Source organism: Ictidomys tridecemlineatus, chromosome 12, assembly GCF_052094955.1.
Source record: "Ictidomys tridecemlineatus isolate mIctTri1 chromosome 12, mIctTri1.hap1, whole genome shotgun sequence".
NCBI classification, from domain to species: domain Eukaryota; kingdom Metazoa; phylum Chordata; class Mammalia; order Rodentia; family Sciuridae; genus Ictidomys; species Ictidomys tridecemlineatus.
The window spans coordinates 83,405,092-83,472,123 of record NC_135488.1 but is presented as its reverse complement, the minus strand read 5'-3'; the positions used below and the strand labels follow the sequence as shown (position 1 = coordinate 83,472,123).

Here is a 67,032-nt window from a genome sequence, read left to right as displayed (position 1 = left end):
GCCTGTGAACTCTGAACTGCAGTATCTCAACTTCACATCTGTCTAATCTCTCCTGGTCACCTAATTCCTTGCACCCAGGGAAATTTGCAAAGAAAACAAAAGCCATTTTCTCTTTGCTGTGCTCATTCTGCACAGTTTTCTATTGTGTCATACTACAGACTGAGAGTTCATGTCCCCCACAAATTCCTGTGTGGGAACCTAATCCCCAATGTGATGGTGTTAGGAGATGGGGTTCTGCTCTCATGAATGGGATTGGTGGTCTTATAAAAGAGGACCCAGGGCTGGGGCTGTAGCTCAGTGGTAGAGCGCCTGCCTCGCACATGTGAGGCACTGGGTTTGATCCACAGCATCACATAAAAATAAATAGATAAATATATTTTTTAAAAAAGAGGCCCCAGAGGGCTCCCTTTTCTCCTTATATCCAGTGATGATAACTTATCACATCCTGTCTATGAACCAGGATACAGGGCCTCATCATACATTCACCTTGAGCTTCCCAGCTCCTAGAACTATGAGAAATAATCTTCTATTGTCTTGAAGCCTTCCAGTCTCTAACATTCTGTTATAGGCAACCCGACTGAACTAAGATGTATTAATAATGAGATTCTGGATTTTTATTATCCTTATCATCTCCAGATACTTTTATGAATGCTATCACTAAGGGGATAACAACTGGTAGCACTTTTGTGCATGAGTTTAGGTCCCAGTTTCACAATTTACCAACCAGTTACAACAGCTCCCTTTTCTGTGGTTTCACTTTCCATGATTTTGGATACCTATTGTCAACCAGGGTCTGAGAATATTAAATGGAAAATTCAAGAAAAAAATCATAAATTTTAAACTATATGTTGTTCTGAGGATTACTTGAATATCAACTCTGAAATACCTTGGCAGTCAGTCTGATAATAATGACCAAGATGGCTACCAAATGACTCATGGGTGGGTAGTGTATACAGCAAGGATACAGGGGAAGGGATGATTCACATTGTATCTCTCATGGGGCATGGTGGTGGCAGTCCTATAATCCCCCAAACTCAGGAGACTGAGACAGGAGGATTGCAATTTCAAGGCCAGCCTTGGCAACCTATCAAGACCCTGTCTCAGATTTTTTAAAAAAGAACTGTGGATGTAGCTCAATGGTAAAGCATCCCAGTTTCAATCCCCAGTACCAAAACAAAACAAAAACCAAAAACCCATGTTATTTCCTCTCACATTATCATAAGAAGACCAAGGAGGCTAGAGTACAATAAGATGTTTTGAGAAAGCGGAAGAGACCACATTCACATAATTTCTATTATAGTATATTATTATAATTGTTCCATTTTACCATCCGTTATTACTGTTAATCTCTTTCTTTTCCTTATTTATAAATTAAACTTTATCATGGGTTTGTATAGGAAAAACATACTGTACATAAGGTTTAGGACTACCTGAGGTTTTAGGGGTTCTTGGGTAAGGGGGAACACTTGTACTTCTGCAGGTCATGGTCTCCTCATCTGTGGGATGGAATGACTCTGAGGACTGAATGAGGCCCAGTGGGGTGGCTGGCAGGTCATGATGTAAAGGCAGGCCCCCCCCCCCAAAGTGCCTGCTGGCTGGTTGGAAAGACACTTGAAAAGAATAAAGTCTGCTTTTTTGGGCTGCCTGGGCTTTTGTTAATAAATTTCCAGTGGGACGTTTCCGCCACTCGCCTTTTTTTAGAGACATGAAGAGAGGAGAATTGAAAACATTTCCTATGTTGAAATGAAAGGCACTATTTAATCTTGTCACCATCTGCCTTCGCTCCAGGCTGGGAGCCCACAGGCCCAGCTCCCTGTTTCCTAGCGACGGGGCAGGCACACCTTCCCCATTAGAGACACGCCAACTGCAAAGAATGCTCTTGTCCCAGGGAACTGGGAAGGAGACACCAGACCAGAAATGTGGCCCAGCCTTACCTGATGTTTTTCTTCAACCTAACGGGCCACCCAACTCACCCTTTCCAGGGTCACACAGCAGCAGAGCCAGTCGTGAGTTAATTTGTGAAATCCTCAAATTAACTCTGCACCCCAAGTCCCCTCGTCTTCCTCGCCAAAAGTCCTAGGGCTGACATAACAAAATACCACACTCTGGGTGGCTTTATACCAACAGAAATTAATTTTCCCTTGGTTCTGGAGACCAAAGGTCCATAACTGAGGTGTCAGCAATGTTGGTTCCTTCCAGAGGTTCTGGGGAGGATCAGCTCCATGCCTGTCCCCTAGCTTCAGGTGGCTGTGATGGTCCTTGTAGCTCCTTGGCCTATCGCCGCCTCACTCCAGTCTCTATCTCCATTCCCGTGTGGCTTTCACTTCCTGTGAGGCTGTCTCTCCTCTTTTTCTGTCTCTTATAGGGACACTTGTCATTGGATTTAGAATCCAACTTAATCCAGGATGATCTCCTCATCAGAGCTTTGCTTCATGACCTCTGCAGAGACCCTTATTCTAAATCAGATCACATCCCAAGGTTCTGGGTGATGTATTTTTTGGAAGGACCCTAAATTTAACCCATTGCAGAGGCTTATCATGTCACCTGGGGTCCTCCTGCCTGAGAGAAAAGGTTTGACAAACTGCAGTTAGAACAGCATGTGGTAGACTCTTGATCGACAGCGTAATAAGTGTGTATTTTTTTTTCTTTTTTCTTTTTTTTTTTAAGAGAGAGTGAGAGAGGAGAGAGAGAGAGAGAGAGAAGAGAGAGAATTTTTGATATTTATTTTTTAGTTCTCGGCGGACACAACATCTTTGTTGGTATGTGGTGCTGAGGATCGAACCTGGGTCGCACGCATGCCAGGCGAGCGCGCTACCGCTTGAGCCACATCCCCAGTCCAATAAGTGTGTATTTTAAAAGTGGAACTTGGGTCAGAGCAACACCCTACCTGTAGAAGAGGTAGCCCTCACCCTCATGGTGGAATACCAGGTGTGGGGATCCCCTGGGACACGTTTGCTGACACGCTTTTAGGTGATCCTGCTATGCGAGGGGCAGCAGCCCTGTCCTGCACATTGGCGCGTCCAGGAGAGGCCCTGACATTGTCGTCTTAGCAGGAGGGGTTCTTGCATCTTCTCTGCCCCCTGCAGGACTCTGTTGGGGCCCTTCTGCCTCAGTTGAGCTCCCCACTGGTGGCTCTGGCCCACCTGGAAGTGGGGTGTGTCAGGGGCTCCCCAGGCTCTGGGAAGGACCTTCCTTGTTTATCTTCCTGCTCACATACAAAATAGCTGCCTGCAAACCCAGGAGGATCTCCAGTTGCCCCAGATATCCCCCTCCCGGATGGCGAAACCTGACCATCTGAAATTCATTCCTTTTAGTTATTTTTTTTTTTATTCTTTTTAAAACGTCATATGCAAAGGCTGGGGATGCAGCTCAGTGGTCGGGTATGGGCTTTGCATGCATGAGGGCCTGGGTTTGATCCCCAGCACAGGAAAAAAAAAAAATTGAAAACCACATGCAAAAACAAAACAAAACAAAAAACCCATGAAACCATCACATGAATTTTTTGAATAGGTAATATATTCTCATTGTTCCTGATTTGAATGAAATAAAAGGATATTCTGTAAAAATTCTCCCTCCTACTCCCATCTCCCAAAGTACCTGGTTTACCTCATCTGAAGTTACGGATAAGATGTCTCAGTCTTCAGTCTTTTGTATTCTCCAGAGATATGGGTACTGTCATGTATTTTCCCTCTCTGCTCTTCTGTATAATTGGTAGCCACCATACCTACTTTTGTAACTTGCTGATTTCATGTCACAATATATTGGGGGATCTTTCCACATCAGTCATGGAGAGGTGGAGATTGCTTTTTTTTTTTTCTTCTGCAGAAGCAACCATTGGTATTCCAATTGCTAATCCTGAGCCTTACTCAGTTCCCTGCTGGTGGACACATAGGCTATTTCCTGTTGCCACAAACAAAGCTGTAATGAATCACTTAGCATACATATACATCATACCCCGCATGTTTAGAAATAAATCTACAGAATACATTGCTAGAACTGGCATTGCTGGCTTACCCCCTCTGCCACAAACCTCCCAGACCTTCGAACCTGGGACTGAATAGTACCTTGCAAGGGCCTGGATGGTTTATTTTAAGATGGTGGGTGCTCCGCAGGTGGAAATGTGAAACTCACTTTGACGCGGTAGTTTATTGATGCAGCATATTAACTCGGGTGTGATTCAAAACACTGTATTATTGTTATGCTGCTATTAAACCTGCTGCAAGCGAAAGCTTTGCCTCCACCCTCCATCTGCATTGAGGCCTCTCAGGGTAGCCCAGAGCCAAAGACCACAGGCCTAGTCCTGGCTCTGCTTCTGCTCCCTAAGACCTTGGCAAACCACTCACCCTCCCTGGGACAGTGGTAAGTTAATCCCCATCACTCCTTCTCTTCCAGACTTCAGGATGGATAGGAAAATGTGTTCATGTGCCCCCAGGAGCAGCTACATCTATTTTTAAAAATCATGGTGGCCACGGAATGAAGCGGACCCCGGTTCATCCTTCCTACTGCTGTATTTATCTCCAGCTTTATGTTTTTGGCTTTCTGAGAGAAAAACTTATTTGAGAGAACATCTTCCATTTTGTGATAGATTGCCTGGCCTGGCTCCCCGGGCAGGGCAGACCCAGAGGGGTGGAGGGGCATTGCTGTGAGGCTTCTCTGCCATGAGCTTGGCCTCAAATACCAACAACTAACATTTTCCTGGCACTTTCCACATCACAAAATGCTTTCTCATGTGTTTCTCAGTTAATGTGTGCTTCATTCAGTTATAGAAGATTTAAGCAGAAAAAGAATCTACTGGATATTTTAGGGGGTGGCTCTCAGAATTGCCTCAAACGTGAAGCTTGTAGTTCAGATATGAGGAGGGAATGAAGGGATGGCAGGGGAGTTGGAAGTGCAGCTCATGCCCCAATCACAAGGCAGTGCAGATCCTACAGCGTCTGACACCATATATAACTGCATAGCCCGGTGATGCCAGAGGTGAAGGTGACATGTTACCACAAATGTCATCCCTGTTACACCCCCAGCCACCTAGCAAGCCCAGTGGGCCTCCTCTATCCCTGTTCTTTAAGTCACTTACCCCAGTATTAGTGTCCCCTTCTGTTCACATCCCCAATGTGTAGAGTCTGCACCTCTACCACCAGAGGTGAGAAAAAGAGGGAGGCCAGCCTGCTCCCTTCATGACTTGTGGCGGGAACTCCTCAGTCCTAGGCAGGAGAGGTCAGAAGCAGGGCAAGAAAGGGCAGCTGTGCACAGCCACCTTGGGGTCTGGGTCAATGTAGCATTTCTGATCTGTTGAGGAATGCAGGGAGTGAGGTGTTTGCATGACTCAGGGCCACGGGGATCTTTATGCTGGGATTCTGCAGATCCATCATGAGTAGTTCTCACCCTACCTTTGGTATTTGGTGCTAGGGTTTATACTCAGGACCTCACATATACTAGGCAAGCGCTCTGCCACTGAGCTGTGCCCCCAGCCCTGCAGATCCATCCTGCCATGACAGCTTATTGCTTACAATCAACTCAGCATTAGGGGACAATTGGCCAGTGTTAAGGAGAAATGGAAGATGTAGCAAAGGGAGAGCTGCTGGGTTGGGAGGCCAGGGATTACTGCATGGTCAGCCTCTGGGCCACTAGGAATCAGCTGGGGGGACATCACAGAATGAGGCATGCTTGTACTCCCACTGGACAGCTGCAGAGACCCATAGGCAGAGCATAGAGAGGTTCCATGCAGGAGTTAGCTGCACAAGATAGGTCTTCCCTAGTGACGGTGGCAGTGGTGGCAGTGGAAAGCTAGAAGGACCCCAGGGCTCACTTTGTCCAAACTTTACATATTACAAATAAAGAAACCAGAGAGGGCAGGGAGGTGCCCAGGGTGAGTTGGTAAGGTAGAGTGAGGACTAAGGTGTGGCCCAGCACTCTTCTCACCCTAGCAGGACGCTGACACCGTGTTGGTGACATGCCCCCTAGAACTTTATAGCAATTTGAATCCCCAGGGGATCTTATTAAAGTGCCCTCTCTGATTCCACAGCTCTGGGGCATTTATAAGCCATTTTGGGACTGCATTTCAAGAAGCCAGTCTTTGGTTCCCTGGCAGCCCATTATAGTCACTTGGGGACTGATGACAAAAGACAGGTTTGAGCCCAGCAATTTTAATTTAATTGGAACTAGTTAGGAGGGTCTGAGGTAGTATTTAAAGGTCCTTAGGGGTCTTAAGTGCAGCAAGTTGAGGAGGATGGAGTGAGAGGTTTGAAACCCAGTGGTTGTCTGCAGGGGACCTGAGGAGCACCTGCTAGAGCCACCCCCTCCCATGGGCCCCCAGGCCTGCAGAGGCCGAGCCTCCCTCCAGGGTGCCAGCCAAGTTCACATGTGCAAATACCTCCAGGAGAGGTTGATGCTCCCTGAGGCTTGGCCCCAAACAGCAGGGTCTTCCCAGAGGTACGGGGTGTTCCTGAAGAATGGCAGGCAGAGCCACAGTGGAGGGAAGGTGGACCACAGGGGGGCTGGAGCAAGAGGGTCAAACCCACAACTGCACAGCTCCGCGGCTGGCTACGACGCCCCAGTTTAGATGAGAAGCCCTTCGTGAGCACTCTGGGACTGACCCAGTTTAGTTCTGATGCTGATAGACTGGGGGAGGGTTGCAATGAAGGGGGCTCCCCAGGAGTCCTGCCTCTGGCCCCATGAGTTCCGCCATTCCCTCAAGGCTCTATCTAAGATGGCTGCTGTCACCCCCTGCTGGGGTCCTGGTTTCCCTTTAAGGCTCTAGCCTCCCAGAGAGTCCCCCATGCCAGGACACCTGAGGCAAGCTGTAATTTTAATGGGTATGTCCCTCAGTTTATGTGCAAGACCAAAGGAATGAGCCTTGGCAAGGAGATGGCCCGGCTCTGTGAATTGTGCAGATAGATTGTTTCCTGGGAAACACCAGTTCTGCCTCTGGCTTCTGCTCTGTGCCCTCTTAGAAACTGGGGAGGGTGTGAGCAGAAGGTGCTGGAAGGAAGTTCCCTTCAGACATTTGTTCATTCTAGGATTTCCAAGTTCAGTGGACGATGGAACCCTTTTGCTGCAGCGTAACTATTAATTTCTGTAGAGGCCACTTGGGGATTGTGGATCCCCTTTTTCTGGAGATTCTGATATGTCAGATCTGGAAGTATGGGGCCAACGGGTGTGGCCCTCATGAACTCTACAGCCCTGCTGGGCAGAGCCCTCTGTGCCCTTCCTGGGGGGCTCACAAAAGCCCAGGCACAGGTATGAAGCATCTATTCTGGCACACTCACATCTACATGAGATATTAAGAGTATGAGCTGTATCTTCAGGGACCAGGGTTCAAGTCCTTCCTCTGCTGCTCACCAACTGTGTGGCCTTGGACAAACTCCTTAACTCCTCTGAGCCTCAATTGCTCCATTGGTAAAGAGAATCATTCCTACCTCAGGGATGCCATGAGAACTCAGTGAGACAAGTTACATAAAGTGCTTAGCACAGTGCTGACAAAAAAAAAAAAAAATCACAAAATGTTCAAAATATTCTCCCCATCCAACCCCACCCTGTGCTTCAACACCCTCCTTGAAAGGCCATTCTCAACTCCCTGGCCCTCATGGAGTGGACCCTTCTCCATGCACATGGCCTACACCTTGCCCTGCTCGCTTCCCTGTGGGTCAGGGGCCATGCTGGGGGAAGATCTAGCTGAAAAATGTTGAAACAGCAGGGCCCCTGGAAGGTGGGGTGTGGAGCCTGGGAACCAGGGGAGGAGCCTGCTCCTTGGACTGTCACCTGGCATTTGCTTCCGAGGCGGCCTTGTTTGCCTGCTCTGGTTGTTGGACTCTCACTGTCTACACAGCCCTGCACACACCACGGTCCAGCTCTGGCTGGAAAAGGTCAGGTATTCTTTCACTGTCAGCGATTCTTTAAGCTCAATTTGATAACGAGGTGTTTTCCAGGTCTCCTTTGTTGCAGCCCCAATCCTGTATTGATGGTTTCCATAGTAACGAGCCCTTGGGAGAGACACTGAAGGCAAAGGGTGAAGCCCAGACTGTGACCACAGTGTCCTCCTGACGCCTCCTGCCTGTGCAGCTGGGTTGATGTGGGGAGCAGGGTCACACTCTGAAACCCTGGAGGGACAGAACACTGGCCTGAGCGCTTGGCTCACCAGGAGCTCTGCTCTTTCTGAACAATTTCTTCAAAGCTCTCTGCCCCTTCTCTGGGGGAAGACCCTTACCCCCAGCCCCACCCACACTACCCCATTCCAGGTAGACGGGGCAGGAGCTGATTTCTTTCTGCAATGAACAGTGTCAGCTGGTCCCTGCTGCAGTGAATTCTGGAGTTGAGCCAGCTGGGGTCCTGGTGAGGGCCAAGGAGCTACCAGGTAGATCAGATTATCTCGTCTCCCTGTTGTACCCCAGCCCTGTGTGGAGCAAGGCAGCTCTGCTCACACCAGGTCCTCAGGCAAACGCCCAAGCAGAGCCAGCAACTCAGCCACACACAGAGACCTCAGAGGCTCGGGACTCCTGGATTCCAAGGGGCTGCCAGGGCACCGGGGCAGAAGGCCAATCCTGACCTCTGACCTCGCCAAGCCCTGTTTTCCAGAGTCATATGGAACGTCAGTCCTTAGGCAGGGTGGCTATATTTGAATGTGTCCCCCAAAGTTCATGTGTTGGAAACTTAATCTCCAAATTCTTACGTTGACGTTTGGAGGTGGGAGCTTTGGAAAGGCAATTGGAGTTAGATGAGGTCATGAGGGAGGGACCCCATGATGGAATTGGTGGCTTTATTGTCAGAGACCTGAAGCCAAGTGTGCTGGTGCACACCTGGAATCCCAGCAACTCGGGAGGCTGAGGCAGGACTATCACAAGTTCAAAGCCAGCCTCAGCAATTTAGCAAGATCCTGTCTCAAAATAAAAAACAAAAAGGACTAGGGATGTATGTACAGCTCAGTGGTTAAGTGCCTAAGTGTCCCTGGCTTCAATCCCCAAACCAAATAAAGAATAGAGACCTGAGTCTGCACCCTTGATCTCTGGCCATGTGATGCCATCCAACAGGTCATTACCCAGCAGGGAGGCCCTCACCAGATGCCAGCACCTTGTTATCAGACTTCCCAGTCTCCAGAACTGTACATGAGAAATCCATGTTCTTTACAAATTGATCTGTATCATTTTCTTAGAGCAATAGAAAATAGACTAAGACAGGATCCTTTCTGATGGATGGTGAATCTGTCTTAGGTGACTCCTGAGCGACTCAGAATCATGGTTCAGGGAACTGCAAGGCTCCCAGAGTTAGTGACTTCCAGGGAAGTTAAATGATTTTTTTCCCAAAAGCCTTGGCTAGTTAAGGGACACAGTGGGGCTAGAAGTCAGGCCTCCCTCTCCCTCTTACTTACCTAGACTTTGGTGAATGACAACCAGGAGGGAAGACAGGGTCTCCACACTGCTGCCTCCGGGCAGCCGCACACACAGGCCCTGGTATAGGCATGGACTCCCACCCCCCAGAGTTGGAGCTCATAAGTTGGACGTGATGCTCCCACACATGGGTTAATATCTTTTATCCACAGCAGTTTGAAAAGCAGAAACCAAGAAACTGTTGGGCTCTTGCTTTTCCCTCCATCTACTTATCCTTGTCTGCAAAATCTTTATGGCTGCTGATGACATGGGGATCCCCGAAAGCTGAGGGACTGGTCCCACTGAAGTCACTGTCTGGTGGGTCTCACCAGGTATAACCTGGACCATGGGCACAGATGTGGCATCATCTATCAGAGAGACACAGGAATGTCTGTTGGCCTGACTCTCCAGACTAGGTGAGGAGCCCAAAATGTCCTGTATTGGAGGGCTGGGGAAGCAAGGAGCTCCTCTGAGGGAGAGGAGGGCAAGAACTGTGTGTTGGAGAAGGTTTCTGAGGGTTGTGTGTTCGTCAGTTTTCTATTGCTATAACAAAGTACCTGAGGCTAAGGAAAAAAAAATGTTCATTTTTGCTTATAGCTTGAAGGACTGAAGGTCCAAGGTCACAGGGCAGATTTCTGCTCAGTTCCTATTGAGCTCCAGGAAGGTCTTGTGGCAGGAGGCATCATGGTAGAAGTGATCACATGGCAAGACAGGAAGCCAGAGAGGGATACAGGGGACAGGCTCAGTCTTTTATAATAATGCACTGGAGTCCCACAAGAACTGCACTAATCGCTTTGAAGGGTAGCACTCCTGATGGCCCAATTAACTTGCAGTAAACTCTACCACTTCCCAACCCTGCCACTGAGGATCAAGCCTCCAAGACTCACTCAAACCGTACCCATCCATGCCATCCATGGCAGGAGGCAAGGCCACAGGGTGGAGTCAGGGGATGCTGGTACAGAGACACACCATGGGAGGCCACTGTGTCCACTGGGTTCTCTCAGAAAGCCTCCACACTGTCTCCAGGTGCCCTCTGATTCAAAATTTGCTGAACATCTGCTTGGTGTCTTGTCCCAGATTGGGTGCTATGGAGAGATAAAGGAAGATGATCCAATCTCTGGTCTCTTGGAAGCTACATTTCAGACAACTTGAAGAGAATTTAACCTTTATCAGTTACTTCTATATGTCAAGTGGATGGCATTGTGTTTAGATGAGAAACTAGGGCCCAGAGAGATTAAGAAACTAACCCAATATCATGCAGCGCTAGCATGGCAGAGCCAGAAATTAAGATCTATTCTATTTACATCTCTCCCTATAAATTGATTATATCTGTGAACTGAGAGGGAAGGAGAAAGGAAAGGGGAAAGCAAAGAGGTAGGTTGGGGGTGGAATTCAGGTTCTGCTGTTAATTTTATTTTAATAAATACTTATGATGCCACCTAGATGTGCCCAGCAGGAAGACCCAATCCCTACCCTCAGGCACTCACTCCATAGCTCAGAAGATGTGATGCTTGGTGGTGGGTACCAAAGGAGCCAGGAGCACTCAGGGCCACCCAGCTTGTGGAAAGGATAGTGGACAGCCAGATGTGCAGATCCCTCAGTAGTGGGGGGCAGACTGGAAGGAAGAGGGTGCTGTAAGGAGGGAAAGCTTCCCTCTTCCCTCTGAGAGTCCAGACCTGAGCCTGGGAAAAAGTGGCATATTTATCACATGGCACAGGGGTTCATGGGAAAGAAAAGAGAAACCCCAAGCCCCAGTGAGACCTAGAAGCTATGCACCCTTTTCACAGGGAAGAAGGAAGGTGGATGTAGACAGTTTAGGGGACAGAAAATGACTTGGGGGAAAGATGACTGGACCCTGGGAAGAATAAATGACAACCTTTGACAAAGTCTGCCTGGGCCTGGTGTCCACCTCAAGAGGCCTCTGAAATTTGCTCATTTCTCAAGGTGTCTCCCCAGGTACACGAGTGTGATGGTATTAGGCTCCTGTGCGTGTGTCTCTTGGGTTCTTGTCTGGGTTCTGGTTTCTGCAGTGCTGGGGATGGGAGCCAGGGCCTGGCACATGCTAAGCTGGCCCCAGCCCCGGCCCAAACCTGTGTATTTTTATGCCAGGTTTGATGAAGAGCAGACAGTTTTGGAGAAGCACGAGAGGACCTAGAGGGCAAGACCTCAGGGTAATAAGCTCAGGAAGGCCTGCTCCCTCAGGTTCCTCTGGGAGTCCTCCTGCTTCAGAGAAAAGCTTGCTCCTTTCCTCCAGATACCAGGAGGGTCTCACACGGGTCTTTTGAGTTGCTTTAGGGAAGGTGGGGAAAGTCAGAAACTCCTTCCTTTTGTAGGGCCTGAGGTGGATGAGCAGTGTGGAGGGAGACCAGACTCACCTTCCTACTTCTTGCCATTTCCCCAGATTCCTTCAGCTTTGGAGGGCGCATGTCCTGAATCCCATCAGATATTAAGAGTTTTCACAAAGCCACAAAGCAGGCGTCAGTAGACCTGAGACTCCGGCTTGGATTTCCTGATCCTGTGACTCCTAAGACGGGTCTCTGTCTCTAGCTCTGAAACCCAGGATGGGCCAGCAGCTCTGCTCATGGAACCAGGGTCAGGGGTCGCGCCCCGTCTGGCATCAGACTTGGGCTGGACCACGTGAGGTGGACCCAGAGTTTGGGAGAAGGTCACAAGACGTGACATACTGCATGCTGCATTTTCAAAAGTGGCAACAGCTTCATGAGGTCAGTGACTTTGAGGAGGGCACATAGTAAAATAGGTCCTCTGCAGAGTAGGAAGATGCTTCAAGGAGAGGAGTGACCCACTTCTTGCAAGTTACCTGTCAGTCCCTGGATCAGCAGCCAGGGTGCTGCCTTCTTTAGCCATGCCTCCCCTGCCAGTCCTCAGGGTTTAGAGATATAATGCTCCCTGTCCCCCACCCCAACCCCATTTTCTTCCTGTGCCTTGACTACTCTGTGACCCAGGCAGCTACAGATATTCCCAGCAGACTTGAGCTCACTCCAGGACCTGGGACATTCCTAGCTACTAATGAATATGTTTACATTGTTGCCCAAAACACTGAAAGATATTGACCCCAGCCCTGAGCCCAAATTCCAAAAATCCTCAAGGACACTCCATACCCTGACCCCTCTCCACTGAAAACCTAGGTTGAATACTTTTTTCCTCTGGTGTCCATTGTGACCACAGCTTGCAGTACTCTGTAGACAAGTTCCCCTAATACATGCTTTGGGTTCATCATGCTGGCATTTGATGCTTCTTTCTTTGGAATCCCAACTGGCCCCATCTCAGGGTGTCTTGGGGTCCTCCTCCCTTGTGGGAACTCCCCTACCTCTATTTTTTGGACAGCTCCATTCTCATTTCAATTGAACAGAGCAGGAGGGAAGACTTGAGTTCAGTCCAAATAACCTGCCGGGTCACCTTCTAGACTCAGAACTACAACATGAGAGCTACAATACATGCTGACCCCAAAACTCATTGGGACGTCCATGAGATGGGTTTGAGCTGTCTCTAGAAAGAGAATTTATAGATGGCTGATTAATGGCCCCCAAAGGTATCCACATCCTAATCCATGGAAACTGGAAGTGTTCTACTCTATATGGCAAAAGCATCTTTGCAGATGTGATTAAAAGATCTTGAAATGGGATGATTATTCTGGACTAGCTGGGTACCCTAAATATAATTACAAGTATTCTTGTAGGTGGGAGCCTCCAAGGGAAGCGAGGACACACCGATTCCTCCCTGTAAGAAGCAGGGAAACTGATTCTCCCCTAGAACCTCCAGAGGATCCAGCCCAGCTGATGTCTCATTGTGAAAGCATTGTGAGTCGTAGTGGACTTCTGGCTTCCAGAACAGCTGGAGAATACATTTGGATTGTTTTAAGCCAATGACTTGGCAGAAACTAATTATAGCAGCATGAGGAAACTATATAGGACCTTCCCAGGGATGCTCCCAGGGATTTACCCTGGTTAAATGCAGCCTAGAGTAGCAGGGAGGAAGGGTGCCTCTGGCTGCCTCTATCAAGTCAGCCTTGGAGGCTCCATGGAGACCCAGACTGTACCAAAGGCCTCATGCCAGGCATGTGCCCTATCACTGAGCTACACCCCCAGAACTATAGGGGGATTCATTGTGTGCATGTGTGTGTGTGTGTGTGTGTGTGTGTGTGTATTGTGTGTGTGTTTGTGTGTGTTTACATGTGTTACTAGGAATTGAACCAGGGGTTCTCTACAACTGAGCAGCCCTTTTTATTTTTCATTTTGAGATACAGTCTCACTAAATTACTGAGGCTGTCCTCAAACTTGTGATCCTTCTACTTCAGCCTCCAGAGTTGCTGGGATTACAGGTATGCACCACCACTCTTGGCAGAGTCCCTATTCTTAACCACCAGCCCCCTACTGCAGTGATATTGTAAGCCCTGAGCAGGGTAACCGTGGAATGGGTTCAACATCGTTTGATTTAACTCCTAAGGGACAGGGTGATCCCAGTTCATACCTGGGCTACACGTTAACATTCCATTGCCCTGTGCCTCTCCTCAACTAGAAGCAAGGACTCCTGGAACATGAAGTGGGTGCCGTTGTTAAATAGTACTAAATCCTCAACAACTTGGGTGCCTGAGGCAGGAGGATCACATGTTCTATGTCAGTTTTAGCAAGTTAGCAAGGCCTTGTCTCAAAATAAAAAATAAAAATGGCAGGGATTATAGCTCAGTGGTAGAGCACTCCTGGATTCAATCCCAAGTACCAAGGAAAAAAAAACAGGAGCTGGGGATGTAGCTCACTGGCAGAGTGCTGGCCTAATGTGTATGAGGCCTGGTTTGATCCCCAGCTCCACACATGCATGCACGCAACATGTGTGTTCACGCGCATGCATGCGCGCACGCGCGCGCGCGCATACACACACACACACACAAAAAAAAAAAAAAAAAAAAAAAACAGAATTCTAAGAGAGAAAAATACCATACCCCACATTTGTAGAGGGCTTAATACTTTCTCTCTGTACTTCCCCTACCCCATGTTCAATATTTTTTTCTTGCAGGGAGGGCATACTCAGGATTGAACCCAGAGACACTTTACCACTGAGCTACATCCCCAGCCCTTTTTAATTTTTTACTCTGAGACAGAATCTCACTAAATTGCTTAGGGCCTCACTAAGTTGCTGAGGCTGGCCTTGAACTTGCAATCCTCCTGCGTCAATGAGATTATGAGTGTGCACCACTGTGCCAGGCATGTAAGATCTAATTTAATTGTCCCAGGAGATAGAAACTGAAGTTTGTAGAAGCCATGTGGTTTGCATGGGTCATACAACCGATAAGGGACATAACTATGAACTGGAACATGAGATGTTTTTTCTACCTCACTGTGCTTCCTCAGCAGGTTGGCTACTTTTAAAAACAGTTCCACCACCCCCTCAAAAAAGAGCCCACTCTCTTCTTTTCTTCCCACTTTTAAAGTGCACGCCCCATGTACAGATGGTTTTGAGCTGGAAATACCACAGTGTCAAGATGATTTCCTGGAGCTTTGGAGCAGGGATTTTGGAAGTTCAGCACTAACCACTAATCTTGGGTTTGTCCTAACTAAAAAGGACTTCAGTTGCAGGATAATTGTGGCACATTCATACCCAAGGCCACTTTTATACAGATGCAGAGCTGAAGGCCATACTCTGTTCTGATGAACTGTTCTGATGAACGGTTGCTCCTTGCAAAGAAAGAAAAATGACCTTCAATTAGCTTCTGTGCCAGCTCAGAGTTCAGGCCAATCAAAAAACTACTTGAACTAAGGGAGAAATGGACAGTGCAGAGCAGCCATCCCCCTGATCCTAATTGACTTTCCCTTTTCAATTTCTCCTTTAAAAACCACTTTCTCAAGCCGGCGCAGTGGCACACAGCCTGTAATTCCAATGGCTTGGGAGGCTGAGGTATAAGGATCCAGAGTTCAAAGCCAGCCTCAGGAACTTAGTGAGGCTCTAAGCAATCCAGCGAGACCTTGTCTCTAAAAGGGCTGGGGATGTGACTCAGTTGTTAAGCACCCCTGAGTTCAATCCTGGTACAAAAAAAAAAAAAAAAAAACCACTCAGAAATGACTGACTTAGGGCTGGGGTTGTGGCTCAGTGGTAAAACACTTGCCCAGGGGGCCTGGAGTTGTGGCTCAGTGGTAAGAGCACTTGCCTAGCATGTGCGAGGCCCTGGGTTCGATTCTCGGCACCACGTATAAAAAAATGAATAAATAAAGGTCCATCAACATCTGAAAAAATATTTAAAAAAAAAAAAACACTTGCCCAGCATGTGTAAGGCAGTGAGTTTGATCCTCAGCATCACATAAAAATAAATAAATACAGTTATTATGTCCATCGACAACTAAATATTTTTAATATTTATTTTTTAGTTGTAATTGGACACAATATCTTTATTTTATTTATTTATTTTTATGTGGTGCTGAGGATCGAACCCAGGGCCTCGCACGTGGCTGAGCCACAACCCCAGCCCTACAACCAAACCAAAACAAAGCAAAAACGACTGACATGTCACTCTTCCGGTAAATTTATCCAAGGTTCTAAGCAAAGGGGCAGTTGCCTACCCAGATGGTGTAGGCTTTCACAATGATGGGGTGCAGGAAACACTACCCTAAAATATAGCACTGTGGGAATTGGAAAAACCACAGGGGCAGCCTTCCTTCCTAAGGCAGGTCATAAAACCTAGGAAAGTCACTCTCTGGCCTTGTCCCCCTACCTTCCATGAAGACCCTCCTGGGACAGGTGTCCTGCTCTCTACCTGGAGAGAAGGGATGTCACAGAAGGATGCCAAGAAGAATCTGAACAAACGGACCTTGCTAAGTTTGCCCCTGTTTATTGCTGGTAGATGAGACCCTTTGTCCTCTAATCAGAGCTCTTCACAACTGTCTGCCCTTCATCAGACCTGAGCATAAAAAATGGACAGTCGCGCAAGGCAGAGTGTAATTCCAGCACCTCAGGAGGTGAAGGCAGAAGGATCGCAAGTTCAAGACAATTACTCCCATGTCATCATGTCCGTGATGCTTTTCCTTGTTATCTTGCATTTTGCTACAGGGCTCTCAGCCATGAACCTGTGCGTAGGTGAGGAAAAGAGTCCTTTTTCTCTCCGACACCAAGGCTTTTGCCTGCTGCTCTGAGCACTTTCTGGACACCCAGAATACTTCAAGTGGTGCCAGATGTCAAGAGCGGCTGTTCTGTGTGTGTGTGTGACTAAACTGCAGGAAAAGATGCAAGAAAAACAAACAAACCCAGAGCTCAGGGAAAGGAGCTGATAAAGGCCGGGGTACAGGGGAAGCTTCCAGAAGGAGCAATATACTTCATGGGCTTGGAAGAACTCTTCCTTCTTTCCTGAATACACATACTCCCCAGGTCCTGGGGAGATAGCAAGGCCTGGGAGTAATTAAAAATCCTGCCCAGACACATTGGATCTCTGCCAAAGTTCTTGCCCCCCAATATTCATCCTTCCCTTCTGCTGGGTTGACTGAGACCTGATTTTGGCTGAGCATGTGGCCATCCAGAAGGGAGTCGGTACTTGCTAGCCCTGCTTGTAGCTCAGGTTGGCCAGGACTAAGTTCTGCCAATGACGTATGAAAGAAGAGCTGAGGGAAGCTCCTGTTCGTTTCTTTGTTTGTTTGTTATTTTATTCTTCTGGTGCTGAGGATTGAGCCCAGGGACACTCTACTCCTGAGCTACATTCTGACACTTTTTTCAAGTTATGATTTTGAGACAGGAACTTGCTAAGATGCCCAGGCTTGCCTTGAACTTGCGATCCTCCTGCCTTAGCCTCCCAAGTTCTGGGATTACAGGCGTGAGCCACCACAGCTGGCTCTTGGAGCCTTCTTCCCAGGAAAGCTGTCACTTTCCCCCCCCCCCTTGTTAATGTCCTCCCCCTTGGGCCTATTGCCTGGAACGTGAAACCTCTATTATGGTTTGGATCTGGAATTCTCACTTGTGTTAGAGTCTTGGTCCCCAGTGCAGCAAGGTTCAGAGGTGCAGCTTTGGGGAAGAGATTGGATCATGAGCGCTTTAACCTCATCAGTGGATGAATCCATTGATGGAGTCATAATTTGATGGAACCGTCGGGAGGTGGTGGAAATTGTAGGAGGCAGGGCCTAGTTGGAGGCAGTGGATCATTAGGGGCGTACCCTGGAAGGGAATTGCCCCTGGCCCCTTCCTTGCTCTCTTTCTGTTCCCAAGTGCCATGAGGTGAGCAGCTTTCCTTTACCACCCCAAACTCAAGAGCCATTTAATTAGAGGAAGGATACATCAACTTAGCCTCCAGATGACTAAGATTTAGACTCAGAGGCCAGGAGGGTGAACATTCTAGACTGAGGCTGGAAGGATCAGTGAGCGTGGCTTGGTGGAGGGCCTGAGATTGCAGACAGCGAGTGGGCCAGATTGGAGAAGACGTTGATCACTCCATTGAGACTCGGGCTGGATGAATCTGTGTGGTTTAGAATAGCCTCATCCTGTGTTGAACTTAAATGTACCATGTTGTAGCTTAAATTTCCCTGCTCTTATTCACAGAACACTGAGCCTGACTTTACCAATAGAAAGTACAGCCTCTTATGGACCCGTAGGCGTTATTAAATGGAACCCTATCACCACAGAGACAAACAGAGTGGATTTCTTTAAATGGCTAAACCATCACTCCTAACTGCCATATCTGGTTCTCCAAATGTGTTACTGTCATCCTTAAAGTCTAACTCCCAGGCCAGGCTTACTGAGCTGGCGAGGGCAGGAAGTCATCTCCTCCCTTGGCTTCCAGCCTGGGCCTCTCCTTTGTTGAACAACTCTATTCTCCCTTTGTTCTGCATGGGAACAAAGACCCTCGGTAGCTAAGTCAGGCTGGGTACGTGGCAGAAGGGGACTTCACGCCTATCCTCCTCATTGCTTCCCAGAAACCTCCCTGAGGTCAGGTATCTGAGATGCAGTACCATAAACCACTGGAACGGCCCATTCTGGAGTCACTGTCACACCCCTGACCCAGCTGCCAAGGGTTTTCTGGACCTGGAAGACAAAACAAAGGAGGGTTATTATTTTCATGTGAATGACGTCAGTGTGCTCCAGGACTCTGTAGGGGTGTCACTGGGAAAGAAAGACAGGGCCCGCTGACTGTGCTTACTCTGGCCTAGGATGCCTGGGTGCCGGTTCTGTTAAGTTGGGGGAGACAGTGGAAGGCAGGCAGGGATCTGGGGTTACAGCCACATGTCCTACCATCTTTCCTCCACCAAGGACACCCTGGAAGTTTGTCTAGAGGGCCAACTGGGCCTTTTTCTAGTCATCAGTTTGCTGCCAAGTTTTGTATATCCAGAAGCCAGAGTAATCATCAATCCAGGCCGCCCTGAGCATTCTGTGGACAAGACCGACCTACCAGTGACATCATTCTGCACAAGTGATGCCATTCCGGCTCTCCGTAAAGCAGCCTGGGCTTTAGTGAGCTGCACGAGGCTCATCTTGGTGAGTTTTTAAGCTTTCTTTTAGGCTTTTTAAAACACTGTCAACAACTTGGCAACTCTGCCCACTCCCCACCCTTGCTCCTGCCCAGGTGAAAGCCAGTACGTCAGCTCCGAGAGTGACTCTCGTAGCTGGGACCAGTGGCTCACACCTGTCATCCCAGTGATTTGAGAGGCTGAGGCAGGAGGATTGCAGGTCCAAGGCCGGCCTCAACAACTTAAAAGACCCCATCTCAAAATAAAAAATAAGGAGAGCTGGGGGTGGAAATCGGTGGTGAAGCACCTCTGAGTTCAGTTCCCAGTAACACTATTAAAGTGTCCCGGGATCCCCCCCACCATGTGCAGTGCCTCTGGGTGAAGCCTGACCTGGGCCCTCATGTTCCTGGAAATTCTGACAAGTTTTTCATATGCTCGCAGATTTGGATAGTAGGAAAAACTGAGTGTGTGTGCAAGAGTGTGAGGGGGAGATGGCCTCCAGTTTCTTGCAGGAGCTAATTTTGCAACTAAATCTAAAAAGATGTGGAAAATCCTAGCACCAACTTGCAACACTCCTCACACCCTCAGGCTAACCAAAGGGTTGATTTTATACAGTGGGGAGGAAAGGCACCCTGAGATTTCACCTGTGAAACCCCCTGCCTTTATTACCCACCCACTCCTCATCTCTTCCCAGGAGGTGGGCTTGAAACTCCTGGTGGGTCTAGCCAGGAGCAGTGCCTTTCATTAGAGCAGGGATTCCTGGAGGTCAGAGATACATGCCCTTCCCCCACCATGGCCAGTGCCTGCCTGGCTCACCCGCTCACCCACCAACGGATGTCTTGTCCAGCATCAAAGAAGGTATGATCATCCTCCTTGAACCTTTAAGTCTGTGGGCAGTTTGAAGGCGACATGCAAATCCTACTGAGGGACGTCGCCCAGGGAAAGGGTAGAGGAAGGCAAGAATTTCGTGAGAGTATCATATCCCTGTCCAGTGCTTCATTTCCTTTTCTCATAAATTCATTGCTTGGGCACCCAGACATGATCTATCTCACAGTATCAGAGTCCTCAAAGACTGGTGGGTAAGACCAACACATGGAAACAAAATGGTCACCAGAAGTGTTTGGTGAGTGCTGGACTGTGGCTGCTGGAGAGCGTGTGGTGGAATCAGCAGGTAGCCCAGTGAACGGGTTCCAGGAGAAGCCTCCCCCCACCCCACCATCACCAGGATTTCCTAGACTGCAGTGAATTGGGGACTGGGGGTCCTATTACAAATGGGAATTACTGAGAACTAATTCAGACATTTTCTGGTGTCTCTGGTGTTGGGCCTAAGTATCTTCAAGTTTAACCAAATCCTCAGGTGATTTTCCCCCCAGTGGACCCAGGGATCCAACCCAAGGTCTAGTTCAGGCTAGGCAAGTGCTTTCCCACTGAGCGGCATCTCCTGGACCTCAGCTCCAGGGTATCACCTGCAGGAAACATGCTGCTGGCCTTTATGTCCAAGGCCATTTCTGCACAATGACTTTCTGATCAGTGAATTCCTTCTTTAGAATATTAATTCTTTCAGTTAGGACCTTTGGGGCAGCAAGGGAGCTATTTGATCCCGATAAAACTATCCCTATATCTCAGCTCCTCTACAATAAATATTTATCAACATCTTAGACTCAGGAGTCAGTTTGACTTGGCTCTAAGTGGTGAGAACTTTGGTGGGGGTGAAGGGTGCTGGGTTGGAACCTAGAGCCTTGTGCATGGAAGGCAGGTGCTCCACCTCTGAGCCACACCTGCTGCCTTGCAGAGGACACCTGAAACATTTTCATGCTTTTCGTTGGAAGGCCTCCCTTGGAGCCAGGCTGGCATGGCCTGCCCTTCTCACTCCATGTGGTGCCAAGAGGCGGGAACAACCTGCAGACCACCGTGGCTCATGAGCTCTTGCAGATATAAGGTGAGAACTGCCTGTGCTCCACTTGAAAGGCTAACCCAGTGTGGTTTGTCTTTTGTCTTCTTTGTTTTGTCTGGCCCCGTGTTTCCTCTACCTCTATGTTTGGGATCTTGTCTGCAGGTCAGGAAGGAGTGATGTAGTTGCAGAGACATTTGGATAGGGTGACCGCACTTCTTGGTTTGGGTGACTGTCCATTTGTGCCTGCCCTTCGACTATAGTAACAGTGCCTCCTTTTGAGGAGCATGTGGCTCCTTGGGAGACAAAGGATCAAAATCTGATTGCTTTCCTTTGGAGGGTCAATGCCCTTTCCTTTTTAGGATTAGTAGCTCTGTGGACTGCGGTACCCTGCCTAAGATTCAAAGGTGACACAGGGTACCCTGGGGAACTCCCCAGAAGGAAGTGGGAATATGGGGCCTGGGACCCAAAGCCCAATGCCAGAGTGGAGGGCACCTGTTCTGGTCACAATGACATTGCAAACATCGAGGGGCTCTGGCTCCGTGTGCCTGTGTGTGTGCAGGCACTGCCGTTCCGCTCATTCAGTCAGGGACATTTATTCTATCAGTCAGTCATATGCAAGGCTTTGATCTGGTTATGGGATACAGTGGCAAAAAATACACAGATATTTCTGCAGTGGCAAAAAATATCTAACCTACATTATTGAATCTTGTTTTCTAGTGGAGGGAGACAATTTTTTTTAAAGGTAAGATACTAAGTCATATCAAATACGACTGAGGAAATCATTCTTCTGTAAAGAGAATGGAAAAGGGCAGTAGTTTATGTAGGGTGGTTAGGGAAGCCCTGACTCATATAAGGAAGCAAAAAATAGCTTTCTGTATCCATCCTAGGTTCATGGCTTCTATGACAAAGGCAGATTAACAGGAGAAAAGCATTGCAGTGTATTTAATACCCGTGTTCTGTGACACAGAAACCTTCTGAGAACTCTGTATTTTTATGGACAGTCGTCAGATAGAGGACAAAAGCGTGTGATCTAATGATGGAGTGGGGCAGGTTTAGCAAGGCTATTGGATCAGATTCTTCTCTGTCCCTGTGTCTTCAGAGACGAGGATGCTAATGAGTTGTGTCAAGTACTTCAGAGGAGGAGGGCAGGAGGATGGGTTTTATGTTGGGCTTCAAGAAGGAGGATGAGGGAGAGGCGAGAGTGGTCTTCTGGTGTTTTCTAAAATGCCAAGGAGCCACATTTTAAAGTAAAGCTTTGAACCCGTCATTGGGAAGGTGCTTAGGACAAAGACCTGAGGAAAGTGAAAGGACGAGTCCTGTCCATGTTAACGGGAGAGAGTTCCAGGTGGAAGGAGCGGCGGGTACAGAGGCAGGACAGGTTCTTCTAGAAACAGTGCAGCTGGAGACAAGGCAGGTGGGGAGGAGAGGAAAGTTACTTTTTGTACTTGGGGCAAGTTTTGAGCAGAGAAGTAACAAAACTTATAAGCACTTAAGTTTTGTGTGTTTGTGTATGTGTATGTGTGTATGTGTGTATGTGTGTGTGTGAGGCTGGGATTGAACCCAGGAACTCACACATGCTAGGCGAGTGCTCTACCACTAAGCTATATCTTCAGCCCTTTTTCTTTTTCATTGAAAATGGGTCTAAGTTTCCTTGAACTTGCAATCTTCCTGTCTCAGCCTCCCAAGTAGATGGGATTACAGGTGTGCACCCTCATACCCAGCTAAAAGTAGGAATAAAAGAAGGAGGAGGAGGAGGAGGAGGAGGAAGAGGAGGAGAATGCAACAAATGCCCTATGCCCTTTATGGAGCTCTGCCAATTATTTACATTATTATAAATTGATTTTATCTTATTAAAATTTAAAAAACATTCCTTTGATGCTATTGCTCAAGAATTTAAACTGATTGAGAGCAGGAATCCTAATATCTCATACATAAATTCCCAGCCCTGGAACACTACCTGGGGCAGAATAAATATATTTATTTCCTAAATATGTTTTGAACAAATGAATTGCATTTATATTTGTGTAGTTTCTGTCCTTGCAAGGGTCATTGTGTCCCACCTTATGACATTGTTAAGGGCATAAAGTTTGCTTTTAAGAAAAACCTATATTCAAGTGAAGAAATGGAATAGATTAAATATGCTTACTTGTGTGTGTGTGTGTGTGTGTGTGTGTGTGTGTGTGTGTGTATGTGTGTGTGTGGTGCTAGGGATTAAACCCAGGCCTTGTGTATATAAGGCAAGAACTCTATCAACTGAGCTATTTCCCAGCCCTAAATATATTTACTTAATAGTAATACAAAAGATGAAACACAGGTAAGATAAAAGTCACCAAATGCAAAAGTGACGTTTGAGAACCCTGTGATGGACAGAATGGGTGCTGACTTGCAAGGGTGGTAGTGGAGTGCCATTTATGTAACACTCTTGAAATGACACATTATACAGATAGAGATTCACGATTGCCAAGAGAACAGGGTACAGATGGATGTAGGAGTGGTTATTGACGCAGGTCAGGATGCACTAATGTAAAGTATGGCATATTGAATAAGGTGAAGGAATTTGAGAAAATGACAGAAGCCCAGATATTCTGAACACCATAGGTTTGTAAGTTTGGAGGAGTTGGAGAAGGCCAGGTACAGTGGTGCCTGGTTGTGATCTCAGCAACTCAGGAATCTGAGGCAGGAGGATTGCCAAATTTAAAGCCAGCTTCAGCAACTCAGTAAGGCCCTAAGCAATTTAGCCAGACCCCATCTCAAAATAAAATATAAAAAGGGCTGGGGATATGGCTCAGAGGTTAAGTTCCCCTGGTTCAATTCCGAGTACCCAAAAATTAAGAGTTAGGGGAGGTGTCAGAGACATCACGTGAGGTGTTTTACATGCACAAGGTGATCCAAATATGTTGGGTTTAAGGAGATAGAAACTCACCTGGAATGATGTGCGTGTGGCAGCCCCTTGTAAGGAGAAAGCTGTCAATCTCATATGCAATCTGAAAGTCCTTTCCTGGACCAGGAAAGTTAAAAACTTTTTTCTGCCATCTCCAGGGAGTCAGATAGACTTTGAGAATCTGCTCCATCCTCCCTCTAGGAGCTTCCCCATATTTTCTTTACTCTTCAATGATTCACCTTTGGGCTGGGAGTGGTGGTGCACACTTAAAATTCCAGCAAATCAGTAGGATAAGGCAGGAGGAGCACAAGTTCCAGGCTAGCCTCAGCAACTTGATGAGGCCCTGAGCAATTTAGCAAGACCCCATCTCAAAAAGCAAAAAGGACTGGGTATATAGCTCAATGGTAAAGCACCCTTGGGTTCAATCCCAGTAACACAAAAATAAAAGATAGTGAAGCATCTATAAGAAATTCTTTGATGTCACAAAAGCCCTTTTATCCTTCAAATGCAGTTGCTGCAGATTCTCAACAAGATAACTCTATGATGATCTATAACCAAATTCAGGACATCAGGCCAGGCATGGTGGTGCACACCTGTTATACCAGCAGCTCAAGAGGTTGAGGCAGGAGGATCACAGGTTTGAAGCCAGCCTCAGCAAGACTGAAAGCAACCTAGTGAGAACCTGTCTCAAAATAAAAAATAAAAAGGGTTGGAGATGTGGTTCAGTGGTTAAACACCCTTGAGTTCAATCCCTGGTACCAAAAAAAAAAAAAAAAAAAAAATCAAGGTGACAGCACAATTTCCACAATGAGGAGTCAAGTGACTGATATAAAACAGATTATGGTGCAAAATATTGATGTAGTTTTAGAAAGAGAAGAAAGATTGAATACTTCCTCCATAGAACAGATGATCCCCAAACAACTGCCAAGGGATTCCAAAACATGCAATTCCTAGGAGGATATGGTGGAGATACTTCAAAAAGATTGTAATTATCACCCAGGCAATTCTCTTTTCAACTACTGACTCTTTTAAGTACAAATGTGATACCAACTTGGCCACTTTCTCCCCAGTCCCAACACATACCAATAAATTGTTATATGTAAAACACAAACCAAATTAAAAAAAAAAACAAAACAAAACTTGAGTGAGTGAAGCCTTAGTGACTAAAAGGAAGAGAGCTTGCCAAGGTCACTAACTTGGATATAAAATTGGTTAACACCCTACAGTAGCTGTTAACATTTGGCATTACTTCTCTGAAGGACAGACATCATGAGTATCTCTATAGGACAAAATTAATATGAACTGATTGATAAAATGATTAATACTCATTTTCTACAACTTAGTCTCCTGGTAAAATTGTTCTACTATTCAATAGCAAAAAAGCCAACGAACACAATCCTAGTCCATCAAATGATCCAGGGTAGGCCTGCCAGACAGAGCCCAGGAGGACTCCGTAAAAAAAGGTGGTGATCTTTTCCTTATTTTCAAGTTTTGGAAACATGTTTTTTTTGGGGGGGGGGTCACCTAAAATCTTGTTTTCTTCCTTCTTTCCTTTTTTTTTTTTAAATTTTAATTTTTATTTTTAAGTTTTACTGATTCAACTCCAAACTTTAAAACTATTGACTCTGGATTTTTTTTTTACATAAATGCTCATTCAAGTGAAATAAAAATGTTTGCAAGAGGCATTTTCTACACATTCAGTATGAAAATGCAGATGGTCTCTAACACAATGGTTTGACTTAAAATTTTTTGACATTTTCGTGGTGTAAAAAAAGTGATATAGTATGCATTCAGTGGAAACCATACTTCAAATTTTGGTCTTTTCCCAAGCTAGCAATATGTGATACAATCCTTTCTTGCCATGCTGGGCAGCTGAGGTGAGCCTCAGCTCCCAGTCGGCAACATAATCTCAAGGGGAAATGACCTGTACTATATGGTGTGCTGTGTGGCTGAGCTGTGATGACCAACGACTCAGGTGTAGTAATTACAATTTGACTTGTTATATTTTACCTTACGTTGAAATTGTTGGGATGTAACCCCACAATAAGTCAAGGAGCGTTTGTATGTAGTTTTATTGTTTACCTTTCAATAGTATATGTTCTTTCGATTTTGATAACCTGCCTTTTGAGATCGAGAAATGTTCATGGGAAATTGGCTTCAATTAAACAACTGAGCCTTTTTCTTTTTTTGGTGCCATGGATTGAATTGGGGGGCACTCAACCACTGAGCCACATTCCCAGCCCTATTTTGTATTTTATTTAGAGACAGTTGCTTAGTGCCTCACTAAGTTGCTTAGTATCTCACTTTTGCAGATGCTGGCTTTGAAGGAAGGTGGGGTTTGGGGGATTGTAATTCTTCAAGCTAAAAGACAAAGGGCTTTTGAGGAGGAACCTGACACAGGCAACATCATTTTGAAACATATCCTCCATCTTAGAATAAGTGTCAGTTCCTGGTCACCCTGACTCAGCCTGACTTAAACCCCAGATAATACTTCATCATCATGCAAAGAAAGGAAATTGCTCTCTGGGACTTGGAATCCTGAAAACACCTGGTCCGGCAAGGAACAGTGACCACCTTATAGAGTAGAGGTGACACCCTGACAACCTCCTAGCAATGACCAAACTGGAAAAATCCACACCCACCCCATCCCCTTATATCCACCCCAGCTGTAAGTGGAAGACAGCTGTGGAGCCTGAGGGATGCAGCCTCCTCCGAGGTCCCTGCCCCAGATGCTTGTGTTCTTGCTTGCTTGAGAGGACAGGACACTCTTCTTACCCTCCAGCTTAACTGGGGTTCCCAGGGACGGTTCCAGAGAGTTCTGCCCAGGTCTACCTCTTCACTTTTGACTGATAACAGTATTGCATCAGACTTCTAAGTCCCCACTGTGCATGATGAAAGTCTAAGGCAACTCTGGGTCACTTTGGCCCATGCTGACTGTTTCTAATTGGAACTTGTTCTTACAGATTTTATGGTTTGAGGAATTATCTTTATCTTCCAGAGTTATGGTATCTGATCTGTGTGAGGGTCACAAAAGTCCCCCCCCACACACACACACACCCTTTCAGGGTCAAATGTCAGTGTGAAGCCTTTTAGGCCCGCATTCCTCCTTCAGATAACAGGTTGTTTGCTGAGGAATGTAACATATCCTATTGATTGAAGCTAGGCAGGGCTGCAGGCAAATTGTTTTTTAAAAGAAGGCATGTGAGATCAGCACAGTGGGCCATTTATAGAATTATTCCCTTAACCTCATGTTTCCACTGCTCATGTCTATTACCTATCAGTAGGAGAAAACTTAATTTTGAAAGCATGGAGCATTCAAAGAAACCAAATGTGCTTAGAGCATTTTCAAGAATTTCATTTAAGGCCCCTCTGCTGCCTGGAGAGCTGAGGGTGGGGAGTAAGCTGTCACAGTAGCCCATTCTCTGTCTCCAAGCCCAAGTGGCTGCCAGGCTCAATAGCACGGCCTGCTGAATTAATCTTTCCCCCTTCTAGATGGCTATGTACCTTCCAGAAATTACGCTTTTATCCAGAAGGGTAGCTAATGGTAGGGATTTCAGCCCCTACAGGAGGGCAGCGGCACTGATATTGTGGGGTGGCATAGTGGGTGTACTATCACTATCTATTCCTATTGTAAGAGACCCAAAATATACTTCCCCAAAATATGACTTTACGAGATCAGAATGTGCCACCCCAAAATATGCCTCTTTCACATACGGATTATTTTGAGCTGATTATTTTGAGAAACAGCAGACATAGGAGAAGCTCTGAAAACAGAGGAGAAGCTACCCTTTTGTGGGGGAAATTTACATCTACAAAGGAAATCTCTTCTCTGTACCAGGAAGAAGAAGATGACTATATCCCAGGAAACTCTCTTATCAATGGAGAAGGCAGTGAGTTAAATCTGCTTAATAAACCTTATTACCTTGTTTGCCAAGCTTTTCCTGGTCATCTCCCCACAACTAGGCATCAAAGACAATGAGCTGAAATTCTAAGCCACTTTTTAGAGATTTTTTCCTTTCTCTGAGTGTCTATCATATGTACATGAGGCATTTGTGTTAATAAACTGTGTGTTTTTCTCTTGTTAATCTGTCTTTTTTTTTTTCAGGGCTGATCTAATTAAGAACTCAGAAAGAGTAAGGGAAAGTTTTTTCCTGCATTATGTCGTCCAGTGTGGATTCAGCGCACGTGGCTGTTGAGTACTTAAAATGTGATTAGTCCAAGTTGAGATGTGCTCCAAGTATAAATCACACATAAGATTTCAAAGACTTACTAGAGGAGGAAAAAAAGTAAAATTATCTCATGGACCATTTTTATATCAATCAAATATGATATTTTAAGTATATTGAATTAGTATATTATTAAAAATAATTTCCCTGGGCTATGGGTGAAGCTCAATGGAAGAGTATTTGCTTAGCACGTTTACGGCCCTGGGTTCCATTTTGTTGTGGTGTGAACTAATCAATAAAATCAATAAGAGTGTAAGTTATAGATTAGTAAAAAATATAGATTATAGATATAAGATTTTGATAAGCGAGATAGCACAATTATAAAGCAAGAACTCTCATAGGCAGGCCTAAGACTCCATTTTGCTGCCTTCTATAAAAAACTGTTACAAGAGCTGTTTCTGAGAAACTGAAATAAAAACTGTTTTCTGCTAAATTAAAAAAAATATATATATTTTTTTGTACTTTGTAGTCCACAAAATATACTCACCCCAGGATATGGTGGTCTTGGTGACCCACACAACTTTGAAGTAAATTCTCACCCCCTCTAACCACCTGCTTAATGGTTGTCTAGCACCTGCTCGAAGCCAGGATGCAGTTAATGAGTGCTTCTGCTAACAGCTTTTTCTTGCTGCTGTAACTCGCTTGCTTGATAAATGAAAAATTCCACAGGATGTGGTTTTCCTCCTTAAGAGCAAATTTCCCTCAGAGGGGGGCTGCTGTTTGAGAGCCACTTGGACTAAATTAGACACAGCCCCTGGCCGGGAATCATTGGCAAAATAGGTGAATAAAATTCCTTTTTTTTAAATATTCATTTATTTTTAGGTGTAAATGGACACAACACAATGCCTTTATTTTTATGTGGTGCTGAGAATCGAACCCGGGTCCTGCTCATGCTAGGCAAATACTCTACCGCTGAGCCACAATCCCAGCCCTATGAAATTCTTTTTTTTTTTTTAAAGAGAGAGAAACGAGAGAGAGAGAGAGAGAGAGAGAATTTTGATATTTATTTTTTAGTTTTCGGCAGACACAACATCTTTGTTGGTATGTGGTGCTGAGGATCGAACCCGGGCCGCACGCGTGCCAGGCGAGCGCGCTACCGCTTGAGCCACATCCCCAGCCCAAAATTCTTTTTCAAATTCGGCCTTAGTGTGTTTTCTGAGTGGTCTCCCCACAACATCCCCAGGGAAGGAAGGAAGGAAGGAAGGAAGGAAGGAAGGAAGGAAGGAAGGGAGGGAGGGAGGGAGGGAGGGAGGGAGGGAGGGAGGGAGGGAGGGAGGGAGGGAGGGAGGGAGGGAGGGAGGGAGGGAGGGAGGGAGGTCTTACTCCAGATCTCTCTAGAACTGCCTGGCCCACAGGTTCTTGGACCATGGGTAATACTGACAACACCTTAATTTCCGCCTGGTCCAGTGGTGTTCAGCAGTCTGGTGGCCGAGATCACCACATGATTGAGCAAGAGGGATTTCACCTCGTGACCATGAAGTCCCTTTGGGCCTCGGAGGAACACTTGAGGTAGCACTACACTGACCCAAAAGACCATCCATTCTTTCCATGGGTGGGTGGAGTGCATGGTCACAGGGCTAGCTGTGGCCCTGGTGTGGGAGAGACTGAATGTGGCAAGGACAGGATGAGGGATGTTTGGGGAGACAGAGCCAGTGGCCTCTAAGGCATCATTTGTGGGGACTTCTGCATTCCAGCTATCAGGAATGTCACTCAAGGCAGTGACTCTGCAAAAAGTGCTGAACAAGGAACCCGCCTATGCTTTAAACCAGAGGAACTGGTTAGCCACATCCTGTGCCTATAACTGGGTCAATGAATAAGAGGTGGACAAAGCGGCGGTCCCCTTCAGTGTGCTTGATGTGTCCTTAGACACAGCTCTTCATTCCACTGACGTGGAAGCAATAGGATCAATCATTGTTTTCTAAGACATATTTATCAATAAAGCCTTTGCAAACTTCCTGTGTTTCCTTCCACTGTTTAAAATGTGTCTACTAGAAAACTTAAAGTGACATAGGTGGCAGGCGTGCGGTTCTATTGCATGGTGCTGGTCTCCTGAATCATCTGCTGCCATCCCCGCAGCTCCCAGCATGTGGCAATGCCCTCAGCTGTCATCCCTCTCACTTATCTTGATGGCAGTTTGGTTTTGAACTGTTTCCCCCTCTCCTGGTGCTCATTCATGGGTTGTATACCTCTTGCCCCTAAATAGCTCCTCCGTTCATGTCCACTCTGCCATCGGCGACACAGGGCCACAGGGTCGAGCTGGAGAATCACAAGATTGGAGTGCAGTCCCAGCATTGCCCCTTGCTTGCGATGGGAGCAGGAAAAGTTTAGGTTTTACCTTCCCCTCTTCTTGAACGACGCAGCCTAAGTGAGATCAACTCGCAGGTCCCTTCCAGCTCTAGAAGTTGGTTTTGTGAACTGAAATCTCAGTCCGTATATCCCTGCTTGATGAAATAAGGAAGGAAAGGAGCCTTTAAAGTTAATATATTTTGTCTCCTCCTTTAGAAGCACAAACACAGCCGTGGTGCCTGGTGTGACTCTTTGATCCTCAGGCAGAATTACAGCATTGGACTTCATTGTATTTCCTCCAGGCAAAGCAGGTCTTGCTGCCGTGTTTTTACCTACATCATTCCCTCTCTGTTACCATTCATCCAGCCAACTTATATTAAGTGCCTAGTATATGCCAGACCCTGGGATGCAAAGATTGTGTTAGTCAGCTTCTGTCACCATAATGAATACCTGAGATTAACAATTTATAAAGAGGAAAGGTTTATTATGCCTCGCAGTTTTGGAGGTTTCAGCCTGTGATTGATTGGCTCTATTATTTTGAGCCTGTGGTGAGGCAGTACCTCATGGGGGGAGTGGACAGCAGAGCAAAACTCATAACACAAACCGGACAGCAAAAGAAAGGAAGAAGAAGAGACCATAATCCCTTCCAGGACACACCTAATGGCCCAAGGCTCTCTCACAAGGCTCCACCTCTAAAAGGTTTCCCTACCTCCCAATAGCATTATCCTGGGGAGCAAGCCTTTCACACAGGCCTCTGGCAGACATTTACTATCCAAACGATAACAAAGATAAAACGTCAAGGTCTGCTGGGACACTCAGCCTCCCTCAAAGCCTCCCACAGAAAAATGCAGGGCAAGGTGGACCATTCAGAGGGCTGAGCTTGGTCATGGGTCTGGGGCTTAGGGAAGGCTCCCTGGAGGGCCGCCTAGGCTGTGTTCTGGGGTGCACAGAAGTCATCCAGCTGAAAGGAAGTGGGAGGGAAGGCGCCTCAGGCAGAGGGAGCACTGCAGATCAAGCGGGAGGCAGACTCCAGCCAGCTCCTAGATCTCCTTGGGGCACCCAGGCCGGTGCCTGCATGGGTTTCTTTTTCTGTCCTTTCCTGGTTCAGTAAAGGTGCCAAGCTCTTGTTTGCAGCCTCTGTTGGACTCCAGCTCCTGTTCTCTTGCCAGATCCCACCTCCACCCCTTCAACTCCTCAGCTGTGACTCACCTGTACTCTCCTGAATGCTGGAAGGATCCACAGTGAGCGAGGAATGAGTGCTGACTGCCTCCAAGTCGACACATCTGTAGTCCTAGTCACTCACCTCTGAGTGACTGTAGCCCATTGACCTTACCCGAGCCTCAATTTCCTCATCTCTGAAATAGGGTTTATAAGAGTGATTTCCTCTTCATAGAGCTATAATGAGGATCAGCTAAAAAAATTACCTATAAATTCTAAGAAAGAGACTTATCTCCTTGTTATTTGAGTGGCAGGATGGTGCAGAAGTGAAGAATGGTGATAGAGAGGGAATGATGTGGACTCTGCAGCCAGAGAGCCTCAGCTTGAGTCTCAGCTCCGTGTGACCTTGGGCCCAGCACTCAACTCTCGAGGCCTCAGTTTCCCCATCTGTAAAATAAGGAACATACTTCATAGGCTTGTTGAATTATAAAATCAATGAATATATGTAAATTGCCTCAATTTACATATATTGTTTATAAATTTTATAAAGCTGTTATCCTTCTCATTAATCTGGACTCAGGGGAGGGGGAGCTCGCAGCAGTGACAGGACTCGCTAAACTTTCTGGATGAGGTCAGTTGAGTGGACCAGTCCTCTGCCACAATTCAGGATTCCTAAGTGAGCTCTCCCACCTGCTACCCAGTTCCTCCTCTCCCCAGGGCCCTTCCTCTCCCCAGGTCTCACTTCCCCTTCTCTAAAAATATGGAGGCCACTTGAGAGGATCTCAGAGGTAAGGCCCTCCAAGGCAACAACTAGGAGAAAAGCAGAGACAGGGACTCAGATGACAAAGCAGAATTTTAAGGTGCATTTTGAAGCACCCTGAAGGCCAGCTAGCGGGAACACTGGGATAGTCACCCTGTTACACTGCTTGGGGAAGGTTGGCTGCTCAGATGAGGGACCTGATTTCCGCATAGGACCAGAAGAGATGAGAAAACCCACCCTCGGTCACCCCCAAGTTCCTGGCCAGTGTGCAGCAGTGTGGCACTGTAATAACTCCCCGGCTGGTGTCAACAATCCCATTTACTGCAGAAGCATAAAATATTCATGCTGAGAAAGGCCTGGGGAGCTTCAGTAAATGCTTCCCAGGGGGGCAGCTGTGCCAGGGCCTTGACTTCAGGGGGAAAGGAGCTGCCTCCTCTGCCTGGAATCTGTGTGTCAAGAGGACATGACGGCCCAGGGTGCTCTGAGCATAGTTCCCTAGTGGGAGGGGCTGACCAGGACCTGGGGGGCTGTGATCCCCAGGAGAGGGCTCTTCTGAGATCAGATTTGAATCTGAGATTCAAGTGGAGGGTGAGCTGCCTCCGGAGCTAACCTGCCAGTCAAGTCAGAGGGAGGCAAAGGTCAAGGATCAAGGACATTCTTCTTTGCTAGTAACCTCTCTGCAGGGGTTGTTGGCTAGGCCCTTGTAGGACTGGAACTCAGTTCACTATTTTTACAGAGTGCCAAGGACAAGGCCTAGTGCCAGAGGTACAATCAAGAATAAAATACAGCCTCTATCCGCCTCGTTAGGTTGAAAGCACAGATCTGGACACACAATTAAAATGTAACAGCCCAGTGGTAGCCCGGGGTGGTGGCACATGCCTGTAATCCCAGCAGTTTGGGAGGCTGAGGCAGGAGAACCTCAAGTTTGAAGTCAATCTCAGCAAAATTGAGGCCCTAAGCAACTCAATGAGAACCTGTCTCTAAATAAAATACGAAATAGGGCTGGGGATGTGGCTCAGTGGTCAAGTGCCATGAGTTTAATCCCTGGTACCAAAAAAAAAAAAAAAAAGAATGAGGCACTGCTTCATAAGCCATCGGAAAAGATGTACAGGAACATGAAGTAGAAAAAGCAATGTCCACAATTCCTAGAGCAAAGTCCCATCACGAAATAACAACAACAACAAAATACACATGTGTTTCTGCTCAGAAGCATGATCACAAGCTTGCCCACATGTGAAATCCTTCTTGGGAAAATACACAAGAAAATTAAAATGATTTCCTTTGGGATGGCACCGGGCTGGTGAGAAAAGAGAACTGTTCTTACTTGTATTCTCTGCATTTTAATAATTTAAAAATAGTTTAAAAGAAATTAGGATAATATAATAAGTGCAATCTTGCAAATGTAAACAGCATATTTTTGAGGTAGAGATGTGGGAGGCTGTGGAATTTCTCTTTGAAACAGAGGTTGGGTGAAACCTCTATTATTGTGAGGAAGTTTAGCACTACCACCCCATTTATTTATTTATTTATTTATTTATTCATTCATTCATTCATTCATTCATTCAAGGGATTGAACCTAGGGGTATTTAACCATGGGCCATATCCCCTACCCTTTTTATTTTTTATTTGAGACAGGGTCTCAGTAGGTTGCTTACAGTCTCACTAAGTTACTGAGGCTGGCTTCAAACCTGTGATCCTCCTGCCTCAGCCTACTGAGCCACTGAGATTACAGGCATGCACCACCGTACCTGGCTCCCCAGGCCCACTCCTTATTATTTTAAACAGGTTGGGCAGGCATAGAAGATTGGAGAAGTCAGTGGAAGAAAGCTGAGATATAGGTAGTCAGCCAACTCCAGTCCCCAAGGATGCACTCAACTTGGGTACCAGAGATTTTTAGGAACATCAGGTGGTTAGATGCTAGGACTTTTCATTGTGATCCTTATAACTACCCCTAGCAATAGGTAGGCTCATTGTTTTCCAGAGATGAGGAAATTGAGGCACAGAGAAGTTAAGTATCTTGCCAGTAAGTGGTCAAATTTGGAACCCAATTCAAACCTGACTAAATTCAAAGCTCACGCTTTTCTCACAAAGCTCCATGGAATTGCCTTGGAACTTCTCTTTTGGCCACAGAGATGCAAAAATCCCCAATAAACAGTGACCCTGCCTCTGGTTTGCCACCAGCCCGGCATCTTTAGGCTGACACTTGCGGTGCTACCATTACCCTTTGTTGGCCTTAGTTCTACCCTGGGCAGCAATGACGCTTTGGTATGCAAATGCCTGTTGCCACCCACCTGGATCTTCTTAACAAATATCTCTACTTTCTTCAACTTTTTATATGATATGATCTTTAAATACTTTACTGTTCCTTTCATATGACTCACCTTAGTGATTTTTAAAAATTGCTCTCAGGTTTACTGATACCATGATGGAATAATTGGTATCACACCTGCCCTCTTAGGCTGGGTATATAGCTCAGATGGTAGAGTGCTTGCCTAGCATGCACAAGGCCCTGGGTTCAATCTCCAGCACCACCAAAAAACAAAACAACAACAAAAAGCTTGTCCTCTTTCCCTGAACGACTATAAAACTGGACAAAATGCACATCGTAATTTTTTTCAGGCACTGGGCAACAGGAAGCACTGGACTATGATCCTAGAGAGTAGGGAAACACATGAGATGAGCACCATCTAGGGGCATGCTCAGAAGCACAACCAGGGAGTGAACCTCAAGTGAAGAGGTGCCAAGGTCTCGGCTTGGCACAGAATCACGAGCCACCGCACACCTTGTAGATTCAAACAGCAATTCTTTATTCCCGAACTCACACCGGCCTCTACACAAACAGGTTCTGGGGAAATCCCAAATCTGCCCGCACAATTGACGTCCTAAATACTTTCTCTCCACGAGAACTCAGCGGGAACTCAGGCAGCAGGCACGCCCTACTCCCAGCTGCAATAATCTTCAACCTCCAACTTCCCTAAAACTCCTATTGTCTTAAACCGGGCATGCCCTAAACTCAAGGACCGGGATACTTCCTCAAACCTGCAGGATACACCCTAATCCTGGATCCACCCTGGTCATTGAGCAGGGTCACCTTTCTCAAACACACATGCAAGGTCACAGCAAATTTCCAAGGCAAGTCCATTAAACATGGGGTATGCTGGCAAGGATTTCGATGCGTCATTCCTACTTGGCAATGGCCCTCAGCAAAGAGGTATAGTTTTGCAAAGCTGAGGACGTAGAAAACAGAGGTCAGGAGTCTAAGAAGCCTGAAACTTGTGAGGCAGGGGTTAGATGGTGGTGCTGGGATTTTGGAGAAAACTGGGTAGAGGAGAGGTACTCAGGAGTCCACAGGGGGCCCCTTCAGTCTTTGGCTGAAGTCTGGCTGTGAATGAGTACATCTCTCGGTGAGATCCCAAGAATCCCAACAGAGAGTTGCTTCTGCAGAACTGAGAGATACAAGGGGCTCCTAGAAGGTGCATAGTGCTCAAATATGTTGGATATGCCCAGGCTGACTGAAGAGACCTCAGGAATCACTTAGGAACCTTGAAAGGCCATGCAGTAGAATTAAGGATCATGCCCTTGAGTAAGAGTCATGACCAACATTAAAGACAAAATCAATTAGGCACAGTGACACAACACCTGTAATCCCAGCTACTGGGGAGGCTGAGATAGGAAGGTCACGTCTTTAAGGACTGCCTGGGCTACTTAGTCAGATGCTATCTCAAAAAAATTTTAGGGCTGGGCACGATGGTGTACATCTGTAATCCCAGTGGCTTGGGAGGCTCAGGCAGGAGGATCCTGAGTTCAAAGTCAGCCTCAGCAACTTAATAAGGCCCTAAGCAACTCAGTGAGATCCTGTCTTTAAATAAAATATAAAAAAGAGCCGAGGGGCTGAGGATATAGCTCAGTTTGTAGAGTGCTTGCCTTGCATGCACAAGGTGCTGGGTTCAATCCCCAGCACCATCAAAAAAAAAAAAAAAAAAAAGAGCTGGGGATGTGGCTCAAGGGCTAAGCACTCCTGGTTCAATTCCCTGTACAAAAAAAACAACAAAAAAGGTAATCCTTGCAACAACATGGAAAAATCTCAGAAACATTAGGTTGTCTGAAAGAAGGTAAACATAAAAGAGAACATATTTATGATTCCATTTCTATAAAATTATAAAACGCAGGCTGAGGTTGTGGCTCAGCAGTACAGCACTTGCCTAGGCACTGGGTTCGATCCTCAGCACCACATAAAAATAAATAAATAAATAAAGGTATTGTGTCCAACTACAACTAATATATATATATATATATATATATATATATATATATATATATATACTAAAGAAAATGAAATCAGATCAGTGGCTGCCTGGGAAAGGAGGTAGATCGACATTAAAAGGACAGAGAGCATCTTCCTAGGGTAATGGGAAAGTTCTATGTCTTGAATGAAGCTGTGGTTACATGGGAATATATATTTGTCAAAACTTACTAGGCACACGAATGGTGTGAAAATACTTTGTATACAATCAGTGACTTGAAAAATTGTGCTCTATTTGTGTTATATGAAATGAATTGCATTCTTCCATAGTGTATAACAAATTAGAATTTTTTTTTAAAGATGCAAAAAAAACCCAAACTTACTAGGTGTTAGGCATGGTGGCATATGCCAATGATCCCAGCTACTTAGGAGGTTGAGATAGGATGACTGCAAGTTCTAGGCCAGCCTTGGCAACTTAGTCTCAAAAATAAAAATAGGGGGAGGGGGCTGGGGATGTGGCTCAAGAGGTAATGCGCTCGCCTGGCATGCGGGGGGCGGGGGGGGGGCCCCGCTGGGTTTGATCCTCAACACCATATAAAATAAAATAAAGATGTTGTGTCCACCGAAAACTGAAAAATAAATATTTAAAAAATTATCTCTGTCTCTCTTTAAAAACAAAACAAAACACTATTTAAAAAAATAGGGGGAGGGGGCTGGAGATGTGGCTCAAGTGGTAGCGCAATCGCCTGGCATGCGTGTGGCCCAGGTTCGATCCTCAGCACCACATACAAACAAAGATGTTGTGTCTGCTGAAAAACTAAAAAATAAATATTAAAATTCTCTCTTAAAAAAATAGGGGGAGGAAAACCGTGTGGGGACTGTGAACTGAAGTCAATTTCCATGCATGTGTGAGTTTGTCAGGATGAACCCAATGATTATGTGTAACTATAAAGCTCTGATTAAAAAAAAGAGAGAAAGAAAAAAAAGAAAAAGAACTGAGGGTATACCTCAGAGTTTTAGTCAGCTCTGTATCACTGTGACCAATATATCTCACAAAAATCTGATAGAAGAGGAAAAGTTTAATTGACTTACAGGTTTAGAGGTTCAGTCCACGGTGGGCCAACTCCATAGCTCTAGGCCTAAGGTGAAGCAGAACATCATGGTGGATATGGCTGAGGAAAGTACATGGCCACCAGAAAACAGAAAGAGAGATAGAGGGAGAGAGAGAGAGAAATACAAAGAGAGAGAACCCAGCTCACCAGGAACAAAATATAAATCCCAAAGATAAGTCCCCAGTGACCTTCCTCCAGCCATACCAGACCTACCTACAGTTACTACCCAGTTAATCTATCAGTGGATTGATCCATTGATTTGGATCATAATCTGATCATTTCATTTCTTTCATTTTCTCCCACATGAGCATTTGGGAACACCTTCTACCTAAACCATAACAAGTGCCTCTGGGTTCAATCTCCAGTACTAAAATAAATAAATAAATAATTCGCTCTTGAGCTTTATATTCAAATGTGCATTTTATTTGTAAATTATTTCAGAAGAAGTTTGATTTCATAAAAAAAAAGATATATTGAACATCTACTAGATGCCAGGTTTATAAACTGAGAAGAAAGAATGAACAAAGAGGAAGTCGTTGAAAAGGGAGAGCAGACAGGGGCCTTGAGGAAATGAGGAGGAAGACCCCCGTCCACACAGAGGGGTTTGCTCCAGCCAACAAAATGGATACTGGGGCCAGAGGGAAGGAGGGCAGAGGGAAAGGGAGCTGTCTAGAAACAGGTGGAAGGACCGTTGCGCCCTACCGTGGGGCCAGCTGAACCTGGCCACCTGATCTCCCAAGGTTGGGATTTCTCCAACATCATTCAGTAACCCAGAGGAAGGAGGAGGTCCACCACAGAGGATTTAGAATAAAAGGAAGAGAAGTAAAGACGGCGAGAACTGAAGGTTTTGACAAGCAGTTGTGATGATACACAGGCCTCCACCGGGACAGAAGGGCGTGGAGGCAGGAGGGCCATGGTAGGGAAAGCTGGTAGGTAGGAGGGCAAGGGAGCATGCTGGGGACCAGGAGAGGGGGAGGCTGAGGCTGGTCTGCCTTGGCAGCTGGAGGCTCCTGATGTGCTGCTCTTCAGCTCACAAAGCACTTCAGATTTCCTTGGCACCCTGCATTTCAGTGAATTCCACACATTGGTTGAAAGCCTATTGTATAGGAATCCAAACTGTCTTGTAAAGGAAGTTTGTGTAGGTTGTTTCCACCTAATAGAAGTTAAATTCTCCTGGGTCTGTATTCACACAGTTCTTCACCCGCCTACCTCAGCATTTAACTTCACACTGCATTTTAAAACGGAGAAGCTAAATATCTACCCCAAATTAAAGTTCTCAAACTCTTTAACCAGCAATTTCGCTTCTAAGAATTCATTCTTATGGGTGTGTGTGCTTCGGTATGTAACAATTTCTCTTACAAGATCGTTCATTTTATTACTATTTGTAATAGCCACCCTAGGAGGAATAGCATCACTGGTTAACAAGAGCAGGGAAATTCTTTAGGTACGGAAATGAACTAATTTTGAGTTATATGTTTGTTTTTTGAACCCAGGCCACATCTCCAGCCCTTTTTAATATTTTTGTTTAGAGACAGGGTATCTCTCTGAATTGCTTAGATGCCTCGATAAGATGCTAAGGCTAACCTTGAACTCACAATCCTCCTGCCTCAGCCTCCCGAGCTGCTGGGATTACAGGCATGCGCCACCATGCCTGGCTTGAGGAAATAATGTTTAAAGTGAAAATGAATATAAGGCACAAAACAGGGGGCAAGATGTCTTATCGTTTCTATAAAAGTAAACACACAGCTGGGTGTGGTGGCGCATGCCTATAATCCCAGCAGCTCAGAAGGCTGAGGCAGGATAATGAGTTCAAAGCCAGCCTCAACAATTTAGAGAGGCCTTAAGTAACTCAGCGAGACCCTGTCTCTAAATAAAATGCAAAAAATAGCACTGGAGATGTGGCTCATTGTCCAGTGCCCTGAGTTTAATCCCCGGTACCAAAAAAAGAGTAAACATGCAGATAGCAGTCCCTGTCCTTGTCCATGAGAGATACATTCCAAGACTCCCAGTAGATGCCTGAAAGAAAGAATAGTGATGAACCTTTTATACACTTTGTTTTGGATTGGAGGTATAGCTCAGTGGCAAAGTGTGAGCTTAGCATGCATGAGACCTTGCGTTCAACCCCCAGTGTCAAATAAATAAATAAATAATATGCATGTGTATTTATATACATACATACTGTTCTCTTCTATACATACATGTCTATGATAGCTTCATTTGTAAATTAAACATAGTAAGAGATTAGCAACAATTTATAGTGTAGATCTCAACACGAAATTTTCTTTCCTTATTGAGTTGAAAACTCACAACTTTTCTCATAAAAAGAAGCACTTTACAGTCTCCCTCTAGCATAGCCAGACTGCCAGCATAACTATTCTTGTATGTGGGGGCCATTATTAAGTAAAATAAGGATTACTTGAACACAAGCTTTGTAATATTGAAGTTGTCAGTCAGACAACTGAGAGGGCTACTAACAAATGACTAATGGGTGGGTCACATGTACAGTCGAGACACAGTGGTCAAAGAACTGATTCACATCGTGGACAGGACAGAGCAGGACAACATGAGTCCATATCATACTACTCAGACTGGTGTGCAATTTAAAGTGTGAATTGAACTAGCTCAATGTCATGTACCCATAATCCCAGCAATTTGGGAGGCTGAGGCAGGAGAGTCTAGAGGTTTGAGGCCAGTGTTGGCAAAATAACTCTTATGAATTGTTTATTTCTGGAAATTTCCATTTCTTATTTTCAGATCATGGTTATAACCAAAATGATGGAAAGTAAAATCACTGATAAAAGGGAACTGCTGAGGCCACTTAGGAACTGGAAACCAGTTATTCCTGGGGATGGGAAGGGAAAGACTGCAGCTCGGAGATGGGAGGAAGGTTTACTGTATATTGTACACTCTTGTTTACCTTTTCGCATTTACGATTTTGTGTGATTTTACCCTTAAAATTTGGGAGAATGAGAGGATGTGAGATAAAGACATTGCATTTGTTAGTGTGGCTAGACAGGATAACTACAACTACAACTCTAAACCAGGTGCCGGGCACACAACCATAATCCCAGTCCTGTAATCCCAGCAATTCAGGAGGCTGAGGCTGGAGGATCACAAGTTCAAAGTCAGCCTCAGCAACTTAATGAGACCCTAAGCAACTTAGCAAGATCCTGTCTCAAAATAAAAGATAAAAAGGGCTAGAGATGTGGCTCAGTGTCTGAGCACGCCTAGGTTCAACTCCCAGTACAAACAAATAATAATAATAATAAATTACCATGGGAGAGAGTTCATCTCAGGCAGAGGCCTTCCTTCAACTTCACAAAGTGGCAAGATGACAGGGTTGGGAATGCAGCTCAGTGGTAGAGCACTTGCCCAGTATGGGCAAAGCCCTGGGTTAGTCTCCATGTTGGGTTAAACACTAATCAGGACCTGGACTCTAAAGAATGTGGTCATGAAGGAAATAGAGAGGGAGAGCTGACCACTTCCCTTATCTCCAATCTTCAGGTGAGAATCAAAGCAGAGAGACCCTGGTTGAAAAGTAAAAAAAAAAAAAAAAAAAAAAAAAAAATTCATTCATAAAACATCTGAGGAAATCCACTTGCAGACTGGACGTGCAACCTATCCTGTATATTACCCATTTGTAGGCATGGTGTGGATTTCCATTGTATCCCTGTCTTTTGCTGAGGAGTGAGTAATAAAATGTCCCCTCTCTCCGTCAAGTCCTCTAAATTCATTTGTTCTTTATTTTAGGTACTGGGGGTTGAACTCAGGAGTGCTTAACCACTGAGCCACATCCCTAACCCTTTTTATTTATTTATTTTGAAACAGGGTCTCTCTGAGCTGCTTAGGGTCTCACTTAGTTGCTGAAGCTGGCCTCAAACTTGAGATGCTCCTGCCTCCACTTCAAAAATTGCTGGGATTACAGGCGTTCACCATCATGCCTGGCCCCAAATTCTTTCTTTGGGATTGGTGAATAGTAAGCAAGTAATAGATAAAGCTGAACTGTTGAAAGAGCCACAGAAACATCTCTTTTAACAGTAATAATAAGAGCCTCTAGGAAGTCCAGGTCATGTGCCATTCCACATATCTTCTTGGATGTCATGATGAAGGAGGCCTCTTTAACTATTTTTTCCTCCTGAGTTCCTCTCTTCTACAGCTACCTTGGATTCCAGAAACTACAGGTCTAGTTGATAAGCATCTTCTTCTTCTTCTTCTTCTTCTTTTTCTTTTCTTTTTTCTTATTCTTTTTCTTTTTTCTTTTTTTTTTTTTTTGTGCTGGGATTGAACCCAGGGCCTTGTGCATGCAGAGCAAGCCCTCTACCTACTGAGCCATATCCCCAGCCCCCTAGTTGATTTATTTTAACATCCATTACAACTCTACTGTGGCTGGACGTGGTGGCTCACTCCTGTAATCCCAGTGGCTTGGAAGTCTGAGGCAGGAAGATCCTGAGTTCAAAGCCAGCCTCAGCATAGTGAGGCGCTAAGCAACTGAATGAGACCCTGTCTCTAAATGAAATACAAAATAGGGCTGGGGATGTGGCTCAGTGGTCAAGTGCCCCTGAGTTCAATCCCCAGTATCCCACCCCGCCAAAAAAAAACCTCTTCTGTATGTCCTGCACAAGGCTAATTAAGCCCATAGTGAAGGGAAAAATGAATAAAACAGAACCTTGACCTCAAGGGGCCCCTAATCTGCCAGGAACAAAGTTAACTAACAAACGGGAAAGTGCTTTAGAAATGGAATCCTCCTTTACAAAAGAAAAGCATCAATACTTTCTCTGGAAGCAGAATTTACAGTGACATCCTTATCAGAGTCGGCCACAGATCCTGCCCGGGAGGAAGAGGTTAGGCCACAAAGCTCACTGCTCCAGAAACATTCAGACCAACTGGTAGGAAAAGAGGTTTCATCCAAAGCCGGCTCTGAAGGAAGATGAAATCCCATCTCTGAAAAACCTGGAAACTAGCAGAACCTTTTAAGGAGAAGAGGCCCGGAGGTGATAATGGCAGGTGATATACATATGCAGATTTAGTTAGCCTGCGTTAGACGTGGGGGGCAACCTCCGCCCCATCTTCTTGGGCACCTGTCAGGGTGGGGATTGCAGTGGCCAGCCTCCACTCACCAAGAGGAAGCCAATCCTAATTTCAGATTGGGGTGGGGAAGTGGGACAGATTCCGACTTTCAAGAGAAGCAGCAGAGTTTAAGACCAGTTCTGTTAACACAAAACAACCGACCGAGCTGGGTGCAGACCTCACAGATCAGCACAGCCTTTATTCAGTGGCCGAGTCATGCTTCTGGTGGACCCACTTTCCTGATAGAAAATGAGCCAATGGCCAGAGAGGGATTCTGTGCTTATATATGTTCCACTGAGAGTTGATTTCATTATTGACAGAATGTGTCAGTTTGGGCCCTCAGGAAGCAGGTTTGTGAGAATTTGAGATTTGTTTTTACTGGGCAATATTTTTACTTGGAGAAGAATGGAGGGTCTGGGGTCAGCGTTCAGTACTTATCTCTTTCCCTCCAAGGTCCCATTGTACTGTCACTGGAAAAGGATTTATTTGGGGAAGGATCAATTCTTTGGCTTCCTCCCAGAGACTGCCATTCTAGGCTTGATAGATATCTCCTCCCTGGGGATTGTCTTGCACACTGGGTAGTGTTTGCTTCCTTTCTAAGGATTGTCCTGTCACTGCAAAAGGATGTATTGGGAAAGGATCCATGTTATCAATGTGTTGCCTTCTTCCTCACTCCCTGTTCCCAGTCCACATGATTTTGGGGGGTTTGTCATTTCCCATATCTCCACAGGTTCAGCAAACCAAGTCCCATACACCAAATCGAAAGCACAACCTGTTCTAACAAATAAACCGGGCATGGTGGTGCATGCCTGTAATCCCTGGGGCTGAGGAGGCTGAGGCAGGAGGATTGTGAGTTTAAAGCCACTCTCAGCAACTTAGTGAGGCCCTGAGTAATTCAGCAAGAACCTGTCTCTAAATAAAATACAAAAAAAGGGCGCACTCATGTAACTTCTGACCAGCTATTGACCCCAGTGCCACATTAACATGGGATTGACTGGTAGATGATGCCTCCCTAATAGGATGGCCACCATGACAGGCCACCAACCAGGGTCAAAAACTCCACCACCCAACATGAAGGAGGAGTTGAACACCTGATTGGCAAAGAGTACAGAAGGTGGTCCCCAGCTCTCCTAGTAATCAGCAAACAGTAATAAACTTGGAGACAGCATCGTCTCCTGGGCCATTCCCGGCTCAGAGATGGCCCACTCTCTCTTTTGAGAATGTTCCCTGCTTGAGTCTCGCTTTGCTTATACTTCACTTTGACCTCACTTTCACTTACAATAAAGTTCCCTTGCATGACTTTTGGTACTTGACTTTAAATTTTTCTTTCATTGGAACACAAGAACTGAGGTTTGGAGTTTCAGCTCCCTGCTTTCAATTGTGACACTTTGGTCTGTGGAACCAGAGGATTCAAAGGGATTGATTAGGGGAGCATATTTGGCTTTTTTTTTTTTAAATTATTGATTCTAAGTACAAAACAGGGACAAAAATTAAGGAAGCTGTCAGTTATTAATCAAATCTTGGTTGCTTTGGGCCAGTTGTTACAGTAGTTACTATGGTTCCTGGACTGGATATAGAAGTAGCACCCTAAGTTCTGACTTGCAGATAGTAATCTTGCTGCCTGGGCTGATTACTGTCCCAGAAGAAATAACTCCAGAGAAGGGTCCTAGGTCAGAAACAGAAGGCTTCTTGGCATACATGACAAAAAAGAAAATCAATACAAGCCTGGCAAAGACATAGACCAAGGTTTACTTAGGAAGTAGACACACATTTAAGGGAGAATGCGGGCCACCTAGAGAGTAAGAAGCAGCCCTGACTTGGGCTGGGGTTCCAATATTTATAGAAGGGCTGTATCAGGGGCCAGACTGGAGGTGGATCCTAGCACAATGTCAAGCCATTTTAAGAGGGCATGGGCCAAGGGCCTGCTGCTCAAGATTTACAACTGTGCTTTCTACATCTCTTTTTGTTTGTTTGTTTGTTTTTAAATAGACTGTAACTTTAATCTGGAAGCATTTTGCTAAAGTTTCTCAGACATTTTTTTCCTCCCCAGGCTGGTTTTTTCCCTTAGGCTTGTCACTCCCAGTTTTGAGAGATCTATAAATCTTTTTTTTTTTTTTTTTTTTTTGAGAGAGAGAGAGAGAATGAATTTAATATTTATTTTTTTAGTTTTCAGCGGACACAACATCTTTGTTTGTATGTGGTGCTGAGGATCAAACCCAGCGCCGTGTGCACGCCAAGCAAGCACGCTACCACTTGAGCCACATCCCCAGCCGCATGCTTTCTACATCTCAATGGCTTGTGTTTCCTTTAACATTCAGTATTTCTCTCTTTATTCTAAATTCCCATCTCACTACCTTACAGAAATTTTAGAAAGATTAAATCCACAGAAAATGCACCCAACTGTTGAACCATGATGCAAAGAAAAGACCACCGGCTCCAGTTTTAAATCAAATTAAAGCAAGCTTATATTGTTTACACAAAGAAAGCTGATCAGCAGCCATTTCTCCCAACCCCCGGCTAGAGACCAGCCCCCCAGCTCTTCAGGAAGAAGGTTTTATAGCACAGAAAGTCGCAAACAGGGGTGTCTTAAGAACCTACAACTAACAGGATTTTGATAAGCATAATTCAAAGGCAGATAGTAGGCTAATGATCTACATGGCTTAACATTTCAAGGTAGGGAATAAATTCAGATTCCAACATCAGAATTTATGAGGCACCACTGAGGTTTCAGAGAGGGTTGATATCTGGTCAGGGGGAGCCAGGATTTATGAGGTGCCACTAAGGTTTTAGAGAGGGTTGTTATCTGGTCAGGGAAAGTCAGGCATGAGTGAGTTCAAAGCATTGGCAGGAATTCCAAACAAATTTAGGAATCGTAGTGATTTTTAGTAAAACAGAAATTCACTTTTCGTGAATTTGTGACAAGATGGCTCCCAATCTTAAGATGAAATTAGACTGGGTTCATCACCAACCAAGTTCCTTGATATATTGTGGGTTGCAATGAATGCTATTCACTATATTATAGTCATCTGCAAACTCAGAGTTCCTTTAATGCCTGCTCTATGACTTTATCCTAATTGTCCTGGCTTCTATCATAGGGTCTGGCACACAGTAGGTGTTCAGTAAATAATTTAATGAGTGGAAACTGGCATTGTGGCACACACCTGTAATCCCAGTAACTCTGGAGGCTGAGGCAAGAGGATACCAAGTTCAAGGTCTGCCTCAGCAATTTATCTAGATCCTAAGCAATTTAGCAAAACTGTCTCAAAATAAACACTAAAAAGGCCTGGGATGTAGCTCAATCCCTATAAAGTCCTTGCTTAGCATCTGGATGGCCATCTTAAGAGACAGCCCCATTTTAAGGAAAAAGTTTCACTTTCCTGCCCCAGGGCCTTTCTAAGAAAGGCTCACCACTCCCTCATACCAATCCAACCCCTAACCACCACATTAGGACTTGCCCAGCTCTGATTCCTGAGCCTGCCCCATAAAAGTCCCAGAACTCAAGCCTGTGTTGCCTCTCTCTCCTATAGAGAGATGGCCTTTATTTGTCAGCTCTGACAAATAAACTCTGGTGTGTATCTCTGCCTGGTCTCCATCTTTCAATTCTCACTTACCTGTCTCTTGTTCCTCACTTTCCCTTCAGCCCTGAAAACATGCAGTGAGCTTCCAATCCCTTTGTGCACAAAGCCAGAACTAACCCTGCCCTTCTCCATTACTGAACCGTGAAGTCTCCTTTTCTCTTAATTAGTTTGAGGTTGCTTCTCTTTACCAACAGTCTTGCTTATTACACAGCCAAATGCTCTTCTGTGGTCATGCAGGGCTTCAAGTTCCATTCAGACATATTCAACCAGCAGAAACAGACACCTGTTTTGGGTCCAGCGTGGCAGCATATGCCAGTAAACCCAGTGGCTCAGGAGGCTGAGGAAGGAGGATCACAAGTTCAAAGCCAGCCTCAGCAAAAGCATGGCACTAAGCAACTCAGTGGGACCCTGTCTCTAAATAAAATACAAAATAGGACTGGGGGTGTGGCTCAGTGGTCGAGTGCCTCTGAGATCAATTCCCAGTACCAAAAAAAAAAAAAAGACATCTGTTTTGTGCTAGGCATTGGGGACTTGGAGATGTTGAAGACAATGAATAAAATAAAGGCCCTACCCTGTAAGAATTCATGGAGGAAATGAACATGTCAGAAAATGCTACCTGGTCAGATAGAGGTTAGTTAACACAAGAAGCTATTAGAATACAAAAACTCAGCATTTACCCGACTCTGGGGGACCTGGAATTATTCAGGTAAAAAAAGACAGGAGCAGAGACCCTGCCCAGTAAAACACAATGTGTACAAAGATCACAAACCCTTGGGTTTTCTTACAGGAATGTTGTGCAATAAATTCCTCTTGACCATGGGAATGTTCTATTTCCATGTGATCCATTGCGTATCCTCTGGCTATGTGGACAGTACAACCGAGAAACCAAACTTTTTTTAGATTTTAATTTAACTAAAATTTAAATTTAGCCAAGATATAGAAGCAAACGGAATGTCCGTTGATGGATGAATGGGTAAAGAAAATGTTATATACTTACAAAAAAATATTATTTGGTCTTAAAAAAAGAAATCTTGCCACATGGGACATCATGGAAAAACCTGGAGGACATGCTAAGGGAAACAAGGCAGTCACAAAAAGGCAAGGACTGTGCTATTCCACTTATATAAGGTACTTAGAGTAGTCAAAATCAGTGACAGAAAATAGAGTCGGGAATGCCGGTGGCTAGGTGGAAAATGAAGAGATCTATTGTTTAATGAATAGAGAACTTCCATTTCACGGTCTTGTTATCCAAAGCTTGGTCTTTGACCCGGATGTCAATTCAATAATGAGGACACAGTTTTGAGAAAAGGGAAAAATGTTTATTGCTTTGCTAACAAAGGGGAAGCACAGGGGCATTCTGTCCCAGGGGCTGTGATTCTCCCATCAAGGGGAACAGGGGGCTACATTCCATGTGTTCTCTGTATTTCACTTGTTAATTTAGGAGATAGTCATTTCTGAGATCTTCTGGTACCATTCCCAAGTCTGAATTGCTTTGTTCCTGTGGTGGATGGGTGCTTAAGGACAGATAACTCAGCCCAGGATGGGGAAGAAAGGTAACCCTGTTTCCTCTGAGATTAGGGAGGGGGAGAGGTTAGGGAGGAGCAGGAGAGAGGAAGAGAAATGCATCCTTTTAAAAATGAGTAGCGAGGTGCTGGGGTTGTGGCTCAGTGGTAGAGCATGGGCCTAGCACTTGTGAGGCACTAGATTCAATTCTCAGCACCACGTACAAATAAGTAAAATTGAAGGGATAAAAGAAATTGAAATTGAAATGTAAAGGACCAGGTTTTGCAAAGTTTCTAAGCTGCACTCAGAACCTGGAATTCCTGTGGCAGTTAAGACAATTCCCAGAACTGCCCATTAGATGTGTGTCGAAATCTTCCCTGACCACCTAGTTACTTAACAACCCCCTCCCAGAAACCGTGCAGCTCAGCACGTATACATCTCAGAGCTTCAACCAATCAGTTTAAACGTATACCCCTTCTTAGGACTGATCAATCACCCCCGCCCGACCTGTTCCCGCCAGTGAATGTGCTAATCATGTTTTAGAGTTGTTATTTGATTTTCCCGCGGTATGTGATGATTTGCTAAGGGATGCTATGATGTATGTAAAGTCCCTGCCCTCTCCAAAGAATGTATATAAACTCTGCTTAAGTTGTTCTCGGCTCTTCTGAAGTGAGCTCTGAGCCCCAGCATGCTGGACCCCCAATAAACCCTTTGCTGTTGCATGGGACGGTTTCTTGGTGGTCTTTTCCTCTGACGTTCGCCCGACCTTTTCAAAATAAAGGTCCATCGATGTCTAAAAACAATTTTAAAAAAAAAATGAGTCACTGTGGCAGAGCAGCAGTGGTTGTATTCAAAGCATAAAGTGGACCCCTGTCACAACTGGATCAGAAAAAGAACTGGTGTTAGAAGGGCATTCCTGTTGCTAAGGGAAGTAGTTATGGGGTGTGAACTATGGTAAGGGCAGAAGGGTTGGTGAGAGGAGGACTGATTTCAGAAGCTTTACAAGAATACAATCAGAAGGACTGAGTTCTCCTGGTTTTGGAGAATGGCATTGATTTTGGAGTTGGGGGGTGCTAGGAATTGAACTCAGGGACACTTAACCACTGAGCCACATTCCCAGCCCTTTTTTAAATATTTTATTTAGAGAGAGGGTCTTGCTGAGTTGATTAGGGCCTCTCTAAGTTGCTGAGACTGGCTTTGAATTCACGATCCTCCTGCCTCAGCCTCCAGAGCAGCTGGGATTATAGGTGTGCCCCACTGTGCCCAGCTTGGTGTGGCATCTTTTCAGGAGGGTTTATAGAAAGATGGATTCTTTGGTGGTGGGACTTGGGCAGAGTCTTGCTTCCAGGCAGAGAGACTGAAGTTTGAAAATCCTGGAGCAGCTCCCAGATCCCAGGGATCCTCTTATCAATAAGTCAGACTTTGTCAAGGTCAAGGAGCTGGTCAAAGAGACATCTTGCTCTGCTTTTTTTTTTTTTAAACTTGAAGGATACTGCAGCTTCAAAAACTACTGAGTCATATTGTAAATATTGACACCAATTTCCACAGTACTGATTGCAGGATTGGGAAGGTTCCCAAAAGACAGCCAAGCAGTTTTAAGTCTTTGGCAATTAAGAAAACACCTGAATAATTTAGTAGAGTTGAAGTGTCACTGAGAGTCAAAGACTGCTCCTCCTTGGGTGGGGTGGCTAGGGAGCAATCTTTTCAGCCTTTCCCATTTAAAAGTGGAAATGGGAGATTCAAGTCTACTTTTTGTTGTTTTTGTAGCAGTGGTCCACTTTATGCTTTGTATATAACCCTTGCTGCTCTGCCACAGCTACTGATCTTTAAAATGGACATGTTTCTCTTCCTCTCTGCCTGATCCTTCCTAATCTCTTCCTCTCCTTAATCTCAGGGGAAACAGAATTACTTTTCTTCCCCATCCTAAACAGAGTTATCTGTCCCTGAGTACACATCCGCATTAGGAAGGATGTAATCCAGACTTTGAAGATCTCAGAAGTGACCATCTCCCAAATTAACAAATGAATTACAACTCCAACAGAGGAAACCTTTGAATGGAATCTTTGAATCTCCCTTTAAAAGCCCTATTTCTGCTGATGAAGCAGAATCACAGCTTTTGGGACAGGAGTGCCCTGTGTTTCTCCTTTGCTAGCAAAGCAATCAAACTTATTTTTCCTTTTCCTCAAAACTGGGTCCTTGTTATTGGATTGACATCGGGGACAAGGACTGAGCTTTTGGCAACGTTTTGGCAAATTATCAAAGGGATCATCTTCTGAGGTGGACTGCCAAGGTTCCAGGTTCCCTCCAGCCCTTATTTCTCATGAAATCCCCTGATTTCATTCACTCGTCAAATTGGTTTTTGTTATTATTATTTGTTTTGGCACTGGGGATTGAAGGGACAGCGAGGAACGAGAGATGGGTGAGCGAGAAATGAAAAATGGAGACCAGAGCTCACAAATAAAAGCTCACAAATAAAGGCCATCTCTCTATAGGAGAGAGAGGCAACACAGGCTTGAGTTCTGCGACTTTTATGGGGCAGGCTCAGGAATCAGAGCCAGGCAGGTCCTAATGCAGGTGGTCAGGAGTTGGGTTGGTAGGAGGGAGTGGTGAGCCTTTCTCAGAAAGGCCCTTGGGTGTGAAAGCGAAACTTTTTCCTTAAAATGGTGGCTGTCACTTAAGATGGCTGTCCAAATGCTAAGCAAGGACTGTATAAGGGGGTTGGCTTCCTCCCAGCTCTCGGCCCTATGGATGACCCTCTCCAGCATTCCTCTCAGGCAGGATGACCACCAATAGCCTTGGTCCTAAATATCCCCAATTTAGCAACTTCGGTGAAAAGAGAAATTCTCTCCCCCCATGATCTATCTAGGTCTTTGGGAAGATCCTGGTTGGCCTTGTTGAGTTCATGTGACTTCTCCACAGGAGTCACAGTGGACTGTAGGAAGGGGTCGTTGGTTTGGCTGCATCACCCTAGATCACATCTGTTCCTGGGTGGGGTGAGGTACAAAGTCACCATGACTGACAGACAGCTCCTGGACCTGGGTCGACGGGCCTAGCTTCTCTCGCTGACCTGCACTCCTGCTTGCTTTCTGTTGCCCTGTGTACTTTTCCCACATAGACCAGAGCCTTGGGAGATTCCAGCAACCTTCAGATTCCAAGCTAACAGTCAGCAGGCAGCAGAGGATCTTGAGATGAGCAGGTTTCTCTGGCCTGAAAGTGTCTAGTTAAAGGAGTTTCTTTTATTTTTCTTTCTTTATTATTATTATTATTATTTTTGGTTTAATAATTATTGTCAATGGACCTTTATTTTATTTATTCATATGCAATGCTGAGAATCAAATCCAGTGCCTCACGCATGCTAAGCAAGCACTCTATCACTGAGCCACAACCCCAGCCCTTAGTTAAAAGAGTTTCTGAAGTACACTAGACATGCTCTGAAAAGATCCCTGATTGAGCCAGGCACGGTGGCACACAACTGTAATCCCAGCGACTCGGGATGCTGAGGCAGGAGGATAACAAGTTCAATGCCAGCCTTGGCAATTTAGCTAGACCCTGTCTCAAAATAAAACATAAAAAGGGTTAGGGATGTAGCTCAGTGGTTAAGTGCAAAAGCGAATATAATAAAATAAAAACTAAGTTCCAATTTACATATAGCAAAGTTTACCCTATTTAGTGTATGGTATTGTGAGTTTTGATTACAGTTATCCAACTGCAGTCAAAATATAGAATGATTCTACCAGCCACAGAAAGTTCCCTGTGCCTCTTTGTGGCCAACCTTTCCCCCAGCCCCATTTATGGCAACCAGTGATCCGTTTTCTGTCCTTGTAGTTTTACTTTCTCCCAAATATCATATAAATGGAAATACAGAGTATGTAGCCTTGAGATTCGCTTCTTTCACTTAGCATAAGAAAACCGAGATTCGTTCATGTTGTTCTGCCCACCACTATTACCTTCCTTTTTATTGCAGAATAACACTTTGCTGTCTGAATGTACCACATATTATTTATGCTCTAGTTGAGGGACATCTGGGTTGTTACCAGTTTTGGGCAATTATGAATAAAACTGCTATAAACATAGATTTTCATTTCTCTTGGGTAAAGACCCAGGAGTGGGATTTCTGGGCTGCATGGTAAATGTTTAACTTGATGTGAAACTGCCAAACTGTCTTCCAAAGAGGCTGTATGTTTTTGCATTCCTACTAGCAATGTATGAGCATTCCAGTTGCTTGGTGTTCTCGCCAGAACTTGGGTTTGTTGTTTTGTTTTAAGTCTAATTCTATTTTTTTCTCCCTGTGGTGCTGGGGATGGAACCCAGAGCCTCATTCATGCCTGGCAAACACTCTACCACTGAGCTACACCCCAGCCCCTTTCTTAAGCCTACTTCTAATAGATATGTAGTGGTATCTCTCTTTGGTTTTAATGTGCATTTCCCTAATAATTAATTATGTTGAACATTTTTGCATGTGCTTATTTCCCACGCCTATATTGTCTTTGGGGAAGTATCTATTCAAATACAGAAGCCATATTTTAAGTTGGGTTCACTTTGTTTATGATTTAAGTTTGGGGAGTTCTAGAGTCAAGTCCTTCATTAGATATATGTTTTGTAAAAGTTCTCACCCAGTTTGTGACCTGTCTTTTCATTCTTTTAACACTGTGTTTTTTGGGGGGTTCGTGGAAGGTGCACCAGGGATTGAACCCAGGGATGCTTAACCACTGAGCCACATTCCCAGCCCCGCCCCCTTTTTGGAGGGGGTGGTGCTGGGGATTGAACCCAGGGCCTTGTGCATGCAAGGCAAGCACTCTACCAACTGAGCTATATCCCCAGCCCCCAGCCCCCAGCCCCCAGCCCTTTTTTTAATGGTTTTTCTTTTAGGTTTTTGTAAACGTTTGTTTTATTTATTTATTTATATGTGGTACTGAGAATCAAATCCAGTGCCTCATGCATGCTAGGCAAGCGCTCTACACTGAGCTACAACCCCAGCCCCCTCTTTCAAGGTTTTTATTTAGAGACAGGGTCTTGATAAGTTGACAAGGCTGGCTTTGAATTTGTGATGTTCCTGCTTCAGCCTCCCAGATTGCTGGGATTACAGAAATGTGCACCATGCCTGGCTAATGCTATCTTTTGAAGCACAAAATTTCTAATTTTGAAGAGTTCTTAATTTTTTTTTCTTTTTGTTGGGAATGGAACATAGGACAAGTAGTTATTATACCACTGATTTACACCCTCAGCCCCAGACGATCTTTTTTTTTTTTTTAAAGAGAGAGAGAGAGAGAGAATTTTAATATTTATTTTTCAGTTATCGGCAGACACAACATCTTTGTTTGTATGTGGTGCTGAGGATCCAACCCGGCTGCACACATGGCAGGCGAGCACGCTACCACTTGAGCCACATCCCCAGACCCCAGACGATCTTTTTTTAAATTTTTTGGTACCAGGTATTGAACCCAGGAATGGTTATCCTTTGAGTCACATCCCCAGCCCTGTTTATTTATTTATTTAGAAACAAGGTCTCACTAAATTGCTGAGACTGGCTTTGAACTTCCAATTCTCCTGCCTCAGTCTCCAGAGTGACTGGGATTATTTTCCACAGCAGTCAGCAAGTTTTCTTAATTTTGACCCACATTATTAAGTTTTTTCTTCTACATGTTGTGTTATTGATGTCATATGTAAGAAATCCCAGCTTACTCCAAGTTTACAAATGTTTTCCTCTAGAAATTTTAGAGTTTAAGGTTTTACATCTATTTCTATGATCTATTTTATGTTATTTTACAGGGTATGAAGTGTGGATTGAGGTTCATTTTTTTGCATATGAGTATCTAATTGTTCTGACATCATTCCTTGAAACCTTATATTTTTTTTCCATTGAAGTAGGTTTGAGTCATTGTCAAAAATCAATTGACCTATCTGGGTGCAGCAGCACATGCTTGCATCCCAGTGTCTCGGGAGGCTGAGACAGGAGGATCACGTTCAAAGCCAGCCTCAGTAACTTAATGAGGCCTTAAGCAATTGAGACCCTGATTTAAAATAAAAAATTTAAAAAGATCTGGGAATGTAGTTTAGTGGCTAAACACCTTGGATTCAATCTCCAGAACAACAACAACAAAAAAATCAATTAATCTTATATATGTGATTCTTTTTATGGATTGTGTATTCTCTCTTTATCTATCTTGTCTACACACACACACACACACACACACACACACACACACACACACACACTCCTCCTTCTCTCCCCTACTGCAGGACTAGGGACTGAACCCAGGGCACCCTACCACTGAGTTATATCTCCAACCCTTTTTATTTTGAGACCCAGTCCCGCTAAGTCACCCAGAATGACCTGGAACTTTAGATCCTCCTGCCTCAGCCTCAGGCATATACCATTGATCTATAAATAAATGTCTCTTCTTTTTTCAAGTCCACGCTCTCTTGACTACTATAGCTTTATAGAAAATTTGAAAGTCAGATAATGTAAGTTCTCTAAAATTGTTCTTCTTTAGAATTATTTGGTCTATTTTTGTTCTTTTGCCTTTCCAAGCTTATTTTACATTACAGGGAAAAGAACACACAAATGTATTACAGCCCAAGGCCTGGTGGGGGGTGGGAGAGTATTAGAATCAGCTCACAGACTCCCTCTTTCTCTGGGGGACTGTGTGCTGGCAAGGTTGCCACAGAATCCACCCAATGCTCATGCTGTATCAAGAGGTAGTTCTAAAGTAGGGAGAGGGTAATGCAGGACTCTGGAACAGCGTGGACTCAAGTCCTAGCTCCAATTCTAACTAGAACTTGGAAAATTGACTCAACATCTTTATGCCTCAATTTTCTGTTCTGATGAATGGAGATTATACCTATTTCATAGGATTCTGAACAGGGGCTGGAGGTGTAGCTCAGTGGTAGAACACTTGCCTGGCTTGAACCAAGTCCTGGTCCAATAATCTCCAATACTGTGAAAACAAAAATTGTATACTTAGTAAGTGTTCAATGTTATTTGAATTATCTTTACCTGTTTCAGTCTTTCTTCTGTCCCCACTCCTGCTGAATCCACAATTCCTGATGGTTTCTTTTTTTTTTTTTTCTTTTGAGAAGCTTTCTGAGGATTTAAGTCATATAATAACCAGCTTATCACATTGACAACGGCCTGGCCAGAAGCTCTATATACAGATATTTCTTGCTGTTTCACCTTAGTTATTGCCTCTAGATTTGTAGAAAATCTACCAAAAAAAATCTGCTTCGTGAGCTATAGAATTTGGCTGGTAGTGAAAGATCACTGCTGTGTCCCAGGCCATCAAAGCTAAATATCGATTTCTCTTATGACCTGAGGGCCCCAACGACAAAGACCTGCTCCTGTCCTGTTGAACTGGGTTCCATTCTTGCTCCATGAGCCTGGAATATCCCCAAGGACAGGGCCTTGATCTGTCTGTTTTCATCAGGGAATCCTCCACACTGAACTCCTTCTCCCCTACGAGCAGGAGTCAAGGATCAATGTTCCCAGTCTACCAGGAACAACCCAGAAGGGTATGATCCTCATCCCACTGCAATAGGATAGCAAAGAGGGGGGTGTTTACCTCAAGGACACAGACTTTTTCCCCTAAATATTTTAATGATTTTTGCCATCATAGCTCTCCAAACGACCTCAAAGTCCCTTCATATGTCCTTAGTATACTGTTCTGTGAGTTTTGAGATACAATGTCCTAATGCAAAGGGGATGATTCAGTGGAACTACAGAAATGACAGCAGGGTCACTGGGGGGCTTTGTGTCCCTCACATCCCAAACCTCTGTAGAAACCTGGTTGTGTTGAAAATATGGGTGAAGAATAATCCAGGCATTTGTGATACACATTTGATGATTTTTTTACATTTTCTTTCTTTATTTTTTTTTGTTCTTTTTAGATATACATGACAGTAGAGTGTATTTTGACATATTATATGTACACGGAGTATCTTATTCTAATTAGGATCCCATTCTTGTGGCTGTACACGTGGAATTACACTGGTCATGAGTTCATCTATAAGGGTAGGAAAGTTAACATTCTACTGTCTTTCATATTCCCATTCCCCCCTCTCTTTCTTGCATTCTCCTTTGTGTAATCCAAGGAACTTCTATACTTTCCTCTCCACCTTCCCTTGTAGTGGGTTAGCATTCACGTATCAGAAGATTTGGCCTTTGATTTGGGGGGATTGGCTTATATCACTTAGGATGATATTCTCCAGTCCCATCCATTTACTGACAAATGCTATAATTTCATTCTTTTTTTTATGAATGAGTAATATTCCATTGTGTATATACACCATGTTTTCTTCATCCATTCATCTGTTGAAGGGCACCTATTTGGGTTCCATAGCTTGGCTATTATGAATTGAGCTGCTATGAACATTGATGTGGCTGTGTCCCTGTGGGGTACACATTTGGATCAACATAATATCCAGTTAGAAACATGATATTCACCCCCCTCCCCCACCCACGACAACCCCCATGTTCCTATTAACCTGCAAGTAATGTGCTTGATTCTGTTGCGTTAAGGAAAGAAAAAAAATTAAACTCCTCAAAACATTATTGGTAGAACAATATTTGCCAATAAAGATTTTTTTAATAATAGAGCTCAAAACGATATGAACAACAACAACAAAAAAGTTGTTAAAACACTTACAGGTTTGGTTTCAGCAAGTTCTTCCTGCTATTTAGAAGACAGAAAGGTTAACTCTGCAATGAGCAAAGAGTGTTTCATTTCCAAAGGGGAAGTATTTTTCATTAAACTCCCCTTTCCTTTATGAAATAGGAAGGCACACTCTCACACTTTTGTAAGATAATAGAGTATGAAAACCCTCTAAGCTCTGTGTGTGTGAGGCTATTTGGTCTATTGGGATTAAAAGTTTGAAATTCAGGATAATGTTTTAAATTGAGAAAAGAGAATCCTAGCCAGGCAGGGTAGCTCATGTCTGTAATCTCAGCAGCTCAGGAGGCTGAGGCAGGAGAATTTCAAAGCCAGCCTCACCAATTTAGCAAGAACTTAAGCAACTTAATAAGACCCTGTTTCAAAAAACAAAACAAAACAAAAAAACCCACTAAATTCAGTCATTGTGCTTTTGTTCCTTTGTTCTTCAAGGTCATTTTAATTTTTAATTTTTTTTTTTTTTGGTACTGGGGATTGAACCCAGGGGGGCTTAACCACTGAGTCACATCCCCAGCCCTTTTTATTTATTTATTTGGAGACAGGGTCTCCCTAAATTGCTTCGGGCCTTGCTGTTGCTATGGCTGACCTTGAACTTGGCTGGCCTTGAACTTGTGATCCTCCTGCCTCAGTCTCTGGAGTTGCTGGGATTACAGGCGTGCACCACAATGTCCAGCTGCCAAGATTGTTTTAGAAAGAACCAAGGGCTCTTTTCAGCTGAAAGTGAGTCTGCATTTCACAGCGAGTTCAAGGCAGGAAGCCCTGAACCCAGTGGCTCAGGAATAAGCCCTTGACTGGAAGCCTATGTACTTTTCCATCCTCCTGGAGACTACTTCTTGCTGCTGCACCTCTACAAAGCCCACCTCTGAGCAGGAGGAAATCATTATTTTCTCCTCTGTGACAGTGTTTGTGTTTCCATTCCTTATTGAGCTATCATTAAGTCAGGAAATTCTCAAGGGAAATCACTTTAATCTCTTCAGGGGTGTTTTACAATCCTCTGAAGGTGATTCAAGTACACCCAAGCAGTATTTCACTGCTGAATTACAGGAGGAATGAATGAGCTGTTGAAAAACTCATTTGCTCTTTAAACTTCATATGTACTTTTCTCTTAGGAGGTGGCCCTCAGCAGAGGCCTGGCCCACAGGCTTGGCTCTCTGTGCAGCTGCCCCCCTTCTTACTGCCTTCTCCCCAGCTGTACCCCCTCTTTTCTCTCCACTGGCTGCCTCTTAATCTCTGCTGCTGTCCTCTCTGCTGCCTCCTCTGGAAAAATACTGTGGGAGGTGGGACCATCTCCTGGTGTTTTTTGCAATTTCATGAGGGAAACCAGCAAGAGCCAAAGAGCTGAAGTTATGCTGGTGGGTTAGAAGGAGAGGGGCTGAGGTTCTGCCGCAGGAGCAGGAATCTGGAGGTTCAGCTCCAGGGATCTGACCAGACTCTGCCTTCCATTAGCTTTTCCTGCTTCCATTCCTGATGAGCTTTTAAGATTGCACGTTTTCCACCCACCCCCACCTTTCAAAAACTCCTCCTACACAGAAGATGTTCACCGAATAGAATTGCTAAAAACACAGGGCGCCCTACTACAGATTCTGCTGGCAGTTGGGCTCTTGGCTGTCTTTAGAACTTTTTCTATTCTCAGTTTCTCCATCTGTAAAATGGAAATAATCAGAGGGTGGGTTCATCTACAATGCTTGAAGAGCCATTAATGAGAAAGGAGCCAGAATATTTCCAGAAGATGGAGGAAAACTCTTTATTTTTTCCTCCAGGATTGAACTGTATGCTCCTGGAGATAATTATTTTAGTCTAGTTTCTCAGAGCAATATGATAACTAATCTGACTAATCAAAGCTCAGATGGTGAGAACTGGAGGGGACCGAACTCAAGAACCATTTAATTGGAGATTTTTTGGAGGGAAGTGGTATTGGGAATTAAACCCCAAGATTCTTTACCACTTAGCTATATTCCCCAGCCCTTTTTAATTTTTAGATAGGGACTCATTAAATCGCTTAGGACCTCACTCAATTGCTGAGGCTGTTCTCAAATTTGCAATCCTCCTGTCTCGGCCTCTAGAGCCACTGGGATTACAGGCATGCACCACCATGCCTGGCTTCATGGGGATTCTTAACTGTGACTTGTCATTCCCAGACCAATTATATCAGACTTTCTGGAGGCAGGGTCACAGCTCATTTTTTAAATTACTTTTATTTTTAAAATGCATGACAGGGAAATCCATCACAATTCTTATTACACACATAGAACACAATTAGACATATAGAACCAATTCATGTCTTCATACATGTACTTTGGATAATGATGTCCATCACATTCCACCATCATTGCTAACCCCCTGCCCCCTCCCTTCCCCTCCCATCCCTCTGCCCTATCTAGAGTTCATCTATTCCTCCCATACTCCCTCTCTCACCCCACTATGAGTCAGTCACCTTAGATAAAACATTCACCATTTGTTTTGGGGGGGGATTGGCTAACTTCACTTAGCAATATCTTCTCCAACACCACCCATTTATCTGCAAATGCCATGATTTTATTCTCTTTTATTGCTGAGTAATATTCCATTGTGTACATATGCCACATTTTTAATCCATTCATCTACTGAAGGGCATCTAGGTTGGTTCCACAGTTTAGCTATTGTAAATTGAACAACCCACTTTTATTTAACCCTCTCCAGGTGACTTCAGTGTCTGGTATCCAGCCAGAATCAAGCACCAATGGTCTGGTCCAACTCTCTCTGAACAAGGATAATACAACCTGGGAAGGTGTCGTGAGTCAAACCAAAGTCTCCCAGGAATAGGATCCCATGGCGTGGGCTGGAGATGTGGTTCTGCGGTAGAGAACTTCCCTAGAATGCATGAGGCCCTGGGTTTGATACCCAACACCACAAAAGAAGAAAAAAGATCCTATGGCTTATGGCAGCTGTGGCAGAGGAAAAATAACTTTCCAATATTTGTTAAGCTTTTAGTTGTAACAAACCCCATGACAAGAGACAGATTAATAAGAAAATGAGTAGACGTGGGCTGGGGTTGTGGCTCAGTGGTAGAGCGCTTGCCTAGCACGTGTGAAGCACTAGGTTCAATTTTCACCCCATATATGCATGAATAAATATTATAATGGTCCATCAACAACTAAAAAATATTCTAAAAAAAATGAAGAAAGAAAATGAACAGACATTTAACATGAATAGGTAACATGTCGATTTTAAAGAAGCAGTTTTGAACACCAGTTTATACACCAATGTCAACAAAGAACAGTAAAATTTTAGAGAAGACCAAAGAAAAGGACTTTGAGACTCTAGGGGTGGCAAGTTGGGGAAAGGTAGTAAAGGACAGATAAAGCTGATTAGTGAGGCTCGTTGGTATAGATTCCTCTGGTGCCATCTCCAGGCTCGGAAGATCTCAAGCTATCTTCAGGGGTTAACCTTTTTCTTCCCAGGTGGAAGGGGATGCTGGAAGGCCTTTGTCTTTGTGAATATATATCCTGCTTTAGTCAAATAGAGAGCAGACAGAGAGCTCTCCTGCATCTCGTTCCTCTTACTTGTCATCAGCTCAACAATCCTTATGCAAAAGAGGCATATTTCGGGGCAGCAGATTCTGAGCTCTCTACAGAGAAATGGAGGCAGAGGTCATGCAGGGACCACAAGGCTGCAAACCCTATCACTTGGGCAATTGAGCAGTTTTGGAAAACTGCTGTATGCCAGGCTCTGGATTAAGTATCACAGGAAAAAGGGATACTAAGATGAATCATTCACTACTCCCCAGGAGCAATCCACGGGCTAGTGGATTGATCATATACTGTAGGGGTGTAGCAGTGGTCCACTTTATGCTCTGAATGGACCCCTTGCTTCTCTGCCACTGCAACTTGTTATTTATTTTTAGTTATAGATGGACACAATATCTTTATTTGGTTTATTTATTTGTATGTGGTGCTGAGGATCTAACCCAGTGCCTCACATGTCCAAGGCAAGCTCCCTGCTACTTAGCTGTATTTTTTAATAAATTACAGTTAAAAAACTTATTTTTTTTTAACTGTAATTTATTTTTTAAATGATCATGTTCCTTCCTCTCCCTCTCCCTGCTCCTCTCTAATCTCAGGGGAAACAGGATTACTTTTATTCCCCATCCTAGACAGAGTTATCGATCCTTGAGTACACACCCACTATAGGAAGGAAGTAATCCAAACTTTGGGGGTGGTACCAAAAGAACATAGAAATTACTATCTCACTGGATGTGCAGTAGCAGTGGCACATGCTTATAATCCCAGTTGTTTGGGAGGGTAAGGCTGGAGGATCATGAGTTCAAAGCCAGCCTCAGCAAATAGCCAGGCACTAAGCAACTCAGTAAGATCCTGTCTCTAAATCAAATACAAAATAGGGCTGGGGATGTGGCTCTGTGGTTGAATGCCCCTGAATTCAATCCCAGTACAGGAAAAAAAAAAAAAAAGTTTCCGGGTTTGCAGTGGTGGCCCATGTCTGCAATCCCGGATACTGTGGGGTAGGGGGCTGAGGTAGGACATCCCATGTTCAAGGACAGCCTGGGCAACTTAGACCCTGTCCCAAATAAATACATAAATAAATAAAAGTCTAGGATGTAGTTCAGTGATAGAGTGCTTACCTATCAATGTGAAGCTCTAGGTTCAATCCTGAGTACTACAAAAACAAAAGAAGTTGTTTCTGAAATAAATAATAAGGTCATTTGCAACTTATATGTCCCCACCAAGAGTGTCCTATAATAGCAAAGCCACATTGATAAAGATAGTTGAAAAGTAAAGTGACCTTAAGGAAGACTCTAGGCCTGGTGAAAGGAGGTGGCTTTGGTTCTCACCCCCATCCTTGAGCTCAGCTTCTGCCTCAGCTGTCTTACCACTAAAGCTTGTCAGGGTTGGACTCCAGTCCCCCAGTCTCCTGTTTATGGTCACTTTGGCCCTAGAGGAGATTATCTCTAAAGCTGAGAACCAGTAGCTTCTAAGGAATAAAGAGAAAACTAGTTTTGTTGACTCTTCAGGGGAATACAGTACGACTTCACATTACACTAATGGAATGGTGTCGTTACCCATTTTAAACATGGGGAAACTGACAGAGCTTTGAGAAGTGAAGAAAATCACTCCTGCTATTCAGTTAGCCAAAGGTGGTAAAGTAAAAATTATTCCTGACTACCGAAGATAGTCAGGCAGACTTTATTCAAAGAAGGATTGCAGCCAGGTGTGGTGGCTGTAATCAATCCCAGCGATTTTGGAGGCTGAGACAGGATCGTCCATTTTAAAGCCAGCCTCAGCAACTCAGCGAGGTGCTAAGCAACCCATCTCAAAATTTAAAAAAAATTTAGGGCTGGGGATGTGGCTCAAGCGGTAGCGCGCTCGCCTGGCATGCGTGCGGCCTGGGTTCGATCCTCAGCACCACATACCAACAAAGATGTTGTGTCCGCCGAGAACTAAAAAATAGTAAATATTAAAAAAAAAAATTCTCTCTCTCTCTCTCTCTCTCTCTCCTCTCTCACTCTCCCTTAAAAAAAAAAATTAAAAAGGGATGGGGATGTGCTCCATGGTTAAGTGCCCCTGAGTAGCCAAATTAAATAAATAAATTCATACATACATACATACATACATACATTAAAAATAACAAATAAAAATAAAATAAAATTCGCTGCAGAAGTGCCTGAGCAGTTTGGTGAATGAGGGAAATTTTGTCAATGTCAAGGATGAGATTGGAATCTGAACGCAAGGGTCTGACTCCAAAATGAAGCTGCCATATTTAACAAAGTATTTGTTGATCATCTGAAATTAAAATTTAACTGCGTCCCAAAGTTTGCTTGACATCCCTTCTTAGATACCCCTTCTTAGACCTCGCGGCCAGGACGAAGAGTGTGCGTGGTGTGGTGGCCGCTGAACGGTGAAGCCCGGCGCGCGTTCTCTGGTTTGAGCGCTTGGCGAAGGGTGACCCCTGGTGGTTGCGTGGCGCCCTGCAGGCGGGGAGGGCTTCCGTGGATATCTGACCTCTCTCCAGGCAAGGAGTGCGGAACAGGTTCAGAACCACTTGGCATAGAAGATTTTTCGTGGCAAACAGTGGCACTCCGTCTTCCCCGAAAGATCCTCAGGCCCTCAATCTTCAAGGACCAAAGGAGGAACTGTTGAAATCTGCCCCTTTTCATACCACCCTCTGCCATCCATGAGGCCCCTCGGCCCACATCCAGAATGTGGCAGCTCATGTTAAAATCAGCCAGAATGGGACTCTTTCCAGGGCATAGGGCTAGTCCTGAGTTATCTCTGTGTGAATTTCCTTTCCAGTAGATTGTGTTAGTGCTACACAGGGTGGACGTGTTCGCCTCCTCCAACCTGTGCTCTCTTCTGTGACAGAATAGTTCAAGTACTGAAGGGGTGTGTAGGAGAGAAAAAGGACTCTTCCTCACCCGTCCAAAGGTTCGTGGCCAACACTTCTCCAACAAAGACAGATTAATAAGAGAAAATGATTACAAACCTATTTAACAAAAGTCTTATGTGACATGGAACTGTTAGGATGAAGCCCCAAGCCCTGGGAAGACAGACATTTCTCTAGGCTTGATGAAGAAGGGTGTTTAGTATGATCTGATGATGATAAATTTAGGGTCCCCAACAAGGCCTCTTGGTTCCTGTACAGCATTCTTTTGCTCCTGGGCAGTGGGCAGGATACCTGTCATATGAAGGTCTTCAAGGGACAAGGAAGAAGGTCACAGAAGACCTTCTTGGAGTTCATGACTTATTTGGGGAAGAATAATTCAAGGTGCTCTGAGCCAGGTGCAGAGGTCCACTCATGTAATCCCAGCAGCTCTGGAGGCTGAGGCAGGAGCAATTTAACCAGGTCCTAAGCAACTTAGGAAAATCCTGTCTCAAAATGAAAAAAAATGGAAAAAAAAGAAAAAGGCTGGAAATGTGGCTCAGTAATAGAGTTCCCCTGGGTACTCCATTACAAAAAAAAAAAAAAAAAAAGCAACAACAACAACATCAAAAATCAAGATGCTATGTCCTGCTTCAGGGAAGAAAGGAGGATGGGAAAAAAGGTGGGGGGGGGGTCATAGAGATCTTGCTTCTGTAGCCTCCCAGTCTCCTTCAACTCAAAATGCAATTACCACCCCCACAATGACATTTTAGCAAACTATGGACCGCATACACAGTGGTGATGGCATAAGATGATATCACACAATGACACTGTGATCATCTTCGTCTATGATGTTCACTTGATGATGAGATAGGCGAATGACACATTGCTCAGAATGAATTCATGTTATTAAGTGACAAGTGACTATACTCAGCAATGTCAAGTTATTGCATTTTGAGGAATCAAGTTCTGACCCCCCAATAGTTACAAACATGATCCACATGAGTCCTGCCTTCTTGGGGCAGTTGAGGAGACAGACTTGGACACAAATAGTTACACAGGACAGAGAGTGATAAAGAGGCACATCCTACCTCCCCGCTAGGCTTCAGAATACTCACCTGCTTGCTCATTTTTTTTTTTTCTGAAAGCTTGTTTCTGATTCTGATACAAAGGAGAAACACAGGGGACTCCTGTCCCAAAGGCTGAATGGTGATGAACCCAGCCTAATTCCATCTTAAGATTGGAATCTTAAGATTGGGAGCCATCTTGTCACAAAGACATGAAAAGTTAATTTCTGTTTTACTATAAATTACTGTGATTTCTAAACTTGTTTGGAATTCCTGCCCGTGCTCTGAACTCACCCAGGCCTGGCTCCCCCTGACCAGATATCAACCCTCTCTGAAACCTCAGTGGTGCCTCATAAATTCTGATGTTGGAATCTGAATTTATTTCCTACCTTGAAATGTTAAGCCATGTAGATCATTAGCCTACTATCTGCCTTTGTATTATGCTTGTCAAAATCCTGTTAACTGTAGGTTCTCAAGACCCCCCCCCCTTTGCAACTTTTTTGTGCTATCAACTTTTTTCCTGGAGAGCTGGGGGGGCTGATCTCTAGCTGGGGTTTGGGATAAATGGCTGCTGGGCAACTTTCTTTATGGAAACAATATAAGCTTGCTTTAATTTGATTTAAAATCGGAGCCGGTGGTCTTTTCTCTGTGTTGTGATCAATAGTGGGAGAGAAATATACGGAAAGTATATTTAGGGTCACTGTAGATGTTGAGGGAGGCTCCCTTTGCCAAAGTGAAGGCTCTGATGAGGGCAGCAAGTTCAGCCTGCTGATTGGATGTATTATTGGGGAGCGGAGCCTCTTCACAGCCGATGAGAGAGACTATAGCATATCCTTCCTGATGAACTCCCTCCTGAAGGAAGGAGGAGCCATCTGTGAACCATGTGTATGTTTTCTTTATGTGGGAGGGATGTGGAAGAAGCTCCTCCAGAGTTTCAATGCATGAATGGGTAAGAGGAGAAGAGGTGGAAAAGTCGTGAGGAGTGGGGAGGAGAGTAGCAGGGTTTAAAGGTGAGCACATGTGGAAAGTAAGACTGGGATCTTCCACCAGGGAAACCGGTAGAGATAAAATGTGGCACTGGGGTAAGGAACTAAGCCCTTGTAGGTGAGGAGTTCCTTTAGGTGATGGGGAGCCAGGATGGTGAGTGGGGCCCTAAAGGTGAGTTTCTTTGACTTGTTAATGAGTAGAGAGGTAGGGGAAAGTTAGATTGTCACTCCCCCCCCCCAACACACACACCCAGGCCTTTGCATTTCAATGTTAGCTTCAGTGTGACCTTGGCCAGGGAGATTGCTGCCTAGGGCTTTACAGTGTAGGAGGGTTCTGGGTCCTTTGTTTGTCTAGAAGTAGGGTCTCTGGAGGAATCCAGAGCTTTAGTGGCAAGTAGAAGCTGGATGAGGGGAACAAGAGGAGCAAAGGGAAGGCTTAGAGTGGAGAAAGGAGAAAGCCTGTATGTAAGGGATTTTCTTCCATTTTCCTGAGCGCTCCTGAAAGTTATGAAGACTGGAAGGTTGAACTGCGATTTGGAGTCTAGGATTGAGAGAAAGGAGTCACCTGCTACTTCCTGAGTCCTGGGCTTTGCCCATAGAGAGTCTTGGTTGCCTGGCCAGAGCTACTGTGAGCTCTGCTGTGGGGGGGGGGGGGAGTCACTTACCTAGAGGAGGCCTGAGTGTGGATGAAGAAGAACACTAGGTAGCTGATGGGAGAACGTATCAAGGCTGCTCTGCAAAAAATCTTGAGATGAATGTGAATGGGCTCGTGGTGTCAGGTGTCAGAGGACTTAAAACATCTCGGACAGTAGGGTCCACCTTGGAAGTGGGTAATGGGAAGGCATTGGCAGATGGAATAGGGGATGGTCCTAAGGTAAGGGTGAGGATCAGGGGAGCGGCAGGCGAGTCTGGATGGAAGCATGTATGAGGGGAGAAGGAAAGCGTAGCTCCCAGCTTTGTGAGGATGTCCCTTCCCATAAGGGGAACAGGGCACTATGGAAAGACCAAAAGGGAGTGGGTGAAAACTAGAGAGCTAAAGGTGCAGACAAGGTTAGGTGTCTGTAAGGGCTGGTAGGGTTTACCCTCTATCCCGACAATAGAGGTCATAGGACGAGTAGTGGGCCCCCAGAACTCCTTGAGGACTGAATATGTAGCCCAGTGTCTAGGAGGAAGGAGACAGGCCTACCTGAAATACGCCGAGTTACGCTGGGTTCCCACAGAGTGATAGTAGTGGTCAGGTGATGGGGACCCGGGCCTCGTCAGTCATCTGCAGCCAGTCCTAAGAGTTGGAAAGGGGAACCAGAAGGGCCAGATGGCCGGGGGGCGGGGGGCTGCTATGGGCTTGGAGACAGTCAGTGGCCCAGTGTTCTTCCTGATGGCATTTAGGACAAGGGCCTGGAGGCTTTCGAGGCTTAGGACAGGTACAAGCCCAGTGACCCATCTGACCACATTTAAAACAGGACCCTTCCATGGGCCAGTGGAACCAGGGACAGATGCTGGATGGATGGCCTGAGTGAGCATCTGATATTTCTGCTTCCGGGTCTTCTCATCTCTCTGTTGTACACCTTAAACACCACTCGCAGAACCTCAGCTTGGGGAGTTAGGTGTCCCTCTTAAGGCACCTTAGTTTGGCCTTAATGTTGGGGAAACTCTGGGAGGAAAAAGTAGGTCAGTAGTAGTTGTCTCACGTCTGGAGTCTCAGGGTCCAGATTAGTATATTGGAATAAAGCCTTGGTCGGGCGGTCTAGAAATGCTGAAGAGTTTTAATTTTTATCTTGGAAGATTTCCTGGAGCTTTTCATAGTTGATATCCTTATGGGATGCCTTTTTAAGTCCTGCCATGAGCAAGTAATGAACTGGTTTCTACTAGTTATTCCTCCAGGTGAAGTATAATACCAATTGGGATCCCAATCAGGGACTGCATCAGTGCCCATCAGATGGATAGGAGGGGTCTGATGTACCTCATCAGCATAATTTTTAGCTTGCTCCCAAACTTGCCGGGCACTCCTTGGACAGGAGGGTGTTAGACAAGATCATTTTTGCATATATGTGGTGAGACTTGAAGTATAGGATCTAAGCAATTTTTCTATCTGTGAAAGATCTGACAAAGAGAAAAGCACATGAACCCGGATTACACCACCTACCCCAGCTACCTGTGTTCTCTGACACAGAGATGCGGGTTGGGCAGCGGCAGCCCATGAGCATGTGGCAGGAGGAGAGAGGGGTGGAGTGGCTGAGGGGACAGTTAATGCAAAGGCTTCATTAGAAAGAAAATTGTGGTATGGCAGGGGCTCAACCCCTGGGTTGAAGGATATGAGTCCTGGTTAGGATCTTCTGTCCCTTTGGAAGCAGGCATAGGGGAGGTGAGAGCTAAGAGAACTCGTGCAGGAGAGCAAGAGTTGCAGAGAGAGGGCTTAGAGACAGAAGATCTGAATGTATGCTATCTTTTTCCATTTTCC

General features: G+C 45.0%; 1 non-coding gene across 1 annotated transcript; it reads right to left on the bottom strand.

Annotated features, from left to right (window-relative positions):
- Nucleotides 1-52,244: 52,244 nt before the first annotated feature.
- Nucleotides 52,245-52,320, bottom strand: Trnaa-ugc (transfer RNA alanine (anticodon UGC)). Its single transcript has one exon. It is a non-coding gene; the product is annotated as a tRNA-Ala (tRNA).
- Nucleotides 52,321-67,032: the final 14,712 nt, after the last annotated feature.